Consider the following 72089-nt stretch of genomic DNA (forward strand, 5'->3'; position numbering starts at 1 on the left):
AATGAAGCCATAAATGGCTAGAAAATAGGTAAATACAAAGGGCGTGCTGCCCAAATTTACGCCCGAGGACTAGAAAGAGATACTTACGACTTGAGTAAGGCTTGAGAGCGAATACCACTTGAATCATCTAGGATAGATGTGTCTTCTATTATCGAGGTATATAAGTTAGAACTTGGCCAAACTTGTACCCTTGGGAAATGAAATAACAACTATTCCGAAGACGTTTTCCTCGTACTTTCGACTCAATTGGTATCTTCAAACATAATTGTTACAAAGTTTCACAGTTTGAAAAGCGAATGAGTGTTTTACAAATATTCTCCAAATGAATTTTAATTACTTGGTTCTTATTAAATGAAACGTTTAAGTTTCGACCCTTAGTCGATTTTCAAAGTTCTTAAACAATGTTTTATCGCAGATTTGGATTCCACACACGGAGTAATACCCGAACGTAACTCGTAAAGGCACTGCATCTTTTGGTGAGTGCTTCCAAATACCTGGTTGAACTGGACACTTGTTCACAATACCTAATCGATGTAAATAAATGATAAGAGATTTGTTGATCGGGCAAGAGTGTACTTTATCGCACTTGCCCTAACATGATATACACTTGTTTATTGTTGCAATTAACTTGATATACTTCTACTTGATTTGTAAGTGTGGAGCGGCAGTATGTACCACACTCAATCCGAGTGGGAGGTGCCTCTCATTCCCGTCTCCATACTTTTATTTTAATTCCGTCGATTGAAGATGTTATCTCATCGACTTCTTGGGGACCCAAACCCCACTGGCTAGTTAATCGAGTCGAGCCGGCAAGAGTTTGGTCGATTAGATAACGAACCATGGGTAGTTAGTGATGTCGAGTGGAGTGTTATCTTCTCGACTAATCGGTATACTCGAGTATTACCACCAGTGTTTATTGAGAATTTTGGGCCCAGTAGGGGGTGTGAATGGTGGATGGAGAGTAGTGTAAGTAGTGTTCTACTGGATTGGTTACTTACTTGAAGGTTGACGGAGTGTCAACTATTACTTGATCAAGCTTTGGTGATGCAATGGGAATTTGGCTCCTGAGAGCCATTCGTATCCTTATACTTTGGAATGATTATTGCTTATAGGATTATTGTTTCTTCTGAAAATTTTTTACACTCGCTCACTTTGAGATTTGCTACTTGAAGTATTATTGTTCATTTTTATGAACTTTTGATGCTCATTAATCTGCTACGTTGATATTCGTACTTTTAAAAATGGTCAATTTGTTATTTGGAACCTCACTGGGCTTTTAGCTCATTCCACGTCATTTGTTTTCCTTACAGGGGGTACGAGCGAGGCGTGAGACGTGTACAGGCTAGCGTAGTCTAGTTATTTTAAATTTTAAATTTGTACTCACGCTAGTACCCGACTAGGGTTGATTGTACTCGAAATGTAAACACTTTGAAGTTTTTTTGGTGTATAGAAGCTTTGTATCTGGATTTAAGCATCAATGTATATATTAAGTTGAAGTGGATGTGTTATTTATTTTCTATGAATGTACATTTTTTTTTCTTGAGCTATGAGTGAGTGAGTCCTGGCGAGAGCTGGGCAGGCGACCCGCCGAACCCTGGGGTACGCCCTAGGGGGAGGTAGGGCTGTCACACCATGGCAATATGACAGGCGAGTGAACTTCGAAGGAATGAGTAACAAATACTCATTTATGTACAAGGACCACAAGATCACTCTTGCACCCCTTTCGCCTAAGCAAGTTTGAGCAAATCAAGAAAGTCTTCAAAAGGAAATCGAACTAGAGAGTGAGAGGAAAAAGAGAGAACTTAGAGCCGAAAAAAATGAAAAGAAAAAGGCAATCATGAATTCAACTAGTGAGGAAAAGAAAAGAAAAGAAGGGAAAAATGAGGGAAAGCACTTGATGCTCATAAAAGCCAAACAAGTGAGGCGAGTTGTGAGCGAACGACAACCACTTCTTATACTTGTGTGCAATGAAGTAGGGCTGTCCAATGACGAGACATTTGCTAACTTTCCTTCGATTGTTGTCCAAATTTTGCAGGATTATAAGTGTAGACACCAAACTTTCAAAAGGGAATGGGTTCTCAATGAGCATTGCATTACTTTGATTGTCATGAAGCGTAAGAATGATACTTTGGCCATCATTTCTATAACCTAAACACTGATCATCCCTTGCATCCTCATTTGAGCTAAAAATTGATGGTTCTTTTCGAGTGCACATATGATCGCACCCCACATTGGGGAAGGAGATTGAGGAATTTTGAAAAAGGGAAAAGAAAAGGGGAAAAGCAAAAAATGCTAGAATAAGGAGGGAACCGCAAATTTGGGGAATTTGATTCCACTTGGGTTCCAATTTTGAAAAAAAGAAAAGAAAAAGAAGAAAACAAGTTCTATCCGGTGGATCACTTATGTTTCATAGACATGAATGAGCAAGGGTCTTCCTCAGTCAGTTAATTCAGATACGTGCCAAAAATTTCCCATTAATGAAAATTTCTTTTCAGAGTTAATGTAAGGAACGGAATACAAGTCAGGCCATCTTCTTTTCCGATCAAGCATCTATCCCTAGTTATCCCTTTTGAGCCTTCAGAATGAAATACTTCGTTTGGCAACCCCTGAGAATCGCAAACCCCACACTGGGGCAAGTTTGAGTTGAAAGGAAAAAATTTCAAGAAGTGAAAAGGTAAAGTCACAAAATCAAAAAGCAAAAGAAGAAAAGAGAACCTCAGTTTAAAAATAAACTGGGGCAAATTTTGTGAAAGTTCAAAGATGGCAGAATGCCGAAAAATCAAAAGAAGAAAGAAAATGAAAGAGAAAAAGCCTCAATTGAACACAAGCTCTGGCAAATTCTGATTTAACCCTAAAAATGGGGCTGGAGCAACAATGCGATCTCAGATTTTTCAAACCACTTTTGAAATCCGCTTTCAAGCCTTAACTTTTCTAAGCACCCCACCTGACCCCATTACAAAAGCCGAAAGTCCTGACTTCTGTTCTTTGCAATGGCCCTGGCAAGAAAATTTCTGATGCCGGAAAATTTCAGCTGTATTTCTGAATTGCCTGGGTATGGGGTTGACGCTACTTACCAGGTGAAAATCCACCAAGTTGAGGGAAAGGAAAAAGAGGCAAAAAGCGAAGCAAGAAAAGTAAATGCAAGAAAATACAGAAAAATTCGACGCTGAAGTCCCTGGTAAATGATGAGAAAAATGCAAACAAAGTCTGAGATCTTTTGAGTTCAAAATAGGGGCAATTTTGGAAAAATGTGATCTTCGGTGCAATGTCCTTGAAAGTTTTATTCTTTAGCTATCGTTTTTCAAGCCAAATTACAAGCTAAGAAAGTCCATCGTTGACTTATTACTTCATGACAATCCAAAGTGAGGATCATGCTCATAAGAAATTCATCAAATCATTTGTGATCATAAGGGTATAACCCGTTTCCACATGTTTAGCTATCACTTCTGTCCATACGTTACAAGCCTAGAAAGCTGGTATGTTGACTAAGTTTTCTTGAAAAATAAGGGTGACAAACTCTTTGCTTTCACTAAGATGTGACATTGAATGGATTACATACAATTGGGGCACAAAAATGAGACAGATTCTGACCTCTCATTTTCCTTCAGCCACTTCCAAATCAAAAATAAAGTCACTTGATTGGTCCTGAAAAATGAGCCAACCAGAAGTGGTGACCCGTTACCCTAAACACCAATGCTAAAAGTGAGGAAGAAATCTTCTTGAATTTGGTGTTACTTCGAGGAATTCATCATGAAATTTCTGCATGAGTTTCAAACTTGACGTTTAAAGTTTCTTCACATTGTTGTATATGTGCACTCTTTTCTAAATTTTAGAAAGTGCGGTTTTTCTTTGTTCAAATCAATGGGAAATCATCTGAACAAATTTTTGCAATCAAGGGAGCCCACACTGGGGCAAAAATTTTATTTGTGAGATTTCATGAAATAAGCCCATACTGGGGCACATTTTTTGTAATACATTTGAGATTTGTGTCCAAAAATCAAATAATAACATTTTTCGAAACAATCCCGCTGCTCTTTTCCTGGAATTTAAGTGCATGTCATACTTTGATGAACCCCTTGTACAGGTATTCATGATTCAAAATGACGAAAGGCATCCAGTAAGGCGGAAGGCCGATACTGCAAAGAGAAGCAAGAAGAAGGAGGAAAAATGGACCCTACACTTGGGGCAAATTATTTTTTTAAAATTTTTGAAAAAAAAGGGAAAAAAGAAGGAAAAAAGAAAAAAAGAGAAAAAACCAAAAATCAAATCAAAAAGTCAAAAATCAAGTTCAAATTCTTGTTTCTTGAAAAATCAAATTTGATTTCTTGTGGGCGAAGCTCCAATGCACGCCGCGCATCATTCTGTTCCCCCCTTCTCTTGACATTCCAAATCAAGTTGGGCCTGGACTTGGTGCCGCCAACATTCCAAAGATCAAGTTGGGCCTGGATTTCGTGCCGCCAACATCACTTTATCACGTTGGGCCTGGACTTGGTGCCGCCAACATCACTTTATCACGTTGGGCCTGGACTTGGTGCCGCCAACTTCACTTTATCACGTTGGGCCTGGACTTCGTGCCGCCAACATTCCAAAATCACGTTGGGCCTGGGCTTCGTGCCGCCAACTTCACAAATCTCAAATTGGGACCGGGTTTTATCCCGCCAATCTCGGCAGGACCGGGTTTAATCCCGCTGACCGCTTATCTCAAATTGGGACCGGGTTTTATCCCGCCAATCTCGGCAGGACCGGGTTTAATCCCGCTGACCGTTTTTATCAAATAAGGACCGGGTTTTATCCCGCCAATCTCGGCAGGACCGGGTTTAATCCCGCTGACCGCTTATCTCAAATTGGGACCGGGTTTTATCCCGCCAATCTCGGCAGGACCGGGTTTAATCCCGCTGACCGCTTATCTCAAATTGGGACTGGGTTTTATCCCGCCAATCTCGGCAGGACCGGGTTTAATCCCGCTGACCGTTTTTATCAAATTGGGACCGGGTTTTATCCCGCCAATCTCGGCAGGACCGGGTTTAATCCCGCTGACCGCTTTTATCAAATTGGGACCGGGTTTTATCCCGCCAATCTCGGCAGGACCGGGTTTAATCCCGCTGACCGCTTTTATCAAATTGGGACCGGGTTTTATCCCGCCAATCTCGGCAGGACCGGGTTTAATCCCGCTGACCGCTTATCTCAAATTGGGACCGGGTTTTATCCCGCCAATCTCGGCAGGACCGGGTTTAATCCCGCTGACCGCTTTTATCAAATTGGGACCGGGTTTTATCCCGCCAATCTCGGCAGGACCGGGTTTAATCCCGCTGACCGTTTTTATCACATTGGGACCGGGTTTTATCCCGCCAATCTCGGCAGGACCGGGTTTTATCCCGCTGACCGTCCACACCCCGTCAGGCTCAGATGTCGTCTCACTGACCAATTCATCATACTGGGGCAAATTTTGAAAAGGTTCCCTCAAAAAAATCAAAAAAATCAAAAAAAAATCCAAAAATCCAAAAATCAAATCAAGTTCATCACGGCAGGCTCGGGTTTGATCCCACTGTCCGATTGTCGAGACATTTCATTTTCACAGCCACTGGAACGTGGATCAGTCCCATTAACACTTCATTTCGCTTCTTTCATTTGCATCACCAATAAACATGGGTCAACCCCACCAATACTCCATCTCACTTCAATTCATCCCATTTAAATTTCTGTTCGGGTCTATCCCGTGGGTCTATCCCAATTTTAAATTTCTGTCCGGGTTAATCCCTTGGGTCTATCCCAATTTTACATTTCTGTCCGGGTCTATCCCGTGGGTCTATCCCAATTTTAAATTTCTGTCCGGGTTAATCCCTTGGGTCTATCCCAATTTTAGATTTCTGTTCGGGTCTATCCCAATTTTAAATTTCTGTTCGGGTCTATCCCGTGGGTCTATCCCATTTACATTCTGTCCTGGGTCCTAATCCCATTTAAATTTCTGTCCGGGTCCTATCCCGTGGGTCCTATCCCAATTTAAATTTCTGTTCGGGTCTAATCCGTGGGTCTACCCAATTTTAAATTTCTGTCCGGGTCCTATCCCGTGGGTCTATCCCAATTTTTAGCCTTTCTGCCCGTGGGTCTATCCAATTTTACATTTTCTGTCCGGGTCTATCCGTGGGTTCTATCCCAATTTTTAAAATTTCTGTTTCGGGTTCTACTTCCCGTGGTCTATCCCAAATTTTAAATTTTTCCTGTCCCGGGCCCGTGGGTCCCAATTTTACATTTCTGCCCGTGGGTCCTATCCCATTTTACATTTCTGTCCGGGTCTATCCCGTGGGTCTATCCCAATTTTAAATTTCTGTTCGGGTCTATCCCGTGGGTCTATCCCAATTTTACATTTCTGTCCGGGTCTATCCCGTGGGTCTATCCCCGTTTTAAATTCCTGTTCGGGTCAATCCCGGTTTTAAATTTTCTGTTTGGATCAATCCCATTCTAAATTTTTGTCAAAGGGGTCAGTCCCCATTTCTAAAGCATCCATCGTTCGAGACGCTCGTAGCCGAATAACACAGGTAAGCATTTGGTGTCTACTTCTTTGTCTCAAGTTTTTCCAAAACTCAGACAAAGAGGGGCAAACTGTAGACACCAAATTTTGGTGTAATTTCATTTACTAATTATTTTTTTAGTCTGTGCTCGTTTTTTTTTTACTTTTTACTTTTTAGTTTTTTAGTTTTTTGTGTTATTAATATTTTTAAGTTTTTAGCATAGAATCTCTTGAAAATGAAAAAAAAAGGGAAAAAGAAGAGAAAAAGTGAAAAATGATGAAAAATGAAAAATGAAAGAAAAAGAATGAAAATGGCAAAAATAGGTGGAAGTGTGCATGTTGAACAAGTGTACAAAACAATCATGGGACAAGTGGTTAAGGAATTTGAGGGACAAATGTCCCTTTTGTTTAATTGACAACACAACATTTAGGAGGACACTTGTTTAGCTTAGAAGGGAGGTTTGAGAATTGGAAAGGAAAAAAAAGAAAAGAGGCGGCGGAGGAAAAAAAAAACGAAAAAAAGAAGAAAAAGAGACAGAGAGGCAGCCGCAAGAGTAGAGGGGATGAGCAGAAAAACAAAAACAAACAGCGGGGGGGAGAAATTGGAAAAAAGGGCGGCGGAATTTTTGAGCAAGAGTTTGAGGAAAACAGGGGAGGCTGACGGTTTGGGAAAAACAGAAAAAAAATGAGAGTAAAGGAACGAGAGAGGCATCGACGAAGAACAGAGAGCAAGAAAATTGAGAAACAGGGGAGAGGAGCTATCGGGCATTGAGACAAAACGGAAAAGGGGCAGAAAAGAAAACAGAGGGCAAGGGAGATGGAGGTTTCAACTTCAATCATCAAAGGAGAGGAAAAATTTCCAGTCATGGCTGCAAAAATAATTTCCACTATCTCAACCGACCACTACCAGCCTCGCATCCGCCGCTGGTGCTGTCTGTCGCCGCCGCCACCACGCGCAATCTCTATAGCGGTCACCAGGCAGTTGTAAGTGGCCAACCGCCTGCACAAGGAGCCGCCACCGCTTCATCAAAATCCATCGCCACCACCTCGTCGGATTCCACCATGGCTGTCTCTAATATCTCATTTACTCGATTTCCATTGCAAGGGAGGTAACTTCTATATTCTTGCGTTATTTTTCCTACGTGCTCCAACGTGCTAAGTGAAATACATGTCTACTTTGCTTTTCTAGCCTTTCTTTAATTTCTTTTATTTATGTCATTTACTTTTGCTTTTTTTATTTAAGTTATTCTTTATGGGGTATGTGTACACCTCTTGGCTTGTAATAGATAGGGTTTGGAGGAGCATTCAATGAAGACTATCAAAGTCATGTGCCTAGCTAGCAAATGTAATAGTTAGGGCTTTAATTGTCTTATGTGTCTTGCATGCTTAATTACTACGTGTTAATTTGCTTTGTTAGGGCCCTGCATCTAGTCGAGCATGCTAAATGTTATGTGCTATGTGTTTATAAGTGTTTGGCATGTCTACTCGCTTTCCATAGCATGAATGAATGGAATGGATGAATGTACGTTTCCGCTAGTCCAACGCTAGTCGGAATTCATAGAATGGGCTAGTCCAACGCTAGACCCTTAGGGATTTCCCCTCGTTAGCACATCATTTGCTTGTTCACCACATATCACGCATTTTCTTTAGATTTATCATTTGGCATGATCCTCGAACCCCTTTCCCCTCATTTTAGGTTTTGCATCCAATACTAGCTATAGGCTTCATTTTGCTTGAGTGTCCCCTTCCGATAAAGGAAACGAGCGAGTGTGGCTACTCGATAGCCTTAGCACGCTAGTTTTGCCTTCTAATCAAAGGGAAAATCAAAGTCGAAAAGTTAGGAGTCCACCCCCGTACCCGACTTGTTGCATTCCTCTAGGGTCATACTTTCATTTTTATCACCTACATACTCTCTTAACCACATTTTTCACATTTCTCAAACCATACTTCATTTTACTACATTTTACCTATCACTTGCTTATTTTCACTTCACAAATGACATTCCACTTTACCTTATATATCTATTATTCTATTTTCAAACACTTGCACACGAAAAACACTTGAACTTTATACAATTTCACACAAGCACCTTTATACAATTTCGCACACTTGCACTTACATTTCTTGCATCTTTCATACACTTTCACACTTGCACACTTGAATCTCATTTGCATTAATCGACCTCTATGAGGTTTTTCTTTGTTGGCCGCCACAATTCATGTGGTTTGGGACCAAAAGCCTCACAAGAGACATCGTAGAATTTAGGATTGCATTTTCCTTTCCGTTTTGCATTCATCTAGTCAAATCCAACATGCGATACATACCTTGGGTAGAAAAATTAGGAAAAATTGGTTTAAGTCACACAACTAGCCTTGGCTAGGTCGAAGGGGTGCCTTGGATTTTTATCCTTGCCTTCCCCTTCGTCAAATGTGACCCCCGATCCCTCTTTTGGTTACGTAGACCCAAAAGTTCTCTAAAAGGGTTTATTTACTTTTTCATTCAAAACAAAAATCAGTTTTTGGGTGACTTGGTACACCCTAACTCTATACCAAGTGGCGACTCCATTTTTACAAAAAAACCCTTTTTGAACTTTATATGGCCAAACCGTCGCATTATCAAGTCCCATGGCCTTTACTTTCGCTTTGCACACGTTCACACCACACACAACACCACATCAAAAAGTGGGGCGCGACAATAAGGATGTGTTTCCCGAGGATATTCCAAGTGGTTTACCACCTATTCGCGGGATTGAACACCAAATTGACTTCGTACCTAGAGCTACCATACCTAATCGTCCACCTTACAAGAGTATTCCGAGGAGACAAATGAGCTATAATGCCAAGTGGACGAGTTACTAGACAATGGATGGGCGAGAGAGAGTTTGAGCCCTTGCACGGTACCGGTGATTCTAGTACCTAAAAAGGATGGAGCATGGCAAATGTGTGCTGATTGTCGAGCTGTGAATGCAATTACGGTAAAGTATCGTCACCCTATACCTGGGTTAGATGACATGCTTGACGAATTATGTGACAGCCCCACCTCCCCCTAAGGCGAACCAGAGGGTTCGGCGGGCCGCCTGCCCAACTCTCGCAGGGACTCAGTCGTTCACTACATTCCTCAAACAGATTACAAGATAAATCTCAAATATTACATCACATTCTCCAATAATTACATGTCAAAAGCGAAGCGGAAACAATTCCCAACTATACATAAAATGATTCCAAATCCAAACTGTACAACATAAAGGCCATCCAATCACGCGCACAAGTACTACAAGCCTTCCTTCGCTTTGAGCCCTGTGGAGGGGAATAAAATATTTTTGGGGTGAGCTAGAAGCTCAGCGAGTAACCAGAAAATCAGTAATCAAATCGGTTTAACAATATTTCTTTTCAATGATGTCATAAATCAAATGATAAGTCCAGAAACAATTACAACATTTACAAAACATTAAATATGGAGTATCAATAATTCAAGAAACATGTACAATGGAAAGCGATAGTAACATTCATGAAAAGATACGCTCGTTCTCCTGTCATTTCCTTTTTTTTTCATTTGAAATTGCATCATTTTCCACCAACCTCCACCAACCTACAAAGGTAATACTCGAGTATACCAAACGTTCACCCAGGTCCCTAATCGCCCGACCGAGTCCTTTTCTGGCTCGAGACGACCGGTAACAGGGGCAATGGCCAGTTCAGCCCAAAAGGCTTACATTCATGCGCAAGTAGCATTTAATCATTTATCATGAAAATTTCACATTGATTTAGGTCGAGTGCGATAAAATACACACTCGCCTAGAAAGCTCGTTTTGGAAATCATTCAAAGCACGTAACACGTTATCAATCAATAATACAAGTCATGAAGTCAAGGAAATATATCAAACAAGGAACACTTTCATATAAGCACGCATGATATGCAAGAAAACAGTTCAAAAGTAGCTTTGGAAACAGTTCAAAAGTAAATAATGTAAGAAACATTTCACAAGTACTTTGGAAATAGTTTAGGGTCACTCACCTCCATGGCTCAGAAACCATCCATCATATATCATTGCCTTGCTCAAATCCGAGTCTTAGATCACAAACTCAATGCAAACAAATCCCTTCAAAGTTCGGACAGCACTTCCCCTAAATTTCTTTACTTTTCCAGCCATCAAGGCTTCATTATTTCCTCAGCCAGTCCCAAAGGTACACACACAACAACAAGTTCATCCAATAGTCATTCAGCAAGCTCCAAGTAGTACTAGTACAAGTCAAACTAGGCAAAAGTCCGGAAATGAAAGTTAAGCTCAAAACCAGAAAAACAGTTTTGACGTCCTTTTGCGGTAATGGCACCAAAGGTACTACGAGTATCGGATGGAGGTCCAAGACCCACCGTTTCGAAGCTAAGAACCAGGGCTACAACAATGTAGAAGGTCACTCAGTCCAAATCCCAGCACAACTAAGTCAAATATGCCAAATAACAAACCAGAACCGTAATTGCAGGTTTACAAATTACACTATGCTGTAATCAGTACAACTCAGTCTAAACAGGTCCAAATTCAGAAATTCCAAAGGCATATGGTATCTAGGACATCAAGCTACATTTCATCAGAAGACCTCAACACCCAAATCCAAAACAATTCCAGTCAAAACAACCCATTTCAGACACAGTTCTAACATCCTGATGAACCCAGAACAGCAATAGTAATTTCGGCTTATCTCATTCTACACTACTCCAATTGACCTGAAATTTTACAGGAAGCCTTAAAACATCAATACCTACAACTTTCATGTTTTGAACCAAGGCCAATTCGGCCTCTATCTATGACCTAAAAATTCGGACAGAATGTTCATCACAAAACCCTCAATTTTCAATTTTTGGTCCAAAACAGAAATTGGTTGCAATTAATCACTTTTTCCACCTCATAGAGTCCTTAAATATCATTTCCAATCATCATACATGACCCCATAATCATATCCATATGAAAACAGAAAAATCCCCAATAATTATAAAACTTCACCAATTCAACCAAAATCAAGATATAATCCATAAAGTTGCACCTTATATCACCACTAATCATGAATTGAACATCATTAGAGCAAGGAGAGGGGTCATTCACAACTCACCTTAGCAATACAAGAGATAGAGCAACTAGTCACCTTAGCTTTCCAAACAACTCCACAAAACACCTCAAGACCACTTAGCAAAGAGATTTTATGGAATGATTTGGAGTTTTATTTGTTGGATTTGAAGATTGAGCAAGAAATAGAAGGAAGAAATTGAGAGCTTTTCTTTCTTTTCCTTTGAGAGAGAGCCGGCTATGAAGCTTTAGAAATAAGGATGATTTTTGGCAATTTTTTTATATTTATTTGGTAAAGGTAAAGGTAAAGTCAAATGGTCAAAGTCCAAGACTTAATCTTATGGTGATACTTGTCACCTTTTGGTTCAAAACTTATCTTTTTGTCTCTCCAATACAAATATCTTAACACCTTGTCAAAAATATATTGCGTTTACCGCACTTGCGGGTCCCACGTTCAAAATATGCTCTTAATTTCTCACACTCATACTTTTCGGGGCGTCACAAATTACATGGTGCAGTCATTTTTACCAAAATTGACTTGAAAAGTGGATATCACCAAATTCGAATTAAAGAAGTTGATGAATGGAAGACTGCTTTTAAAACTAAGTATGGCTTATATGAATGGCTAGTGATGCCTTTCGGATTAACCAATGCACCTAGTACATTTATGAGGCGAATGAACCATGTTTTAAGACCATTCTTAGGACAATTTGTAGTAATTTATTTTGATGATATCCTTATCTATGGCCATAGCATTGACGAGCATCTTGGACATTTAAAGGCTGTTTTGGATGTACTTTGAAGGGAGAAGCTATATGCTAATCTCAAGAAGTGCAATTTTTGTACTGACTGACTTGTGTTTCTAGGGTTTGTGATTAGTGTACAAGGAATGCAAGTAGATGACTCCAAGATTAAGGCTATCCAAGAGTGGCCGACCCCTAAGACAATTGGGGACGTACGTAGCTTCCATGGACTCGCGGGCTTCTATAGACGATTTGTGAAGGATTTTAGCACCCTAGCAGCCCCGCTCACTGCATTTATCAAGAAAAATGACAAGTTCACCTGGGGAGAGGAACAAGAACACGCATTCCAAACATTAAAGGATAAGTTGATGCATGCACCAATTTTAACCCTACCTGACTTTTCTAAAACTTTTGAAATTGAATGTGATGTTTCAGGGATAGGAGTTGGAGCTGTGTTGATGCAGGAGGGTAGACCGGTCGCGTACTTCAGTGAGAAGCTTAATGGGGCAGCATTAAACTACTCGACCTATGACAAGGAGTTATATGCATTGGTTCGAGCACTACGTGTATGGCAGCATTACTTAAGACCCAAAGAGTTCATGGTTCACACCGATCATGAGTCTCTCAAGCACTTAAGGGCACAACATAGCCTTAATAAGAGGCACGCACGTTGGGTCACCTTCATTGAAACTTTCCCATTCATCATTAAGTATAAAAGTGGTAAGAGTAATATAGTGGCCGATGCACTATCACGCAGGTATTCTTTACTAACTACTCTTGATGCTAAGTTGCTTGGATTTCAATTGCTCAAGAAAATGTATGCAAACAATGTAGATTTTGGTGATATTTTTTAGGGTTGTTCATGCACTGCTCAAGGAAACTTTTCAATTTTTTATGGTTATTTATTCTACCTCAATCGGCTTTGCATACCTAGCTGTTCCATAAGATTGTTACTGGTAAAAGAAGCACATAGAGGTGGTTTAATGGGACACTTTGGAGTTGCTAAAACTTTATCTATCTTGCAGGAGCATTTTCATTGGCCACGAATGCAGCGTGATGTCGAGAGGATTGTAAGTCGATGCATTGTATGCAAGAAGGCAAAGTCTAAGGTACAACCTCATGGTTTATATTTACCCTTACCTATTTCTAATAGATCTTGGGTAGATCTTTCGATGGCCTTCATCCTTGGCTTACCTAGGTCTAAGAAAGGACATGATTCTATTTATGTGGTTGTTGATAGATTTTCTAAAATGGCGTACTTTATTGCTTGCCATAAGAGTAATGATGCATCTCATGTAGCAGACTTGTTTTTCAAAGAAGTTGTTCAGTTGCATGGCATTCCTAGAACAATTGTATCAGATAGAGATGTCAAATTTCTCTCTTATTTTTGGAAAACTTTGTGGTCTAAATTGGGTACTAAATTATTGTTTTCGACCACTAGTCATCCGTAAACCGATGGACAAACCGAGGTTGTCAATCGCATTCTTTCTACTCTTTTGCGTACTATCATCAAATCTAATTTGAAAAATTGGGAAGAGTGTCTACCTCATGTAGAGTTTGCATATAATAGGGTTGTGCATTCCACTACTCAATATTTTCCATTTGAAATTGTTTATGGATTTAACCCTTTGACACCTTTGGATTTGACTCCGTTACCTCTAAGTGAAAGAGCTAATCTTAATGGTCAACAAAAGACTGATTTTGTGCGGAAGCTGCATGAGAAGGCTCGTTTGAACATAGAAAAATGAACTACTCAGATCGTTCAACAAGCAAACAAGGGTCGTCGCAAACTTGTGTTCGAACCGGGTGATTGGGTATGGTTACACCTGCGCAAAGAATGATTTCCTATCCAACGCCGTAACAAGCTCTCACCCCGTGGTGATGGACCATTCCAAGTTCTTGAACGCATTAATGACAATGCCTATAAACTTGACCTACCCAGTAAGTATGGTGTTAGCGCTACATTTAATGTCTCTGACTTGACTCCATTTACAGGTGACACCTCCGATTTGAGGGCAAATCCTTTTTAAGAGGAGGAAAATGATGCAATCATCCAAGTTACTACCAAGGACGTGGTGATACCATCTGGACCAATCACGCGAGCTCATGCCAAAAGAATGAAGGAGCAATTGAATATCTTGGTACATGCAATACAAAAGGCCAAAGAAGGTAGCTCAACGTTTGAAGATAGCTCGGAGTACGTGACTTTACTCCGACTCAAAGATCAAGACCCGTGAACGCATTTCAAGTTACAAGATGAATCGAGCTTCACGGGCTTCAAGTCTAGCAAGTTTTGTTGTTTAAACTAAAAGAATAAGCAACTTAAGTGTTGTAGTCCTTGCCATTTTAGCCCATTAGTTTTATTCCATTTTTTAGTTGTTATATTCAGCCCATAAGGAGTTGCATGGGCCACCTTCCAAATTTCTAGTCTTGCTAGGGTTTGTGTTGTGTAAGCTATAAATAGCCTCATAACCAACAATGATATCAGATTTGGCTTCCTAATAAAATTAAGAGTACTTCTCTTGGGTTCTTGCAAGCACCTCTTGAACATCTTATAAATTTCCTAAGAGTTCACCTTGGCTTATCAAACAAGAATCGCATTTGTTTGTGGCGCCGTTCTACCAAATTCCTAGGTTCGCTAATTCGTTAAGTTGCGGGTTGAGATTGTATCAAGATTGTTCGCAACTTAGAGGGTTAGATTGGGCCTAAAAGGGAATTTCGCAAGTTCAAAACCTGGAAAATTTCCATCAAGATCATGGGTTGTGGAGATGAATTGATACGAACAAGAGGAGCCACTGGAGCCATGATACCAACCCTTGTTCGTGTCATTCATTTCCATCCAGATTTGAGGACAAATCCTGCTCAAGTGGAGGGGACTGATGTGTGCACGGACCTTAGCCCAAGTAATGACCCAGTTCGAGTTCCATTGGGCCCAGTCACACGTGCACGAGCTAAGCTCTTCAAAGAATCCCTCCAAGCCCTTGTTCGAATTGTCCAAAACCAACATGGAGTCCATAGAGATATTGAAGGCTTGAAGGATTTTAATCGAGTTATCTACACCATGACCCAAGCCCATGAAGAGTCAAGTGGGCCTCCAAATGAGTTGGCCGAATAGGGCCTTAGGCCTTAGTAGTTATTTAGCAATTGATTAGTGTTTAAGTAAGAGCATGGGCCGGCCCATCTTGTCCCAAGACCATGGGCCGACTTTTCCCTTTCCTAGTCCCTTTAGGGTTTCAGTCACTTTAGCCTATAAATAGGCTTGCTTTGTAAGGTTTTAGGGCAAACGTGCTACGTGTCTCGAAACGTGTAGATCGAGGAACGTATCAGTTGGCTTCAGAGCTTTGGTGGAGGTATCTTCCGTTATATCCGTAGTCTTGTCCTAGTTTTCCTTATTTCTCCGCTGCCTTGTTTTTTTTTTAAAAAAAAAAAAAAACGTCACTGTTCATCCGACACTGTTCATCCGCTACTGTTCATCCGACACTGTTCACGTTACTGTTCATCCGAACACAAAAATCTGTTGGTGTGTTATCTCCTTTGTGTTGTGTCTAGTTTGTTGATAATTTCTGTCCACAACTTGTTTCTTGCGTTTGAGTCGTTTGTTGCATCAAAAATTCTGGTTGTTGGTGTTTCAACGTTGCTCCCAAATCTGTCTCGTTAGTTGGTTGTCGCTTGGGCAGCAAGAACAATAACGTGACGGCTGCTAGGGTTTCCTTATCTTGCTAGGGTTATCCTTGCGGCTAGGGTTTTCTACTTGCGGCTAGGATGTCTACTTGCGGCTAGGGTTTCTTTGTACTCACTTGGACACTCTCTCTCCTACCTTTTTAGGAAACTTTCCCAAACTCTCTCATCCATTTTTTTTTGGAAACTTTCCTAAATTCTCTCATCCATTTTTTAGGAAACTTTCCTAAACTCTCTCATCCATTTTTTTTGGAAACTTTCTTAAAGTCTCTCATCTATTTTTAGGAAACTTTCCTAAATTCTCTCATCCATTTTTTTGGAAACTTTCCTAAATTCTCTCATCCATTTTTAGGAAATTTTCCTAAACTCTCTCATCCATTTTTTTGGAAACTTTCCTAAATTCTCTCATCCATTTTTAGGAAACTCACCTAAAATTCTCTCATCCATTTTTAGGACCTTTCCTATATTCTCTCATCCACTTTAGGAAACTCTCCTATATTCTCTCATCCACTTTAGGAAACTCTCCTATATTCTCTTCCTAGATTTTAGGAACACTCTCCTACACTTTCTCCTATATTTTCTCCTAGTTTTTAGGAACACTTCCCTACACTTTCTCCTACATCTCCGTGATTACTCTTGAGGAAGAAGTTGGTGACATTTATTGGACTTGAGCGGCCTTTCTCAACTACCTAACCCAACAGGTAAAGGTATTTGGTAAGTCCATTAGAGTGAGTAATTGTGAGTGATACACGAGTGTCGAGAGAAAACACGTAAGGGAGCGTGAAAAACAATATCTTCGGTTTTGTTACTAACTTTTGCAGGTTCCCTCATACATTCATGGCGAGTACAAGACGCATAAAAGTTAGCTCACCACATTGGCTTCCTGATCCTAAGGGAGTCAAAGAAGTGGCATTACGTGGTGTAGATGAGCAATTGGACATCGTCAAATCTCAGTTGCTTGGTTGGTTTTATACTCGTTGTGGTGTCAAAGATAAAATCTGTAGCTTGGCCATTGATGGGAGTTGTGAAGTCAACCTTGCAAGTGCTATCATGGTTGAGAAATTAAATCTTCCAACCATTGATCATCTTCAACCATACAAGTTGACGAGCACTCATGGTAATGTTTGGGTTACTAAGTACACACTTATACCTATTCAAATCGGCAAATATGTGGATGAGGTGTTGTGTGATGTAGTCCCAATTCAAGTGACACATGTGTTGTTGGGCAAAGCATGGATGTCGAGGCAAGAAATTAAATATGACGGACATACTAATAAGTATTCCTTCTTATTTAATAGTCGTCGTCTTGCACTTGTATCACTTACTTATGACCAACTTTGTATTGACCTAGCATGCATGAAAAGTGAGATTGAGCGTTATAGAATGGAGAAAAAGCTAGATGAGGGAATTGTGCCTGAAGAGGTAAAACCCGAGGGAGTTGAAAATAATGAGATGAAAGGGTCAGCTGTTGAACTAGAAAAAGAGATGGAAAAATCTAATGAGATGGGTGGTAAAAAGGAAGAAAGGAGAGAAAGTGGGCTGATCTTGAGCAACCCGGTGAAGGCCTATTATTTTCCTAACGAACTTACCTTCGCTTTGTTTAGTGTTTCTACTTTTATACAGATCAAGCAAAGGCAAGTTGAGTTGATCTTGGTGTGTTCCATTCCAAAATCAATTGTAGACTTTGCAAGCCTCCATGAAGTTGGCACTCCAAGAGTTAAACCCCGTTGGTATCCATTCATGAAACAATATCAACTCAAATCAGTCCACACCAAAGGGGAGTTGATTCGAGCTCGTCTTGAAGGGAACACTCCACATTTTGGGGATCGTTGTGTACCAAGGGTTCGTTTAAAGAACAAGTACCTCAATGACCATTATGATTTTCGTCTTGCTCTTAGTCCACATGAAGCTCCAACATCACCAAATCCGCCTTGGTGCCTTGCAAGTGTGTTCGAGCCGGAGTTCGATTTCATGGGATACACTTCATACCACTTTGAGGACCCTTACCTCATGACCACAAACGATCAAGTTGAGCATACATTGAAGATGGTTTGTGAGATTCAAGGTTCGACAAGGGTTATGTTCCAACTTAGCCCATGGGCTTTGCATTGGATGCCATCTGTAGCCATCATAACAAGATTGAGTCGAAGGCATGTAACTCGTCTTGTCACCATTCGTGCTTCAATTTGTGGGCAAATTGCTTTCAAGAGGGGGGGAATGATACGAACAAGAGGAGCCACTGGAGCCATGATACCAACCCTTGTTCGTGTCATTCATTTCCATCCAGATTTGAGGACAAATCCTGCTCAAGTGGAGGGGACTGATGTGTGCACGGACCTTAGCCCAAGTAATGACCCAGTTCGAGTTCCATTGGGCCCAGTCACACGTGCACGAGCCAAGCTCTTCAAAGAATCCCTCCAAGCCCTTGTTCGAATTGTCCAAAACCAACATGGAGTCCATAGAGATATTGAAGGCTTGAAGGATTTTAATCGAGTTATCTACACCATGACCCAAGCCCATGAAGAGTCAAGTGGGCCTCCAAATGAGTTGGCCGAATAGGGCCTTAGGCCTTAGTAGTTATTTAGCAATTGATTAGTGTTTAAGTAAGAGCATGGGCCGGCCCATCTTGTCCCAAGACCATGGGCCGACTTTTCCCTTTCCTAGTCCCTTTAGGGTTTCAGTCACTTTAGCCTATAAATAGGCTTGCTTTGTAAGGTTTTAGGGCAAACGTGCTACGTGTCTCGAAACGTGTTGATCGAGGAACGTATCGTGAATTTCACCTTCGTGGAGGAATTCGCATCAGGTAAAGGACTATAAAGACCATAAGGTTAAAGTTTAGACTTAGCTTCGTGGCAAGTGATGCACTTGGCCACCATTCGTTCCACATCTCGCTTCATCCTTGGCCAATGAAAGTGTTCTTGAAGGATAGCTAACATCTTAGCCACACCAAAATAACCTATCAACCCACCTCCGTGTGCTTCCCTAACAAGTAAAGAACAAATAGAGCAGTTAGGTATACACTGTGACGGCCCCACCTCCCCCTAAGGCGAACCAGAGGGTTCGGCGGGTCGCCTGCCCGGCTCTTGCCGGGACTCAGTCGCTCACTACATTCCTCAAACAGATTACAATATAAATCTCAAAAATTACATCAAATTCTGCAATAATTACATAAACGAGTATATCAAGTTATACAAACCACGAGTACCAGAAGTACCCTAGAAAAGCTGATAACTCTAACCACCATGACAAATTTATACAACTTAATAGTCCACTTCTAACAAGTACAAGTTCAACTTATCTAAACACCTTCCCGAGCGATCCCCGCGTCGGCCCCCTGCTAAGGAAAACAAATAGAATGGGGTAAGCTATAAGCTTAGTGAGTAACCAGGGGTAAAAATGTAGTTTTTACATGTCAACATTTGACCAGTAAGAGCAAAGCAAAAGCAGAAAAGTAACACTACATAGTAAGGATACGGGTGGCTCCCAAGCCAACTCTTTTGTCGAGTTTGATCACTGGTTGACCCTTAAGATCCTGAGCTACACAGCTCACTTCTCTTGCCCAAGTCACGAGCAATAAATGCTCTAAAATATTTTTCAAGCAATAAATACTCTAGTTCAAGCAATAAATGCTCTGGTTCAAGCAATAAATGCTCTCAAGCAATAAATGCTCTGGTTCAAGCAATAAATGCTCTGCAAATATTCACAAGCCATGAATGCTCTATAACAAATCATAAAAATCATATTTCACAGGTATGAATAGCAATTAATGGGGTTTAGATCGAGTGCGATAAAGTACACCCTCGCCTAAGTGCCCATTCATAGTAAACTCATTTTTTGTATTGAGTTACACAGAAATCCTGATCACTCACCTAAAGAGCAAGTATAACGAGAGAAAGTACGGAAATGAATTCAAGTCGCCAGCTAGTGGGCCCCACCGGCTCCGTCTAGCCCGCCTTCGCCTGTAGCAGAAGGTTGAGCCATATCATCACACAAACAACTACTAAAGGACGCAAATTAAACAAAACGGCAAAATCGGCACATGCACGCGTGCGGAAACGGCAACGGAAACGGCCAGATTTGGCACCAAAAACCGTTTTGATCAAAAGTTAGGCTGGGAATGTCGGATCAAAGTGGGTGAGACACCGCTTCGAAGCTATGAGGAAGGGCTACCATTCTCATGAAGACACCTTAATCTAGATCTGAATGGAAGCAGGTCGAAATTATGGAAAACAGTACCAGAAATTTACGTGTTCGGGTGACGAACAGGGTTTGTTTGCTGGACCATAACTCACAGCTCACAAATCCAAATCAAGAAATTCCAAAGGCGTTGGAAAGCTAGGACATAAGGCTATAACTTTCACGTTTGGATCAAAAGCTGAATCAATACAGAGCATGGAGAAAAATGGGTCCAAACATTCCTGTCAGAACTGTCCAAATTCGAAGGCAGTTCTGACAACCGATCTTGTTTTGGTCACAACTGGAGCTACGGGACTCGGATTTGGATGAACTTTATACCGTTTCGAAGCTGAAACCAAGATCTATATTTCTTATGAAGGGGTCAACACCCAGATCGTACGTTATCAAAACAGACAAAACAGGGCAGAAGCTAAATGCAGAACGTACGTAAATTCCAGGGTACAAAACAGGTGCGAGTGTTTTGGCTATAACTCGGGCTACCTCAGTCCAAATCAAGTGATTCTAAAACCATACGAAAGCTAAGAAACAGGGTTACATTTCATCAGAAGGCCTCAACAACCAATTCGGAAGCATTCCTGACCAAAACAACCAATTATAGAAGCAATTCTCCAATTCGGGTAAAACCAGGACAGCAATAGTAATTTCAACTTTTCTCATTCTACACTACTCCGATTGACCTGAAATTTTGTAGACACCTCTAAAATGTCATTCCCTACAACTTTCATGTTTTAAGCCAAGGCCAATTCGGCCTCTAACTAGGAGTTATAAAACCGGACAGAATGTAGCTTCATGAACCCTAGGTTTTTCCATTTTCTTCCAAAACAGAAATTACTTGCAATCTTCCACTTTTTCCACCTTCTAGATGCCTTATATACCATTTCCAATCATCATACAAAGCCACAACATATGAATCATATTAAATCAGAAAATTCATGATTAAATAGAAAATGTCATCAATCTTCACCATAAGTCATGAAATCATCCAAAAAATCACTTGTTCAACTACCACACCTACTAATTTCATCTCATAACCAACAAGGAAACAATTTCTTAACCACTTACCTTACAAACACTAGATACAAGGTAGATGAGAGTCTCTCCCTCCAAACAAAAACCACCAAGCACTTCAATCACTCCTAGTAAGTAAGTTTTATGAAGGAATTTGAGAAATAAATGGTTGGATTACAAGATTTGGGCAAGAAAAGGGAGCAAAAATTGAAGAGCTCTCTTTCTTTTCTCTCTAGAGTTGGCCGACCAAGAAGGTGAAAATGAAAGACAAATTTTGGTCAAAATTGGTTTAGTAAAGGTAAAGAAAGACTAGTCAAATGCCAAGTTCCAATCACAAGGCAACATGTGTCCATTCCAAGCTTATCTCATTTCTTTTTGTCTCTCCAATACAAATATCTTAACACTTTATAAAATAATATCACTTAATACAAATTTCCAACAAGTTGTCAAAAATATAATGCATTTACCGCACTAGCGGGTCCCACGTCCAAAATACGCTCTTAATTTCTCAAAAACTAACTGATACTAGAAAAATCATTTTAAAACTATCTTTGCTCATAAACTTTATCTGGGGAATTTTTCTAAGAAAGAAAATGTAGAAAAGGCGGGCAATTAAATAAAATAAACCCTAAAAAATTAGAAATTTTCCGGGTTCTCACTCTCATTCTTTTCGGGGCGTCACATACACAACCAATTGAGGTAAAAGAGAAATCCATCAAGGATGTAGAATTTACCTTGAGTTGCTGAACCACAAGATGAATAAATATCTGAGAAATCTAGGTCATTAAAGTATAACTCTTTAACTAACTCAAATCCTAACAACCTTGCATCAAGTTGAGTAAGTAAAGAGTGACGACGCCATAATGCATCAGCAACAACATTAGTTTTCCCAATTTTGTATTTGATCACACAAGGGAACGTTTCAATGAATGCAATCCACCTCACATGATGCTTATTTAACTTGTGCTGTGACTTAATGTGTTTAAGTGATTCATGGTCAGTGTGTATTAATGCTGCCAAGTCTCTAAAGCACGAACTAAAGAGTACAACTCTTTATCATATGTAGAATAATTCAAGACTGCCCTATTGAGTTTTTCACTAAAATATGCAATTGGTTTGCCCTCTTGCATTAAGACAGCGCCAATACCCATCCCAGATGCATCACATTCAATCTCAAACATTTTGTCAAAAGATGGTAATGCAAGTAGAGGTACGTGTGTGAGTTGGTGTTTAAACATTTGAAATGCACATTCTTGAACATCATCCGACACAAATTTCTCATTCTTTTTAATCACAGCAGTTAAAGGTGCAGTAACGGTACTAAAATCTTTGACAAACCGTCTATAAAAGCTTGCGAGTCCATGAAAGCTGCGTACTTCTCCCACCGTGCTTGGAGTCAGCCACTCTCAAATGGCTTTGACCTTGCCTTCGTCTACCTTGATTCCCTATTCACTTACAACAAAGCCTAGGAAGACAAGCTGATTAGTACAAAAAGAGCACTTCTTGAGATTGGCATATAGCTTTTCCCTTCGAAGTACATCAAGAATAAGTTTTACATGCTCAACATGTTTATCTAGGCTCCTACTATAAATCAGAATATCATCAAAATACACAACCACAAATTTGCCTAGGAATGGACGAAGCACATGGTTCATTAATCTCATGAATGTATTAGGTGCATTAGTTAGTCCGAATGGCATAACTAACCACTTATACAAGCCATGTTTGGTTTTAAAGGCTGTTTTCCACTCGTCTCCCTCTTTCATCCTAATTTGATGATAACCACTCTTTAAATCAATTTTTGTAAAGATCATAGCACCATATAACTCATCTAACATGTCATCAAGTCTAGGAATAGGGTGACGATATTTTACCGTTATCGCGTTCACAGCCCTACAATCGGTGCATGTTCGCCAACTTCCATTTTTCTTAGACACCAAGATAACGGGAACCGCGCACGGACTCAAACTCTCCCGTGCCCATCCTTTTGTCAAGAGCTCATCTACTTGGCGTTGGAGCTCCTTGGTTTCATCCGGTCCCATCTTGTAGGCTAGTTTGTTGGGAAGTGAAGCGTCTGGAACCAAATCGATTTGATGTTCAATTCCCCTAATTGGTGATAGTCCACTTAGAATCTCATCGGGGAAAACATCATCATATTCCTGCAAGAGAGAGACAATACTTGATGGTAAAGTGTTAGCAAGGTCGCTTGTAATAACCATCACCTCTTTGCACAAAAGGACAAAGACTGATGTATTAATACTTAAAGCTTTCCTCACTACATTGCCCTTTATCAATAGATTTTGCCTTCTCTCTTTTTTTTCTTCTTTGGCCGGTTCACCATTTGCCTTTTTCCTCTCAATTTTCTTGGCCTTTTCACTTTCTTTTGAGCTCTCGGCTTCTTCTTTCTTTTTCTTCTTACTCTCTAGCTCACTTTCTTTTATCAAACTCTCTTGATCCTCACAAACTTGGCTAGGAGTTAGTGGTACAAGAATAATCCTTTTTTTGCCTTGCTTGAAGGAGTACTTGTTGGTAATGCCATCAAAGGTAACTCCTTTGTCAAATTGCCACAGTCTCCGCAGTAATACGTGATTTGCTTGCAACGGGAGCACATCGTATAGCACCACGTCCTCATACTTCCCAATTCGGAAAGGTACTTGGACTTGCTTGGTTACTTGCATATCCCCACTATCGTTCAACCATTGCAAATGGTAAGGCGCCGGATGTCATAGAGTTGGAAGTGCTAGTTTCTTTACCATTAATGCAGTCGCGATATTAGGACAACTCCTGCCATCTATGATCAAGCTACACACTTTACCTTTGATATAGCATCGGGTGTAGAAGATATTCTCCCGTTGTGCATGGTCAGCGGCCTTAACTTGGGTTGCTAGAGCTTGTCTAACAACAAGTCCAACACGTTCATTAACCGACAAGGCTTCCTCTTCTTCCTCTTCTTCAACAAGTGATGGCATCTCCTCATATTCATCCTCATCATCGGTGACAAATTCACCACTTGGCAAGATGATCATAGTGCTTTGGTTCGGGCATTGACTCGCAATGTGCCCTCGGCCTTGGCACTTGAAGCACTTGGTGTCTCAGTTCCTCCCTGTGCTCAATTCAATGGCAGTCTTAGTTGTTGTTTTAGACTCCCATTTAGTCGAATCCGGTCTTGGCCTTGAGGAGGTAGAACTAGTTGCACCTTTTTCCTTCTTCTTTGGTATTGCATTTCGAGGATAGGAGGGTGAAAAACTGGTGTAGTTCCTTGGCTGATCCTTCCTCTTTAATCTCCTCTCAATCTTGATGGCCTTCTCCACCAAGTCTCTGAGCTCCACGTAATGTTGTAACTCCACTTGTTCAGCAATTTCGGCCCTTAAACCGTTCAAGAAATGCGCCATTGTTGCTTCCCGATCCTCCGTGATGTCCACCCTCAACATGAGTATCTCCATTTCTTTGTGGTAGTCCTCAACACTCCGTGTTCCTTGAGTAAGAGTTTGAAGCTTTTGGTACAAGTCACGGTAGTAATGATTTGGTACAAATCGCTTCCTCATTAGATGCCTCAACTCGGTCCATGTTTGTATGGCGGGTTCCCCACTCCTCCTTCGACTAGTAGAGATTTGATCCCACCAAGCAACAGTGTAGTCAGTGAATTCGACCACGGCCAACTTTACTTTTTGCTCCTCCAAGTAGGTATTGCAATCAAAGACAAGTTCAATCCGTTTCTCCCATTCCAAATATGCATCGGGGTCCGATCGTCCTTGGAAGGGTGGAATTTTCATTTTTATGCCTTTGATGGTGTCACTTGATGGTCTAGCATCCCACTTGGTTCTCCTTTGCTTAGGTTCGTATTCGTCGTCCGAAGTAGAGTTGCTAGACTCATGCACATAAGTCTTTCCGCGGCTGCCTTTAGAGCTCCCTCGTGACATCTCCAAGCTGTCAATTCGTTGGTGCATCACCTCCAGCTTCTGGTCCATCATGCGTCCCAAATCACCTTTTATTGCCTCTGTAAAAAGGTTTAAAATCAAAAGCTTGGGAGTTTGCTCCTCCTTCGTTAGTCATGGTGAAGTGTAAGTTACGAATCGAGAAGTGAAGAGAAGTAATTTACCTCACACACTCCCTCACATGTATGCCCTCACTCTCGTGTTTTCACACACCAACCTCTCTGATGATCTCACCAATTTAATTTTCAAGGCCCCTCGTTCAACTCCTTGAAGAAGTTAGAACTCCTTCTAGTGTTGTTCAACTCACCAACCAAGATCATACGATGGTAGCAATTGAGAAGAAGAGAATGATGTGACTGACCAAGACAAGATGAATGACTCAAAACTGAAATTTCAAGTAGCCTAGACAAGACTCTACCGAAGGAATGACACTTGTTTTGCTGGAAATTTTGAATCACTGCTTTCTTGGTATTTCGGGCAGCTTATTGAGGGATATTTGGTCTTTTTGGGGTGGTCAAATGGTACGTATTTCAGCCCTTGAAGGTTAGCTAATTCGGTTCACAATGGTGTTGCAGCCGATTTAGGAAACAAGTGCTAAAAGAGGTGGCAGCTGTTTTAGGAAACGGATTTGGTTTAGGAAACAAGGGTTTGGGAAGTTGGTTTTGGTCTGACGTAGGGCTTAAGGTGTTTAGGATGACTTGGATTTGGTTTCTTGGCTTTTTCTTGGCTGACTACAATCCCAAAAGCTCTAGGATTAGAAGTAGATGAAGATTGGGACTTGTTCACAATTAGGAAACTTGAGCCGTCATCTTTCTTTCCTTCTTTTATTTCTCTTTTTTTTTTCTCTTTCATTTCCTTCTTTGTGGCTCTCTCTAAATCTCTTCAAGAAACTCAGATTTAGTCCCAACAACTTCAGATCAAGGTTCAAGATTTGCCAAGAAAGTTGAAGTTTTGTTCCAAGTATCAAGAAATCCTCGATGTTTGGACAAGAAATTCAATAATTCCCAAATCAGTTTTGGTTGATCCAAGAACTTCAAGAATTTCATTCAAGAAGCTCAAGAACTTCTCAAAATATGTTTTGGTATCCAAGGTTTGCAAGAAACAACACAAATTTTCAGAGATCAAAGGCTCACAAGTTTGGTCAGCCTCCAAGAAAGTTTTTTTTACTCAAGAAAAGTTGGTACGCGACACCTTTTTTTGACTTTTGTTGGGTTGTTTTCACAATCAAACGACACAATAATCACAAGATTCACACCACAATCTAGACAGATTGTGGACTACAATCACACCACAATTCAGTAGCAATTAGCGACTAAGATTCTGGACAGATTGCAATCACAAGAACACAAGCCTACTTGAACATGATAAGAATGAACAAGGAAACCCTAGCGGCTGCAAATTTTTTTCATTTTTTTTTGTTTTCTGGACAAGACATGACTAACCACAACAATTAACAACAAACTAGACACAAAAACATGATGACACAAATCTAGAAAATTGTGGACAGCAATCTAAGACACGAAAATAGAATTTTGAAACTTGCTAGAATAACCCTAACGATAGACTCAAAATAAGAAAAGGGATATAACGTGATACCTCTTAACTAGCTCTGATTACCAACTGATACGAACGTCATCAACCTTGTGACTAAACCCGTAAGAGACAAGCTCAGGATCGATAATTGGTATCAAGTTTGGAAGCGGAAGACCTCAACCCGTTAATCACGTGGTTAACGAATTTTGGTATGAAAGGTAGTAGACGCCACAATCAAACGTGATCTTTGATTGATAAGTCGCGAACACTTAAAGGAAACTCTAAGATGTTCAAGAAGCTTATGAGAAAGCCAAGAGAAAACTCTCAAATCTGTCTTATTATTCAATTAATGAAAACGTCACCCTAAGTAGGCTATTTATAGCCTTACAAGTAATAAACCTAATGCAACTCGAAAAGACTAAAACAAGACAAGGTTTCCTAAATAATAGGCACTAACAATCGGCCCTATTGCATGCAAGTTAGCCGACTTTTATTCATTACTTGGAATGACTAAAATGTAACTAAAAATGACTCCAACTTACTAACTAAAACAACTATCAATGCCACTATTCCATTTAGGTCAATCTTGATCCTCTTTCAAACCTTCATGCTTAAGACCCTCAATGACTTTGGGAACAATTTCTTGACCTTGCACCTCTCGAACAAGCCCTTGAAGCTCCTCTCACATCTTCTTAGCTGGAGCTCGCGTCACCGATCCTAGAGGCACTCGAACCTTGTCCAATGGTATATCTTGATTTGTATCACTTCTTCTTCTAGAAAAATTTTGAGTGTAATGCTCCTCTTGACCCTTACTTCTTCATCTTGCACTTTAGATTTTAGTTTCAACTAATAAGAAGTTAGAGAATTTTTCAAGGATTCAATAGACATAAGATTCAAAATTTTTGCCTCTTTAATAGCCATGGCCTTAGTTTTCCATTCTTTAGATAAAGTAATCAAGATTTTTAATAATATCATTGAATCGGGAATACATCTTATTAATATTCTTAGGTGGTTCCATCATTGTTCATATTGGTGACAAGTAAGGACTTCTTTTGTTCTTTAATATTATCACTACCTTCATTAATTTCTTGCAATTTATCTCATATTTCTTTAGTAGACTTACAATCTTTAATTCTAGTAGGTTCATTGGCATCTAAAATGTGCATTATACAAAACATTTATTGCCTTAGCATTAAAGTGAGATTAGTTTAATTTTAATCACGTAATTCACTTTTATTTTTAGGTAAAATAGTGCCTTCATAAGGAGTTTCATCAATAATATACCACAATTCAATATCTATAGATTGTAAAAATATTTCCATACATTCTTTCCAAATAACATAATTCACACCATTAAACATAGAAGGCCTAGTGATCGATTGACCATCTAAAAACAAAGCATTGTTAGTTGCCATATCAACTATTAAGCCAATTGAGTTTAATCTCTCTAAGAGGCCAAACTTTGTTACCAATTGTAAGGTTCCAAAGCAACATATGAGGAGGGAGGGGTGAATTAGGTTGATTAAAAACTAAGAAAATGATGGCAAATTTTCACCCAATTTCACTAGCGAAATTAACCTAAGCGAACACACATTTAAGTCAAGAAAAAATAAGTAAAGATGGAGCAATTAAACCAGACAAGATAATTAAATAAAAAGAAAAGAAAAAAAAGTAAAAGATAGACAAACAAATTTATTATAGTTTGGTCACCCTCCTTAGTGCTTATGTCCACTCCCATAATTCTTCAAGTTTGAAATTCAATCCATTAAGAATTTCTTTCAATATTCGTGATGCAAATCAACTTGTACAAAGAAGGGTTAACCCTTTCCTCACTCAAGAACTCTTACACTTTTCAACCTCACAAAGATTACAAGTATATCCATACACGAGAGTTTTTTTTTCTCCTTAAAATCACTCTTACAAAACTTGTAATAGTGTACACAAAAGTCTTTAAGTTGTTCAGACTTTATAGCATTTATAGGAGTTCAAAAATTTGCCTAAAATACCTTCCAACGATCAAGTGTTTAATGCAGGAGAAACTAACTGTTAGGAGCGTTGGACGGCCAATTGTGTATATATTGTTCGAAGCCTGCATTTGATCCAATTAAGAAGCCTCTTCAGCTAAGATGATCAGACGACTGACGAGAACATTTCTTCGTCTGAGAGTGTGTCCGATAGGGGAGAAGAGAGCTCCAAACCTTGTCCATAACTTTTTGGACGGCTGATAGTTAAGGTATACATCCGATCCTTCGTTCGATCATTAGGGATGGCATTTTTTCCAGTTGTTTGAATGACCGATCATATAGCATTCATTCAAGGGTGCGTCCGATGCTGAACAGGATTTCTTTTGTATTGTTTCCGATAGTTGATCATTCCGGTGTACATCCGAAGGTGTATCTGATAGAGAGCGACAACTTTTATTTCTTCTCAATTTTCATCCATTCTTTTTTAAAATGTTTGAGTACTTGTTTTAACAAGATTTTCATTGAAAAATATTAGTTCAAGTTATCATTTTGACTTGTTGGTTATGAAAACCAAAGATTGACATGTAAGACTTGCCTCATTTAGAGGGAAATTATGATCCATATGATTGATTCTAAAGTGATTGATATTCTAATTAATTGATTGACATTTTGGGTGATTGATATTCTGATTAATTGATTGACATTTTGTCAATAATTAATTAGTATCTTTCATTTGTTAGTGATTGATTGATATGTATTGTTAATTGATGTCTTATTCAATCAGTTAATCAATCAAATCAATCAATTAGTCAGAAAATATTAATTTCAGTTATGAATTTTGGCAAGATTTCCTTGATGGAAGGAAACCCTAGAGATTTTTGTATTTGCCAATAAGGGTTCCTAGCCTAGCCTACAAATAGCCTACGGTATTCCATCAATTGTACACTTTTTGGTCAGGCATAGGCTAGAAGATCCTTACTCTAAATTCTCCTTCTACTTTTCTCTTCTTCTACACATCTGCATAGTTTTTTTGTCTACACAGACAAGAACAAGGCAAGAAGACAAGGAGTTGAAAAGATCAATTTCTGTTCAACAACAATGGCTGGAGGTAAATCATTTAAATTTTCGATGATTAGTACAAATTATTTGTACCTATTTAGTTAACATGTGGTATCAGAGCCACCCTCTAACCATGTTGTTTAACATATAACTTCATGGTTTGTTGGCAATCTAAGAAAAGTTACATAGATTCATTTAATACTAAATGAATCAAATTCAATTTGTCATGGTATCTATGTATCCATTATCTCAGTGATTGAGAATTAATGGCTAATTCCATGTATATGTATCATCCTTGTGATGATTTATTTATCATGCAAGTATGTGTCATACATCTATCGTTAGTATAATATTTAATTTTCATTTGGTTATGCTTGTATATAACAACATAACTAATTATATCTTGCATGAATTATGATTAGTATACTTATGCCTTTTGACTTTGCATCATGTATGCTAAAATGAATGTTGAACTTTGCTTTTGGGGCACTTTATGAGTTCTATTTAAATAACTCCATGACTCTTGAAATTATTGGTTAATAATTGGCATCAACAATTTGTTTGTTTGTCGCACTTTCGCCTAATTATTTAAAATATAATTTGTAACATTTATCAACCTTTCATTTATGTCACCTATTTAGATGTTATCATAAAGATTTTGCATCTTGTATTTAAGAGTAGCCACAGCATCTTATATGCTTGATGGTTAGAATTTTAATCACATAAATGTCTAGTGATTACTTGAATAACATCTAATTAAGTAAACAATTAATTTATTAAAATTATCACTTGGCCCACAGGAAAGTGATAGTTTTAATAAGATTAGTTGAAATAAGATGGTAAATTTAACATTGTGCTAAGAGATTTTCCTAGACCCACAGGTATGGAAAATTTCTATTTTTGTTAATAGTTTTAATTTACCAGTCTTATTATAAAGAAAGTAAATTCAATGCGTGTTTGGCAACCTCTACCCATAGGAAGGTTTGAATTTATTATTTGAATTAACATTGGTTAATTCAATCCTTATGTCTTAAATTTCATAGCAATAATGTATGTTTATTCTTGGATATTGCAGTTTTTTCTACCACTACTCTTTTTAATGATTCATCTCGTATTCCAATGCTATTCGGTGAAAACTACACCGAATGGAAGGACAAGATTCTTCTAACTTTAGGGAGTATGGATCTTGATTTGGCGCTTCGTGAGAATGAACCACCCATTTTCATGGATTCTAGTTTGTCAAATGAAAAGGCTACTTATGAGAGGTGGCAGCGATCTAATCGCTTAAGTTTGATGCTCATTAAGTCGCATATCAGTCAAAGCATTAGGGGTTCAATCCCTGATTGTGACCGAGTCAAAGCTTACATGAAAGCAATTGATGAACAATTTGTAAACTCTGACAAGGCTTTGGCTAGCACCCTTATGAAGAAACTTGCAAGCATGACACTTGACAAAAGTAGGAATGTGCGCGAGCACATTATTGAAATGAGGGATATTGCGGCTAAACTAAAGTCCCTTAAAGTTGAGATTTCTGAATCATTTCTTGTACATTTCATTCTCAACTCTCTTCCGTCGGAATATATTCCGTTTAAGATCTCTTATAACACACATAAAGAAGAATGGTCAATTAATGAACTATTGACCATGTGTGTTCAAGAGGAGGAGAGATTGAAACATGAGACGCCAGATTTTCATCTTGTGACTCATGGTAAAGGAAACACAAAGTCGTTTTTGCAAAAAGAAAGGGCACTGGAAGAAAGATTACCTCAAGTACAAGAAGTGGATCGAAAATAAAGGTAATCTCACCTTTGTGTGTTATGAATCTAACTTTACTGAAGTTTTTGATAATGCTTGGTGGATTGATTGTGGTTCTACAATTCACATTTTCAAAACCATTGTGAGAACCCTAAAATTTTCACATATTCTCCGCATTTTTCTTGTTTATTCTCACTTCCCTTTTAAAATGAAAATTTGCTAACCAAGTTTTCTAACGAAGGTTTTCATTATAAATGTGAGCGTGTGGTTGTGTATATTACGTGTATTTGTGCGAGATTATATATATATCTTTGTTGGAAGTACGGACGAACGCGGCATGTGAACTTGGAAAGAAAAATTTCTGCTGAAAATGTTTTGTACGAAATCCGGCCGCAAATCAGGCCAGTTCTTCGCCGGATTGTTGGCCGGATTGCTTGAGGGATTTGAAAAAAAAACTTTGATCCGCCACTGCCTAGAATCCGGCCGGATTGTGACGTGGTAGCTTCGGCAGCCAACTTTGACCAGTTGTTTCTCTCCATACTTATCTTGTTTTGGCTGCAATTGCTCTTCATTTTTCATCTTCCTTGGCCGGCTATCTTGGAGAGAAAATAAGAGAGGAAAAAAACTCCATTTTCTTCACTCACTTGTTTGCCTAAATCTTGGGTTTTAACCGGTGGAATTAAAAACTACTCCGTACAGGTGCTAGCTAAGAAGGATTGAAGGTCTTGGTGGAGTTATTTTTGAAAGGGAAGCTCTAAGTTGCTAGCTTTCTTGAGTTTGAGGTAAGTGGGATAATAAAGTATCTCTTGCTTTGATAATGGTAAATTGGTGGTTGGTAGAGGTTAGTTATGCTATGTTGTAGAGAATTTCATGATTTTAAGTAAAGTTGGATCAATTTCTGATTTATTGGGGAATTTTCTGATTTATAAGATTAGTGTTAGTTGGTCATGGAATGGTAGCTTGATGTGGTATAAAATGAAGCTTGTGCATATGAATTGTTGTTAATTGCGGAAAATTTCTGGTTTGTGCGGAAATTCCGATTTTAGGGTTTAATTTGGGGCTTTCTTATGGTTGGTTCTTAAGCTCCTAATTGGCTTTGATTGAAGGGTATTGTGGTCCTAATTGGATGTATTTTATTACTTATGAACCGTATGTGTGATCATGGTTAATTGCTATGAGAATGGGTATTTGATTGTAGGGTGAAAGTGAAGAATTTAGGGGGGAAAATGCTGCCCGTTTATTTTCTTGTCATGTGAGTGAGTTAAAGTGGATTTGGAAAAGTGATTTTGTGTCAAGTTGGACGTACCTCATTTAAAACTACGTCGGTTCTCTCGAAGGGTGTTCGAGGAGCTACATTTCTATTCGAACTTATATATTTTCGCTTGGTGAATATCGTGACCGTTTTACCATTTTAACACATGATACCTCTTCAGTTTGAAACTTCAAATATTTACTTACTCCTTACCAAAATAAAGAGGTATGAATTAGGGTTTTCTCGGCCACGAGAAAACTACTTTCAAGTGAGGTTTTAAGTGTAGAAGTAAGGTATTTTGTCCTCCTTTTCACATGATTTTCATCAATACATTTGTTATATAATATCTACTTGACTATATATTGATTTTGAGCCACATAAACGATTCAGAAAAATATTTCTTTAACCTATCGAGCTGGATTCTAATTTGTCTGCAGTCCAAGTGTTTTCCGTTGGAATTTTCTATAACCCTTTTGTTTAGTTTTGTGTTTGAATTGTGAAACCCTTAGGTATTTCCATCCTCAGGTCCAAATGCCCTCTTTTCACTTTTAAAGTCATCTTTATACGTTCTTCGCGTCGTTAGTCGGATTGTCTTTGATTTCACCTAATTGTTTCTGCTAGATGAACTGTAATATTATCTCTCGCTTAATCTTAGGTTTCATCGGTGACTGAGGGCATTATTCGGAAGGATATTTTGAACGTTATTTTGCGTAAATAGGTGAGTATTCCTTGTTTGTTATATTTCTCTTGACTATGTGGCTTGTTATGGATGTTTGATAACATGTTAAATACCTTCAATGATTGCTAAAATGAGTTTTCTAGGCGAGTGTGTACTTTATCGTACTCGACCTAAATGAATGTGAAATTGACAATGATTGAATGATTATATGTGCATGAATGTAAGCCTTTTGGCTGAACTGGGCCCTGCCCTTCGTTACCGATCGACTCGAGCCAGAAGCGGACTCGGTCGGGCGATTTGGTGACCCTGGGTGAATGTTTGGTATACTTGAGTATTACCTTGTTGTCTGGTGGAGTCCGGCCAACGTCCGGAAGGGGGTGAAATGAAATGAATGAACGAGTGGTATTATAAATGAGGGGTTTTCCTTACAAAAATGTATTTTCAATGATCGGAGGAATAAGGAAATGAAAGGAGAATTAATGAATGAATGGCTCCATGTGAGCACGTATCCTTTTAATGAATGTGTTATTACTACTTTATATTGTAAATGTTTATTGAATTATTGGTTATCTATGGTTAATGCATTGGACTTCTTGTTTACTTATGTGTTCGGAGCCTCACTGAACTTTTAGCTCATTCCTTTAGTTTTGTTTTCCTTAGTAGGGGAAGGCGAGCAAGGACGAGAGCTCTGTATAGACTAGCCTAGTCTAGTTCTTTGAATTTTGTATTGGTTCTCGCCCTAGCATTTGGCACGGGTTGGATGTTTGAAGAATTGAAGAACCTTTGTATATTTGAGTTTGTACTTTCTTTTGAGATAGATATGTATATAAGTTTTATACTTGTTCTTGTGGTTTTCTTCCAGTTTTGCTTGAGGTACGACTGAGTCCCAGCGAGAGTTGGGCAGGCGGTCTGCCGAACCCTTTGGTTCGCCTTAGGGGAAGGTGGGGCGGTCACAACCATGCAGGGCTTTCTGAACCTAAGGAAGCCATTGGGAAGTGAACAAAGCATCTATTCTGGAAATTGGATGTGTTCAACTGTTGAAGGTGTGGAGACCTATAGACTCATTTTAAAGACCGGTTTTCAATTAGATCTTGAAAATACCTTTTATGTTCCATCCTTTTCTTGAAATTTGATTTATTTTTCTAGACTATCTATTATTGGATATGATTCCAATTCTCATCTTTCAACTATGAATCTTTTAAAAAAATAATAAAGTTATTGGTTTGGCCAATTTGGATGGAATGTTATTTAAACTTGAGTTAGACCCCACATACGAATATACCCTTTTAACAATGCATGGTACTGGTGTGAGACCCCGTAAATTTTCTTATTTTCTAGATTTTATTCTATTTAATTGCATGCTTTTCTGTATTTTCTTTATTAGGAAAATTTTTTAGATAATTTTTATGAGTAAATATAGTTTTTAAATGATTTTTCTAGTATCGGTTAGTTTTTGAGAAATTAAGAGCGTATACCGGACGTGGGACCCGCTAGTGCGGAAAGTTCGATAAAATTCGGCCAGTTAGGTTAAGTTTTGTATACCGGGATTATTTTAGCAGGTGTTAAGAGATAATTGGAGGTTACCCAATGGATGAGAGTTGGAGAGACAAAAGGATAGCCATGCATTAATTAGAGTGCCAAGTGTCACTTGGTGGTTAACTCTTGGACTTTGACCACTATTCACCACTTTACCAATTAATACAAAAATTGACCAAAAACATCTTCATTTGCAAGCTTCCTTGGCCGGCCATCTTCAAGAGAAAAGAAGAGAAAACTCCCAACTTTCTTGCCTCCAATCTTGTTCAATCTTCTAGTTCAACCGATTAAACTTGGATTTCCTCCATAAAAACCTTTAGTTTAGTGGTAGTAAGGTTGGTTGTGAAGTGGTTTGGAAGACCAAGGTGCTAAGTGCTTCCTTTCTTGAGTTGGTAAGGTGAGTAGCTAAAGAACCTCTCTTTTCTTCTCTATAATGTGTAAGTAGTGGCTTATGTGAGTTAAAGAGATGGTTTTAGGTGTTATTTCATGACTCTTGGTTGAGATTTGGGAATTTTTCTATTTATTCATGATTTTTCTGTTTTTATATGTTTAGTATTGTGTGGCCATGGATGATGGCTTGGGATAGTCTAGAATGAAGCTATAGTGCGTAAATTGTAGCTAATTGCGGAAAATTTTCAGCTAATTGCGGAAAATTTTCACTTTGTGCGGAAAATTCCAGATTAGGGTTTCAAGTATTTCCATTCTGCCCGATACTGTTTCTCCTAGTTAGAGGCCGAATTGGCCTTAGTATAAAACATAAAAGTTGTATAGAATGATGTTTTATAGTAGCCTAAAAATTTCAGCCCAATCGGAGCAACGTATCCTATGAAAAGACCGAAATACCCCTGCTGCCCTGTTTCTGTCCGAAACTGATAATCCGCTTCTGTAATTGGTTAGTTTGACCGGGAATACTAATGATTTGGTTGTCAATGTCTTCTTAAGAAATATATCCTGGTATCTTATCTTTCATATGGCTTTCGAATCACTTGAATTGGACTTCGGTAACCTGAGTTATGGTCATTTAACCAGAATGCGGTTTGCTAACCTGTTTATGCGGTTCTGGTTTGGTACATTGAAATTTTGACCTAGTTTCACTACAAACTGGACTGAGTGGCCTTCTTCAACATTTTATCCCTTTCTTTTAGCTTCGAAACGGTGTATATTGCACCTCGATCCGACAAGTGTAGCTTCAGTTGTGTTAGTTCCGCTAAGCAACAGCAAATCTGCCTTTTGTTTTCCAACCTAAACTTCATTTCCGCACATGTCCTAGTTTGATTTTGTACTTATACGTTCTACTTGATTTTATTCTAGTAGTATGTGAATTCGATTTATGACTCGTATTTGAGTCTCATTGAGCTTGTTTGAATGTTTTAGGGCGTGACGGTGATTCAAGACGCTCTTTGGGTGGAAGTATATGAAATTTCATTTGCTTGCTTGGTGAGTGTACCACTCACTTGCTTATTACTATGTGGCTTTGTTACACTTGAAATTGATGCCTTGAATGCTTATTTGCACCGTTGAATTTGGTTCAAAGGAGGGTGTACTTGATCACTCTCACCCTTTATGTCTTACATATGACTGTTTACTGTGTTACTTGAATGGTATATGAATATATTGGAATTGGTGTCGTTTGGACGAGTATCCAACGGCCATTACTGTTATCACTGAGCTCAACCCCATTGGTGGTCAATTGAATCGAGCCGGCAAGGGCTTGGTCATGAAAATTGACGAGCCATGGGGACTGTTTTATGGAATCTTGTAGTATGAGACTCTCGATTCCGGTATACTCGAGTATTACCAATTTTCCACTGTTTGGTGTTCGGGCCCGGTAGGGGTATGTTGGGCGGAAGGAATGGAAGTAAAGTGGAGTCTACGTTTGATTATACTTTGTACATTGACGGGGGGTCAATGAGATACGATCAAGTATGGCGAGCGAGGAAAGGGGCTCTTGAGAGCCGTCCGTATCCTTTTACCATTGTTATTGATATGTGACTTTATTTAGCTTCCTTATTGAATGATTTGGGATTGATCGACTCCATGCATAATTGAACTTCCTTGCTTGAGTGAAAGTATCTCACTGGGCGTAAGCTCACCCTATTACTTTTGTTTTCCTTACAGGGGTTTGAAACTTTTGAGAGACTAGGACCTTTGGTTGCCGAGTTGAGCTTGAGTAAATACATTTTGAATAGCTCCTTATTGGGCAAAACCTTAAGTGCAATTTGATCCAACCTTTTCGTTTGAGTTGTAATTTGCAAACCGGACTTGTACAAACTTGTTGGATAACTTTTGTATGCTATTATGATGTGTCCGGCACTGTTCATATCGGTTCCGATTTTTGTTTCTTTTATTTTGTGATTTTGACTTGTTTGAGCGCGCTTTTATTTTCCTGGAATGTTTTAGATCATGTTTAACTGCACCGTTAGTCCTGGCGAGAGTTGGGCAGGCAGTCCGCTAACCTCTTTGGTTTACCTTAAGGGAAGGTGGGGCTGTCACAGGTGGTATCAAAGCCTAGGTTAGAATTGGCCTGGGCGTGTTAGAAATGCTCGACTTGAGGATTACTTTGATTGTGTCCCTTAAGATTATTTATGAATATTTACTCTTTTGGTGTAGGATGGACGGGCATAGTGGGCCTAGTGGTAGCCCTACTGGTGAGCGACCTCGTGGAGTGCTCCCGACGATTAAGTACCAGATTCGGCCAAGAGGGGCCGTCGTACGTTGGAGTCCGGCTAACCGCCTCCGACGTTGTGAGTGCCGTCACACTTACGCCTACCCTAACACCGTAGTGTTGGCTGTGGTAGAGGAACAAAAGGAGTTGGCGAAGGATAACGCTAGGCTTGAGGCCGAAGTGAACCAACTAAGGGCAGCTAACGAGAAACAAGCCGAGCAAATCAAGGAGCTAAAGTACGACGTGATCGAAGGTCAAGATAGGGTGGACGACCTTTGCGCCCAACTTGGAGAGGCACGTGAGCGTATGACTAAGAGAGCTAGGAAAGTTAGGGTTCGAGTCGAGTCGATCTTGAACCTTTGCGACGATGTGCTCGAGGAGGAGAGCGATGAGGTTTCGTGTGCGGGGGGTGAGGATGGAGGTGAATCCACCCCGTCAGGTGGGTCCACTAGCCGGCGGCAGACTGAGCCGTTATTCTTAAGGTTGGATGGTTTTGACTATTGTGTATAGGATGGATAGGGAATGGTAGACCTGGGAAAGAACTTTAGCTAGCCATTTTTGTACGTTTGGACTAGTGATGTATATACTACTGTTGATGATGTCGTTCCCTTGTGGATTGTCTTTGTTGTACTTGACTGACTGTTAATATGTGCCTTGTTTGACTTTGTTTTGGTGACTTTGCTTTAGAATGTGTATATGCTTTATTGTAAAAGCTTTTGGTTTCTTACGTACATGTATTGTTATTTTATTGTTCTAGTTACATTTGTCTAGATTGAATAGATTCTATGGAGGGCACCCGTAGTGACCGGGGACGTGGGCACGGGAGTAGGCAACCCACGTCAGACAGGGGCGTTGGGGACACTTCGTCTGGACCCAACCCTGAATCTAGGGCTGTCCCTAACGTTCAAATAGCTGCTGCCATGCAGCAAATGACTAATTTATTGGCCCAAGTGGTGCAGCAACAGGGTCAAAACCCTAATTCTAACCCTGGAAACCCTGGCAACCACGTGGAGAGCGAAGACAGAGCTCTCGAGAGATTCCAAAAGTTTTCTCCACCAAAATTCATTGGGGGGCCCGATCTAGATATAGTCGAAAGGTGGCTAGAGAAAATGGTGGATATTTTTGCTGCCTTGCACTACATCGAAGAAAGGCTGGTGACCTTTGCCGTCTTTCAGCTAGAAGGGGCGGTCCTTTCATATGGCAGAAATGGGAACGAGAGCAAACGCCCCGGACCTGGGTGAACTTCATGCGGGAGTTAAACGTTAAATTCTTCCCTCCTCTAGTCTAGGAACGGAAGGAAGATGAATTTATCCGACTTCGCCAAGGGGCCCAGTCTGTAGCGAAATACGAGAGTCAGTTCACCAGAGGATCTTAGCTCAAGAAATTGGCCCTGGTGGTGCTTGGAAACACAACAAGCTAGCACTACGGCTAAGCTTCACCAGAGAGCCTCAAGTCAAAGTTTCATCCCTGATGGTGCTTGGAAACACAACAGGCATGCCTCGCCAGAAGAATGGCGGTGCTTGAAAACACAACAGGCCATACCTCATCAGAGAGGTTCTGTTCAAGAATTTCAATCCCTGATGGTGCTTGAAAACACAACAGGCATGCCTCGCCAGAAGAATGGCGGTGCTTGGAAACACAACAGGCAATGCCTCACCAGAGAGGTTCTGTTCAACCGCTACAGAAGAGTAGTAGCCGGTCTATAACCAAACAAGTACGAAAATGTTCAGAAACAGAGTCAAAAGCAGGGTTCAAGTGTATCGGTTCAAAAGCGGGGTCAATTATTTCAGGTTCAAAGAACATGAGTACGAGTAGGAACTCACTCGCCTAGCTTATGCCCAGTAATTCACACTCTCAAGCAGTCATCAAACTCAAATCCACATACAGATCATATATGAATCAAGATACTTGCTCAAGAGTAAAAGAGATACCCTATTTTCAGTCAGGTCAGGTCTATCAAGTGTACGTAAGGGTACACTAGCCGATACAAATTCAAGTCTCACATGAGCTCAGTCTAGTCGGTCTTAGACAGTTCAAATATCTCAAATCTTAACATTTACCACTCGGGTGGTATAACCTTAATCAAACAGGAAAATTAGAAGAAAAATGCAAACCAAAACTTTTCTCAACAATTCCGGCCACCACCATAATCTATCAAAACCCTAGCCAAGAATCCAAAAGTAAGAAACTGTACAGCTCAGGCCGTACGCTCTCAAGCGTAATTCAACCAAATCATATCTTATGCGTACCACTTTCAAGATTCACAACTGACGCTCCAAAAGAGCACTGAACGTACAAACCAATCCCACAGTCCGGCATCCTAAACTTTAAGCCTAGGATACACTACAAAGATCGGGAGCCTAAGCTCTGATACCACCTGTGACGGCCCCACCTCCCCCTAAGGCGAACCAAAGGGTTTAGCGGACCGCCTGCCCAGCTCTCGCCGGGACTCACTCACTACTACATTCCTCAAGTAAATTACAAGGTACAACTCGAATAATACATCCAATTCTCCAAAAATTACATATCATAAGCGAAGCGGAAACTAGGTCTAAGCGTCGAATGTAGATATACATCTGATCCAATTCCAAATATTTATACAGATCCAAAAGTACCTAAACCAAAACCAAATCTAAACTATACAAGATGTACGCCATCCAGCCACACAAAGATCCAAATACAAGTTCTTCCTTTACTTCGATCCCTGTGGGGAGAAGAAGATAATAGGGGGTGAGCTAGAAGCTCAGTGAGTGACCAGTAAAATCAACAACCAAGTATATTTCACAATAAAGCATTGATATGATGTCATGATGCAGTAATCAAATGTTCATTAATTGCTCATGTGAGCCAGTGAAGTTCTTGTGCTTAAATATCTAACGCTCGTTTAGATCAGGTAACCGGGAAGCAGAAGTAAGGAGCCATCGTGCTCCAAAGAATGTGTAAACAGTAGTGGAGACATTGGTTCTAAGCACAAGAGTTTCCAGGATCTCATTGGAGCCAAATTATGTCGTGGCACACACCCAAACCCGAATGATATGCAATGGAGTAATAAATGCAAGAATTAGTTCAAAAGTAACTTTGGAAATAGTTGAGGGATAACTCACCAACCACGACTCACGAACCTCATCCATCATTTATTATTGTCTTGCTCAAGTCCAAGCCCTAGATCACAAATGGAAATAAAGACTAAAACGATCAAAGCGGAAAAACAGTAAAGGAATGCATCGGGCGTGCGCGGAAATGAAAATGGTACAAAACGGTTTACACGATTTTGCCCATAACTGGAGCTGTGATTATCAGATCAAAATGTACTGGGCAGTGTCTCGAAGCTTAGACAAAGAGTTACAACTTTCATGAAGACACCTCAACCTAGTTTTCAGTATATCCAAGTCAAATTTGCCAAATATAGAACTAGAACTCCAAAGGCTAGTTTATCTTTTTCGTGAAAATTTGGCAGCATGCGCCTTGTGTTTACCTAATTTTTCAGCCATTTATGGCCTCATTATTTTTCCTCAGCCAATCCCAAAGTCATACATATCATAGATTCAAGTAAATAGCCGTTCCATAGGCTCATAACAACATAAGAACAAAATTCAAAGTGATAACAAGTGTGGAAATGTAACCTAGCAAAAGACAGATTTGACGTGTGGTTGCGGAAAGAACACATCCGAGGCTACGCTTATCGGATTGAGGCGTAACTTATACCGTTTCGAAGCTAAGACACAGGGATACAATTTTGATGAAGATCACTTAGTCCATTTTCCAATGCAACCTAGTCAAATTCCCAATTTACAGAACCAAAATCCAACTAGTCGGCTAATTAACCGCACTGTACTGGAATGGTCATATCTCGGGTTACCAAGGTCTGATTAAGGTGTTCTTGGAGGCGTTTAAAAGCTAAGACAGAATACTAAAACATTCATGTTTTTTCAAAAGGCTAAATCTCAACGGATTATAGTGAATAAACACAACCAAATAGACTAAACTGTCCACGCGGAACTCTGGAATGTACCCTAGAACAGCGAGGGTATTTTCATCTTTTCACAAGATACATAGCTCTGATTGAGCTGAAATTTTGTAGGCACCTATAAAATACCATTCTCTACAACTTTCATGTTTTATTCCAAGCCTAATTTGGCCTCTAAATATGAGTACCAAAACCGGGCAGAACTGAATTAGGAAATTTCCAGAAATCTGGAATTTTTTAAATCTCAAGTCAATCCTTCCATTTTCTTGCTTCCAACACTACCAAAGCGCTTTATATAATCTTATATACAATATATACTAACTATATATACAACAAGTTTAGGCAGAAATTTATTAAACTCTAACTTGCATATATCATCCAAAATCATCACCCCAACTTGCATATCTTGTAATCAAGCCAAAACATGAACTAGATAACATCTTAAACCAAAATTTAAAAGAACAAGAACCATGATCAGATCTTATACATCAAAGACAAAGCTTGGAAGAGTGATACTTCACCCCCCTTGGAAATTTCTTAGTTCCTCAAGCTTCCCAACTCACAACCCACACTTTAATCGGTTTAGAATTGGATTTTCTCACTTGGTTGAAGCAAATCAAGAAGGAAATTTGTTTCTCTTGCTCTTCTTTTCTCTCTCTCTTGTCTCGGCCCTAAGCAAGAAAAAATGAGGGAGAAAGAGCTTAGTTTGTCTTATAAGAAGGTAAGAGGATTAGGACTAATTGTAACCACAAGTTGGGCCAACACTTGGCTTAATTACAACCACAAAAATTTCTCTTTCTTCTCCTTGCATTTTGGCCACATATTTTGGTCAAGAGATAACCATGAGAGGGAAGATATTTTGCTCAATTAGTAATGAGCTTGTATGGTAAGAAAGTAGTGGTCAGGTGGTGCGTTCAATCGCTAGTGCGCGGTACCCGCCGGTTCGCGCCGTTTTTCTTAAAAACACACGTACTAGGGTTTTCACTTCTTATTCACTAATCTTGTATCATTGCTTCTAATCACATATTATTTCTCACTAAAAAGTCCTTTTTTTTTAATCACCAAATTTGATCCTTGCTTCGTACCGAAAATTCATCCGGCGAAAATTGCGAAAACCCTAATTTTGCTCCAATCTTGAAACCAAAAGTGAAACCCTACTTTCTAAGTTCATTGGCACTTATTGTGGGGTGATTGAGTAGTAGGGCCATTATAAAGTGATATTTGTCAAAGAAAAGGGAATTTTTAAGAAAAATATAAGGAATTTGCACGGCTTCTGGCCGGATTCTCCACAAAACTCTATTCACCAGAAATTTTTCCCTTTTCTTCTGTCGCGGGGCGTCACAAACTCCCCTCCTTAAAAGAATGCCGTCCTCGACATTCCAACTTGTACTAATCAGATCAAATAGTTCTCGAAAGTCGATCACGTATTAAGAATCATGTCAATCTCGCTTATCATAATCAAATACTAATCAGATCAAATATCTCAATGGTTAATCACATACTAAGAATCACTCATCACAATCAAGTACTAAAAGTACTCCAATCCAACTTATCAAATAATCTTGATCCAATAGATAGTCAGACGAGTAACTGGATACATATACAAAAGGGGCTCAAAATCGGACTTAAAGTCCCTGATATTTGGAAAAACAATCCAGGACATAACGATGTCTCAGATCAGAAATTACCCCTGGTGGTGCTTGAAAACACAACAAGCTAGCACTCAGCTATACTTCACCAGAAAGTCTCAGGAATTTGTCCCCGGTGGTGCTTGAAAACACAACAAGCTAGCACTCAGCTATACTTCACCAGAGCCCCAGATGCAAGATTTTGTCCATGGCGGTGCTGGACAACACAACAGGTTAGCACAACGGCTATACCTCGCCAAAGAACCTCAGTTCAAAATTTCATCCTTGGTGGTGCTTGATAACACAACAAGTTAGCACAACGGCTAAACTTCACCAGAGGATCTTAGCTCAAGAAATTGGCCCTGGTGGTGCTTGGAAACACAACAAGCTAGCACTACGGCTAAGCTTCACCAGAGAGCCTCAAGTCAAAGTTTCATCCGTGATGGTGCTTGGAAACACAACAGGCATGCCTCGCCAGAAGAATGGCGGTGCTTGAAAACACAACAGGCCATACCTCATCAGAGAGGTTCTGTTCAAGAATTTCAATCCCTGATGGTGCTTGAAAACACAACAGGCATGCCTCGCCAGAAGAATGGCGGTGCTTGGAAACACAACAGGCAATGCCTCACCAGAGAGGTTCTGTTCAACCGCTACAGAAGAGTAGTAGCCGGTCTATAACCAAACAAGTACGAAAATGTTCAGAAACAGAGTCAAAAGCAGGGTTCAAGTGTATCGGTTCAAAAGCGGGGTCAATTATTTCAGGTTCAAAGAACATGAGTACGAGTAGGAACTCACTCGCCTAGCTTATGCCCAGTAATTCACACTCTCAAGCAGTCATCAAACTCAAATCCACATACAGATCATATATGAATCAAGATACTTGCTCAAGAGTAAAAGAGATACCCTATTTTCAGTCAGGTCAGGTCTATCAAGTGTACGTAAGGGTACACTAGCCGATACAAATTCAAGTCTCACATGAGCTCAGTCTAGTCGGTCTTAGACAGTTCAAATATCTCAAATCTTAACATTTACCACTCGGGTGGTATAACCTTAATCAAACAGGAAAATTAGAAGAAAAATGCAAACCAAAACTTTTCTCAACAATTCCGGCCACCACCATAATCTATCAAAACCCTAGCCAAGAATCCAAAAGTAAGAAACTGTACAGCTCAGGCCGTACGCTCTCAAGCGTAATTCAACCAAATCATATCTTATGCGTACCACTTTCAAGATTCACAACTGACGCTCCAAAAGAGCACTGAACGTACAAACCAATCCCACAGTCCGGCATCCTAAACTTTAAGCCTAGGATACACTACAAAGATCGGGAGCCTAAGCTCTGATACCACCTGTGACGGCCCCACCTCCCCCTAAGGCGAACCAAAGGGTTTAGCGGACCGCCTGCCCAGCTCTCGCCGGGACTCACTCACTACTACATTCCTCAAGTAAATTACAAGGTACAACTCGAATAATACATCCAATTCTCCAAAAATTACATATCATAAGCGAAGCGGAAACTAGGTCTAAGCGTCGAATGTAGATATACATCTGATCCAATTCCAAATATTTATACAGATCCAAAAGTACCTAAACCAAAACCAAATCTAAACTATACAAGATGTACGCCATCCAGCCACACAAAGATCCAAATACAAGTTCTTCCTTTACTTCGATCCCTGTGGGGAGAAGAAGATAATAGGGGGTGAGCTAGAAGCTCAGTGAGTGACCAGTAAAATCAACAACCAAGTATATTTCACAATAAAGCATTGATATGATGTCATGATGCAGTAATCAAATGTTCATTAATTGCTCATGTGAGCCAGTGAAGTTCTTGTGCTTAAATATCTAACGCTCGTTTAGATCAGGTAACCGGGAAGCAGAAGTAAGGAGCCATCGTGCTCCAAAGAATGTGTAAACAGTAGTGGAGACATTGGTTCTAAGCACAAGAGTTTCCAGGATCTCATTGGAGCCAAATTATGTCGTGGCACACACCCAAACCCGAATGATATGCAATGGAGTAATAAATGCAAGAATTAGTTCAAAAGTAACTTTGGAAATAGTTGAGGGATAACTCACCAACCACGACTCACGAACCTCATCCATCATTTATTATTGTCTTGCTCAAGTCCAAGCCCTAGATCACAAATGGAAATAAAGACTAAAACGATCAAAGCGGAAAAACAGTAAAGGAATGCATCGGGCGTGCGCGGAAATGAAAATGGTACAAAACGGTTTACACGATTTTGCCCATAACTGGAGCTGTGATTATCAGATCAAAATGTACTGGGCAGTGTCTCGAAGCTTAGACAAAGAGTTACAACTTTCATGAAGACACCTCAACCTAGTTTTCAGTATATCCAAGTCAAATTTGCCAAATATAGAACTAGAACTCCAAAGGCTAGTTTATCTTTGTCGTGAAAATTTGGCAGCATGCGCCTTGTGTTTACCTAATTTTTCAGCCATTTATGGCCTCATTATTTTTCCTCAGCCAATCCCAAAGTCATACATATCATAGATTCAAGTAAATAGCCGTTCCATAGGCTCATAACAACATAAGAACAAAATTCAAAGTGATAACAAGTGTGGAAATGTAACCTAGCAAAAGACAGATTTGACGTGTGGTTGCGGAAAGAACACATCCGAGGCTACGCTTATCGGATTGAGGCGTAACTTATACCGTTTCGAAGCTAAGACACAGGGATACAATTTTGATGAAGATCACTTAGTCCATTTTCCAATGCAACCTAGTCAAATTCCCAATTTACAGAACCAAAATCCAACTAGTCGGCTAATTAACCGCACTGTACTGGAATGGTCATATCTCGGGTTACCAAGGTCTGATTAAGGTGTTCTTGGAGGCGTTTAAAAGCTAAGACAGAATACTAAAACATTCATGTTTTTTCAAAAGGCTAAATCTCAACGGATTATAGTGAATAAACACAACCAAATAGACTAAACTGTCCACGCGGAACTCTGGAATGTACCCTAGAACAGCGAGGGTATTTTCATCTTTTCACAAGATACATAGCTCTGATTGAGCTGAAATTTTGTAGGCACCTATAAAATACCATTCTCTACAACTTTCATGTTTTATTCCAAGCCTAATTTGGCCTCTAAATATGAGTACCAAAACCGGGCAGAACTGAATTAGGAAATTTCCAGAAATCTGGAATTTTTTAAATCTCAAGTCAATCCTTCCATTTTCTTGCTTCCAACACTACCAAAGCGCTTTATATAATCTTATATACAATATATACTAACTATACAACAAGTTTAGGCAGAAATTTATTAAACTCTAACTTGCATATATCATCCAAAATCATCACCCCAACTTGCATATCTTGTAATCAAGCCAAAACATGAACTAGATAACATCTTAAACCAAAATTTAAAAGAACAAGAACCATGATCAGATCTTATACCTCAAAGACAAAGCTTGGAAGAGTGATACTTCACCCCCCTTGGAAATTTCTTAGTTCCTCAAGCTTCCCAACTCACAACCCACACTTTAATCGGTTTAGAATTGGATTTTCTCACTTGGTTGAAGCAAATCAAGAAGGAAATTTGTTTCTCTTGCTCTTCTTTTCTCTCTCTCTTGTCTCAGCCCTAAGCAAGAAAAAATGAGGGAGAAAGAGCTTAGTTTGTCTTATAAGAAGGTAAGAGGATTAGGACTAATTGTAACCACAAGTTGGGCCAACACTTGGCTTAATTACAACCACAAAAATTTCTCTTTCTTCTCCTTGCATTTTGGCCACATATTTTGGTCAAGAGATAACCATGAGAGGGAAGATATTTTGCTCAATTAGTAATGAGCTTGTATGGTAAGAAAGTAGTGGTCAGGTGGTGCGTTCAATCGCTAGTGCGCGGTACCCGCCGGTTCGCGCCGTTTTTCTTAAAAACACACGTACTAGGGTTTTCACTTCTTATTCACTAATCTTGTATCATTGCTTCTAATCACATATTATTTCTCACTAAAAAGTCCTTTTTTTTTAATCACCAAATTTGATCCTTGCTTCGTACCGAAAATTCATCCGGCGAAAATTGCGAAAACCCTAATTTTGCTCCAATCTTGAAACCAAAAGTGAAACCCTACTTTCTAAGTTCATTGGCACTTATTGTGGGGTGATTGAGTAGTAGGGCCATTATAAAGTGATATTTGTCAAAGAAAAGGGAATTTTTAAGAAAAATATAAGGAATTTGCACGGCTTCTGGCCGGATTCTCCACAAAACTCTATTCACCAGAAATTTTTCCCTTTTCTTCTGTCGCGGGGCGTCACAAACTCCCCTCCTTAAAAGAATGCCGTCCTCGACATTCCAACTTGTACTAATCAGATCAAATAGTTCTCGAAAGTCGATCACGTATTAAGAATCATGTCAATCTCGCTTATCATAATCAAATACTAATCAGATCAAATATCTCAATGGTTAATCACATACTAAGAATCACTCATCACAATCAAGTACTAAAAGTACTCCAATCCAACTTATCAAATAATCTTGATCCAATAGATAGTCAGACGAGTAACTGGATACATATACAAAAGGGGCTCAAAATCGGACTTAAAGTCCCTGATATTTGGAAAAACAATCCAGGACATAACGATGTCTCAGATCAGAAATTACCCCTGGTGGTGCTTGAAAACACAACAAGCTAGCACTCAGCTATACTTCACCAGAAAGTCTCAGGAATTTGTCCCCGGTGGTGCTTGAAAACACAACAAGCTAGCACTCAGCTATACTTCACCAGAGCCCCAGATGCAAGATTTTGTCCATGGCGGTACTGGACAACACAACAGGTTAGCACAACGGCTATACCTCGCCAAAGAACCTCAGTTCAAAATTTCATCCTTGGTGGTGCTTGATAACACAACAAGTTAGCACAACGGCTAAACTTCACCAGAGGATCTTAGCTCAAGAAATTGGCCCTGGTGGTGCTTGGAAACACAACAAGCTAGCACTACGGCTAAGCTTCACCAGAGAGCCTCAAGTCAAAGTTTCATCCGTGATGGTGCTTGGAAACACAACAGGCATGCCTCGCCAGAAGAATGGCGGTGCTTGAAAACACAACAGGCCATACCTCATCAGAGAGGTTCTGTTCAAGAATTTCAATCCCTGATGGTGCTTGAAAACACAACAGGCATGCCTCGCCAGAAGAATGGCGGTGCTTGGAAACACAACAGGCAATGCCTCACCAGAGAGGTTCTGTTCAACCGCTACAGAAGAGTAGTAGCCGGTCTATAACCAAACAAGTACGAAAATGTTCAGAAACAGAGTCAAAAGCAGGGTTCAAGTGTATCGGTTCAAAAGCGGGGTCAATTATTTCAGGTTCAAAGAACATGAGTACAAGTAGGAACTCACTCGCCTAGCTTATGCCCAGTAATTCACACTCTCAAGCAGTCATCAAACTCAAATCCACATACAGATCATATATGAATCAAGATACTTGCTCAAGAGTAAAAGAGATACCCTATTTTCAGTCAGGTCAGGTCTATCAAGTGTACGTAAGGGTACACTAGCCGATACAAATTCAAGTCTCACATGAGCTCAGTCTAGTCGGTCTTAGACAGTTCAAATATCTCAAATCTTAACATTTACCACTCGGGTGGTATAACCTTAATCAAACAGGAAAATTAGAAGAAAAATGCAAACCAAAACTTTTCTCAACAATTCCGGCCACCACCATAATCTATCAAAACCCTAGCCAAGAATCCAAAAGTAAGAAACTGTACAGCTCAGGCCGTACGCTCTCAAGCGTAATTCAACCAAATCATATCTTATGCGTACCACTTTCAAGATTCACAACTGACGCTCCAAAAGAGCACTGAACGTACAAACCAATCCCACAGTCCGGCATCCTAAACTTTAAGCCTAGGATACACTACAAAGATCGGGAGCCTAAGCTCTGATACCACCTGTGACGGCCCCACCTCCCCCTAAGGCGAACCAAAGGGTTTAGCGGACCGCCTGCCCAGCTCTCGCCGGGACTCACTCACTACTACATTCCTCAAGTAAATTACAAGGTACAACTCGAATAATACATCCAATTCTCCAAAAATTACATATCATAAGCGAAGCGGAAACTAGGTCTAAGCGTCGAATGTAGATATACATCTGATCCAATTCCAAATATTTATACAGATCCAAAAGTACCTAAACCAAAACCAAATCTAAACTATACAAGATGTACGCCATCCAGCCACACAAAGATCCAAATACAAGTTCTTCCTTTACTTCGATCCCTGTGGGGAGAAGAAGATAATAGGGGGTGAGCTAGAAGCTCAGTGAGTGACCAGTAAAATCAACAACCAAGTATATTTCACAATAAAGCATTGATATGATGTCATGATGCAGTAATCAAATGTTCATTAATTGCTCATGTGAGCCAGTGAAGTTCTTGTGCTTAAATATCTAACGCTCGTTTAGATCAGGTAACCGGGAAGCAGAAGTAAGGAGCCATCGTGCTCCAAAGAATGTGTAAACAGTAGTGGAGACATTGGTTCTAAGCACAAGAGTTTCCAGGATCTCATTGGAGCCAAATTATGTCGTGGCACACACCCAAACCCGAATGATATGCAATGGAGTAATAAATGCAAGAATTAGTTCAAAAGTAACTTTGGAAATAGTTGAGGGATAACTCACCAACCACGACTCACGAACCTCATCCATCATTTATTATTGTCTTGCTCAAGTCCAAGCCCTAGATCACAAATGGAAATAAAGACTAAAACGATCAAAGCGGAAAAACAGTAAAGGAATGCATCGGGCGTGCGCGGAAATGAAAATGGTACAAAACGGTTTACACGATTTTGCCCATAACTGGAGCTGTGATTATCAGATCAAAATGTACTGGGCAGTGTCTCGAAGCTTAGACAAAGAGTTACAACTTTCATGAAGACACCTCAACCTAGTTTTCAGTATATCCAAGTCAAATTTGCCAAATATAGAACTAGAACTCCAAAGGCTAGTTTATCTTTGTCGTGAAAATTTGGCAGCATGCGCCTTGTGTTTACCTAATTTTTCAGCCATTTATGGCCTCATTATTTTTCCTCAGCCAATCCCAAAGTCATACATATCATAGATTCAAGTAAATAGCCGTTCCATAGGCTCATAACAACATAAGAACAAAATTCAAAGTGATAACAAGTGTGGAAATGTAACCTAGCAAAAGACAGATTTGACGTGTGGTTGCGGAAAGAACACATCCGAGGCTACGCTTATCGGATTGAGGCGTAACTTATACCGTTTCGAAGCTAAGACACAGGGATACAATTTTGATGAAGATCACTTAGTCCATTTTCCAATGCAACCTAGTCAAATTCCCAATTTACAGAACCAAAATCCAACTAGTCGGCTAATTAACCGCACTGTACTGGAATGGTCATATCTCGGGTTACCAAGGTCTGATTAAGGTGTTCTTGGAGGCGTTTAAAAGCTAAGACAGAATACTAAAACATTCATGTTTTTTCAAAAGGCTAAATCTCAACGGATTATAGTGAATAAACACAACCAAATAGACTAAACTGTCCACGCGGAACTCTGGAATGTACCCTAGAACAGCGAGGGTATTTTCATCTTTTCACAAGATACATAGCTCTGATTGAGCTGAAATTTTGTAGGCACCTATAAAATACCATTCTCTACAACTTTCATGTTTTATTCCAAGCCTAATTTGGCCTCTAAATATGAGTACCAAAACCGGGCAGAACTGAATTAGGAAATTTCCAGAAATCTGGAATTTTTTAAATCTCAAGTCAATCCTTCCATTTTCTTGCTTCCAACACTACCAAAGCGCTTTATATAATCTTATATACAATATATACTAACTATACAACAAGTTTAGGCAGAAATTTATTAAACTCTAACTTGCATATATCATCCAAAATCATCACCCCAACTTGCATATCTTGTAATCAAGCCAAAACATGAACTAGATAACATCTTAAACCAAAATTTAAAAGAACAAGAACCATGATCAGATCTTATACCTCAAAGACAAAGCTTGGAAGAGTGATACTTCACCCCCCTTGGAAATTTCTTAGTTCCTCAAGCTTCCCAACTCACAACCCACACTTTAATCGGTTTAGAATTGGATTTTCTCACTTGGTTGAAGCAAATCAAGAAGGAAATTTGTTTCTCTTGCTCTTCTTTTCTCTCTCTCTTGTCTCGGCCCTAAGCAAGAAAAAATGAGGGAGAAAAAGCTTAGTTTGTCTTATAAGAAGGTAAGAGGATTAGGACTAATTGTAACCACAAGTTGGGCCAACACTTGGCTTAATTACAACCACAAAAATTTCTCTTTCTTCTCCTTGCATTTTGGCCACATATTTTGGTCAAGAGATAACCATGAGAGGGAAGATATTTTGCTCAATTAGTAATGAGCTTGTATGGTAAGAAAGTAGTGGTCAGGTGGTGCGTTCAATCGCTAGTGCGCGGTACCCGCCGGTTCGCGCCGTTTTTCTTAAAAACACACGTACTAGGGTTTTCACTTCTTATTCACTAATCTTGTATCATTGCTTCTAATCACATATTATTTCTCACTAAAAAGTCCTTTTTTTTTAATCACCAAATTTGATCCTTGCTTCGTACCGAAAATTCATCCGGCGAAAATTGCGAAAACCCTAATTTTGCTCCAATCTTGAAACCAAAAGTGAAACCCTACTTTCTAAGTTCATTGGCACTTATTGTGGGGTGATTGAGTAGTAGGGCCATTATAAAGTGATATTTGTCAAAGAAAAGGGAATTTTTAAGAAAAATATAAGGAATTTGCACGGCTTCTGGCCGGATTCTCCACAAAACTCTATTCACCAGAAATTTTTCCCTTTTCTTCTGTCGCGGGGCGTCACAAACTCCCCTCCTTAAAAGAATGCCGTCCTCGACATTCCAACTTGTACTAATCAGATCAAATAGTTCTCGAAAGTCGATCACGTATTAAGAATCATGTCAATCTCGCTTATCATAATCAAATACTAATCAGATCAAATATCTCAATGGTTAATCACATACTAAGAATCACTCATCACAATCAAGTACTAAAAGTACTCCAATCCAACTTATCAAATAATCTTGATCCAATAGATAGTCAGACGAGTAACTGGATACATATACAAAAAGGGGCTCGAAATCGGACTTAAAGTCCCTGATATTTGGAAAAACAATCCAGGACATAACGATGTCTCAGATCAGAAATTACCCCTGGTGGTGCTTGAAAACACAACAAGCTAGCACTCAGCTATACTTCACCAGAAAGTCTCAGGAATTTGTCCCCGGTGGTGCTTGAAAACACAACAAGCTAGCACTCAGCTATACTTCACCAGAGCCCCAGATGCAAGATTTTGTCCATGGCGGTGCTGGACAACACAACAGGTTAGCACAACGGCTATACCTCGCCAAAGAACCTCAGTTCAAAATTTCATCCTTGGTGGTGCTTGATAACACAACAAGTTAGCACAACGGCTAAACTTCACCAGAGGATCTTAGCTCAAGAAATTGGCCCTGGTGGTGCTTGGAAACACAACAAGCTAGCACTACGGCTAAGCTTCACCAGAGAGCCTCAAGTCAAAGTTTCATCCGTGATGGTGCTTGGAAACACAACAGGCATGCCTCGCCAGAAGAATGGCGGTGCTTGAAAACACAACAGGCCATACCTCATCAGAGAGGTTCTGTTCAAGAATTTCAATCCCTGATGGTGCTTGAAAACACAACAGGCATGCCTCGCCAGAAGAATGGCGGTGCTTGGAAACACAACAGGCAATGCCTCACCAGAGAGGTTCTGTTCAACCGCTACAGAAGAGTAGTAGCCGGTCTATAACCAAACAAGTACGAAAATGTTCAGAAACAGAGTCAAAAGCAGGGTTCAAGTGTATCGGTTCAAAAGCGGGGTCAATTATTTCAGGTTCAAAGAACATGAGTACGAGTAGGAACTCACTCGCCTAGCTTATGCCCAGTAATTCACACTCTCAAGCAGTCATCAAACTCAAATCCACATACAGATCATATATGAATCAAGATACTTGCTCAAGAGTAAAAGAGATACCCTATTTTCAGTCAGGTCAGGTCTATCAAGTGTACGTAAGGGTACACTAGCCGATACAAATTCAAGTCTCACATGAGCTCAGTCTAGTCGGTCTTAGACAGTTCAAATATCTCAAATCTTAACATTTACCACTCGGGTGGTATAACCTTAATCAAACAGGAAAATTAGAAGAAAAATGCAAACCAAAACTTTTCTCAACAATTCCGGCCACCACCATAATCTATCAAAACCCTAGCCAAGAATCCAAAAGTAAGAAACTGTACAGCTCAGGCCGTACGCTCTCAAGCGTAATTCAACCAAATCATATCTTATGCGTACCACTTTCAAGATTCACAACTGACGCTCCAAAAGAGCACTGAACGTACAAACCAATCCCACAGTCCGGCATCCTAAACTTTAAGCCTAGGATACACTACAAAGATCGGGAGCCTAAGCTCTGATACCACCTGTGACGGCCCCACCTCCCCCTAAGGCGAACCAAAGGGTTTAGCGGACCGCCTGCCCAGCTCTCGCCGGGACTCACTCACTACTACATTCCTCAAGTAAATTACAAGGTACAACTCGAATAATACATCCAATTCTCCAAAAATTACATATCATAAGCGAAGCGGAAACTAGGTCTAAGCGTCGAATGTAGATATACATCTGATCCAATTCCAAATATTTATACAGATCCAAAAGTACCTAAACCAAAACCAAATCTAAACTATACAAGATGTACGCCATCCAGCCACACAAAGATCCAAATACAAGTTCTTCCTTTACTTCGATCCCTGTGGGGAGAAGAAGATAATAGGGGGTGAGCTAGAAGCTCAGTGAGTGACCAGTAAAATCAACAACCAAGTATATTTCACAATAAAGCATTGATATGATGTCATGATGCAGTAATCAAATGTTCATTAATTGCTCATGTGAGCCAGTGAAGTTCTTGTGCTTAAATATCTAACGCTCGTTTAGATCAGGTAACCGGGAAGCAGAAGTAAGGAGCCATCGTGCTCCAAAGAATGTGTAAACAGTAGTGGAGACATTGGTTCTAAGCACAAGAGTTTCCAGGATCTCATTGGAGCCAAATTATGTCGTGGCACACACCCAAACCCGAATGATATGCAATGGAGTAATAAATGCAAGAATTAGTTCAAAAGTAACTTTGGAAATAGTTGAGGGATAACTCACCAACCACGACTCACGAACCTCATCCATCATTTATTATTGTCTTGCTCAAGTCCAAGCCCTAGATCACAAATGGAAATAAAGACTAAAACGATCAAAGCGGAAAAACAGTAAAGGAATGCATCGGGCGTGCGCGGAAATGAAAATGGTACAAAACGGTTTACACGATTTTGCCCATAACTGGAGCTGTGATTATCAGATCAAAATGTACTGGGCAGTGTCTCGAAGCTTAGACAAAGAGTTACAACTTTCATGAAGACACCTCAACCTAGTTTTCAGTATATCCAAGTCAAATTTGCCAAATATAGAACTAGAACTCCAAAGGCTAGTTTATCTTTTTCGTGAAAATTTGGCAGCATGCGCCTTGTGTTTACCTAATTTTTCAGCCATTTATGGCCTCATTATTTTTCCTCAGCCAATCCCAAAGTCATACATATCATAGATTCAAGTAAATAGCCGTTCCATAGGCTCATAACAACATAAGAACAAAATTCAAAGTGATAACAAGTGTGGAAATGTAACCTAGCAAAAGACAGATTTGACGTGTGGTTGCGGAAAGAACACATCCGAGGCTACGCTTATCGGATTGAGGCGTAACTTATACCGTTTCGAAGCTAAGACACAGGGATACAATTTTGATGAAGATCACTTAGTCCATTTTCCAATGCAACCTAGTCAAATTCCCAATTTACAGAACCAAAATCCAACTAGTCGGCTAATTAACCGCACTGTACTGGAATGGTCATATCTCGGGTTACCAAGGTCTGATTAAGGTGTTCTTGGAGGCGTTTAAAAGCTAAGACAGAATACTAAAACATTCATGTTTTTTCAAAAGGCTAAATCTCAACGGATTATAGTGAATAAACACAACCAAATAGACTAAACTGTCCACGCGGAACTCTGGAATGTACCCTAGAACAGCGAGGGTATTTTCATCTTTTCACAAGATACATAGCTCTGATTGAGCTGAAATTTTGTAGGCACCTATAAAATACCATTCTCTACAACTTTCATGTTTTATTCCAAGCCTAATTTGGCCTCTAAATATGAGTACCAAAACCGGGCAGAACTGAATTAGGAAATTTCCAGAAATCTGGAATTTTTTAAATCTCAAGTCAATCCTTCCATTTTCTTGCTTCCAACACTACCAAAGCGCTTTATATAATCTTATATACAATATATACTAACTATACAACAAGTTTAGGCAGAAATTTATTAAACTCTAACTTGCATATATCATCCAAAATCATCACCCCAACTTGCATATCTTGTAATCAAGCCAAAACATGAACTAGATAACATCTTAAACCAAAATTTAAAAGAACAAGAACCATGATCAGATCTTATACCTCAAAGACAAAGCTTGGAAGAGTGATACTTCACCCCCCTTGGAAATTTCTTAGTTCCTCAAGCTTCCCAACTCACAACCCACACTTTAATCGGTTTAGAATTGGATTTTCTCACTTGGTTGAAGCAAATCAAGAAGGAAATTTGTTTCTCTTGCTCTTCTTTTCTCTCTCTCTTGTCTCGGCCCTAAGCAAGAAAAAATGAGGGAGAAAGAGCTTAGTTTGTCCTATAAGAAGGTAAGAGGATTAGGACTAATTGTAACCACAAGTTGGGCCAACACTTGGCTTAATTACAACCACAAAAATTTCTCTTTCTTCTCCTTGCATTTTGGCCACATATTTTGGTCAAGAGATAACCATGAGAGGGAAGATATTTTGCTCAATTAGTAATGAGCTTGTATGGTAAGAAAGTAGTGGTCAAGTGGTGCGTTCAATCGCTAGTGTACGGTACCCGCCGGTTCGCGCCGTTTTTCTTAAAAATACACGTACTATGGTTTTCACTTCTTATTCACTAATCTTGTATCATTGCTTCTAATCACATATTATTTCTCACTTAAAAGTCCTTTTTTTTTTAATCACCAAATTTGATCCATGCTTCGTACCGAAAATTCACCGGCGAAAATCGCGAAAACCCTAATTTTGCTCCAATCTTGAAACCAAAAGTGAAACCCTACTTTCTAAGTTCATTGGCACTTATTGTGGGGTGATTGAGTAGTAGGGCCATTATAAAGTGATATTTGTCAAAGAAAAGGGAATTTTTAAGAAAAATATAAGGAATTTGCACGGCTTCTGGCCGGATTCTCCACAAAACTCTAATCACCAGAAATTTTTCCCTTTTCTTCTGCCGCGGGGCGTCACAAACTCCCCTCCTTAAAAGAATGTCGTCCTCGACATTCCAACTTGTACTAATCAGATCAAATAGTTCTCGAAAGTCGATCACGTATTAAGAATCATGTCAATCTCGCTTATCATAATCAAATACTAATCAGATCAAATATCTCAATGGTTAATCACATACTAAGAATCACTCATCACAATCAAGTACTAAAAGTACTCCAATCCAACTTATCAAATAATCTTGATCCAATAGATAGTCAGACGAGTAACTGGATACATATACAAAAAGGGGCTCGAAATCGGACTTAAAGTCCCTGATATTTGGAAAAACAATCCAGGGCATAACGATGTCTCAGATCAGAAATTACCCCTGGTGGTGCTTGAAAACACAACAAGCTAGCACTCAGCTATACTTCACCAGAAAGTCTCAGGAATTTGTCCTCGGTGGTGCTTGAAAATACAACAAGCTAGCACTCAACTATACTTCACCAGAAAGTCTCAGGAATTTGTCCCCGGTGGTGCTTGAAAACACAACAAGCTAGCACTCAGCTATACTTCACCAGAGCCCCAGATGCAAGATTTTGTCCATGGCGGTGCTGGACAACACAACAGGTTAGCACAACGGCTATACGTCGCCAAAGAACCTCAGTTCAAAATTTCATCCTTGGTAGTGCTTGATAACACAACAAGTTAGCACAACGACTAAACTTCACCAGAGGATCTTAGCTCAAGAAATTGGCCCTGGTGGTGCTTGGAAACACAACAAGCTAGCACTACGGCTAAGCTTCACCAGAGAGCCTCAAGTCAAAGTTTCATCCCTGATGGTGCTTGGAAACACAACAGGCATCCCTCGCCAGAAGAATGGCGGTGCTTGAAAACACAACAGGCCATACCTCATCAGAGAGGTTCTGTTCAAGAATTTCAATCCCTGATGGTGCTTGAAAACACAACAGGCATGCCTCGCCAGAAGAATGGCGGTGCTTGGAAACACAACAGGCAATGCCTCACCAGAGAGGTTCTGTTCAACCGCTACAGAAGAGTAGTAGCCGGTCTATAACCAAACAAGTACGAAAATGTTCAGAAACAGAGTCAAAAGCAGGGTTCAAGTGTATCGGTTCAAAAGCGGGGTCAATTATTTCAGGTTCAAAGAACATGAGTACGAGTAGGAACTCACTCGCCTAGCTTATGCCCAGTAATTCACACTCTCAAGCAGTCATCAAACTCAAATCCACATACAGATCATATATGAATCAAGATACTTGCTCAAGAGTAAAAGAGATACCCTATTTTCAGTCCGGTCAGGTCTATCAAGTGTACGTAAGGGTACACTAGCCGATACCAATTCAAGTCTCACATGAGCTCAGTCTAGTCGGTCTTAGACAGTTCAAATATCTCAAATCTTAACATTTACCACTCGGGTGGTATAACCTTAATCAAACAGGAAAATTAGAAGAAAAATGCAAACCAAAACTTTTCTCAACAATTCCGGCCACCACCATAATCTATCAAAACCCTAGCCAAGAATCCAAAAGTAAGAAACTGTACAGCTCAGGCCGTACGCTCTCAAGCGTAATTCAACCAAATCATATCTTATGCGTACCACTTTCAAGATTCACAACTGACGCTCCAAAAGAGCACTTAACGTACAAACCAATCCCACAGTCCGGCATCCTAAACTTTAAGCCTAGGATACACTACAAAGATCGGCAGCCTAAGCTCTGATACCACCTGTGACGGCCCCACCTCCCCCTAAGGCGAACCAAAGGGTTTAGCGGACCGCCTGCCCAGCTCTCGCCGGGACTCACTCACTACTACATTGCTCAAGTAAATTACAAGGTACAACTCGAATAATACATCCAATTCTCCAAAAATTACATATCATAAGCGAAGCGGAAACTAGGTCTAAGCGTCGAATGTAGATATACATCTGATCCAATTCCAAATATTTATACAGGTCCGAAAGTACCTAAACCAAAACCAAATCTAAACTATACAAGATGTTCGCCATCCAGCCACACAAAGATCCAAATACAAGTTCTTCCTTTACTTCGATCCCTGTGGGGAGAAGAAGATAATAGGGGGTGAGCTAGAAGCTCAGTGAGTGACCAGTAAAATCAACAGCCAAGTATATTTCACAATAAAGCATTGATATGATGTCATGATGCAGTAATCAAATGTTCATTAATTGCTCATGTGAGCCAGTGAAGTTCTTGTGCTTAAATATCCAACGCTCGTTTAGATCAGGTAACCGGGAAGCAGAAGTAAGGAGCCATCGTGCTCCAAAGAATGTGTAAACAGTAGTGGAGACATTGGTTCTAAGCACAAGACTTTCCAGGATCTCATTGGAGCCAAATTATGTCATGGCACACACCCAAACCCGAATGATATGCAATGGAGTAATAAATGCAAGAATTAGTTCAAAAGTAACTTTGGAAATAGTCGAGGGATCACTCACCAACCACGACTCACGAACCCCATCCATCATTTATTATTGTCTTGCTCAAGTCCAAGCCCTAGATCACAAATGGAAATAAAGACTAAAACGATCAAAACGGAAAAATAGTAAAGGAATGCATCGGGCGTGCGCGGAAATGAAAATGGTACAAAACGGTTTACACGATTTTGCCCATAACTGGAGCTGTGATTATCAGATCAAAATGTACTAGGCAGTGTCTCGAAGCTTAGACAAAGAGTTACAACTTTTATGAAGACACCTCAACCTAGTTTTCCGTATATCCAAGTCAAATTTGCCAAATATAGAACTAGAACTCCAAAGGCTAGTTTATCTTTTTCGTGAAAATTTGGCAGCATGCCCCTTGTGTTTACCTAATTTTTCAGCCATTTATGGCCTCATTATTTTTCCTCAGCCAATCCCAAAGTCATACATATCATAGATTCAAGTAAATAGCCGTTCCATAGGCTCATAACAACATAAGAACAAAATTGAAAGTGATAACAAGTGTGGAAATGTAACATAGCAAAAGACAGATTTGACGTGTGGTTGCGGAAAGAATACATCCGAGGCTACGCTTATCGGATTGTGGTGTAACTTATACCGTTTCGAAGTTAAGACACAGGGCTACAATTTTCATGAAGATCACTTAGTCCAGTTTCCAATGAAACCTAGTCAAATTTCCAATTTACAGAACCAAAATCCAACTAGTCGGCTAATTAACCGCACTGTACTGGAATGGTCATATCTCAGGTTACCAAGGTCTGATTAAGGTGTTCTTAGAGGCGTTTAAAAGCTAAGACAGAATAATAAAACTTTAATGTTTTTTCTAAAGTCTAAATCCCAACGGATTATAGTGAATAAACACAACCAAATAGACTAAACTGTCCACGCGGAACTCTGGAATGTACCCTAGAACAGCGAGGGTATTTTCATCTTTTCACAAGCTACATAGCTCCGATTGATCTTAAATTTTGTAAGAACCTATAAAATACCATTCTGTACAACTTTCATGTTTTATTCCAAGCCTAATTTGGCCTCGAAATATGAGTACTAAAACCGGGCAGAACTGAATTAGGAAATTTCCAGAAATCTGGAATTTTTTAAATCTCAAGTCAATCCTTCCATTTTCTTGCTTCCAACACTACCAAAGCCCTTTATATAATCTTATATACAATATATACTAACTATACAACAAGTTTAGGCAGAAATTTATTAAACTCTAACTTGCATATATCATCCAAAATCATCACCCCAACTTGCATATCTTGTAATCAAGCCAAAACATGAACTAGATAACATCTTAAACCAAAATTTAAAAGAACAAGAACCATGATCAGATCTTATACCTCAAAGACAAAGCTTGGAAGAGTGATACTTCACCCCCCTTGGAAATTTCTTAGTTCCTCAAGCTTCCCAACTCACAACCCACACTTTAATCGGTTTAGAATTGGATTTTCTCACTTGGTTGAAGCAAATCAAGAAGGAAATTTGTTTCTCTTGCTCTTCTTTTCTCTCTCTCTTGTCTCAGCCCTAAGCAAGAAAAAATGAGGGAGAAAGAGCTTAGTTTGTCTTATAAGAAGGTAAGAGGATTAGGACTAATTGTAACCACAAGTTGGGCCAACACTTGGCTTAATTACAACCACAAAAATTTCTCTTTCTTCTCCTTGCAATTTGGCCACATATTTTGGTCAAGAGATAACCATGAGAGGGAAGATATTTTGCTCAATTAGTAATGAGCTTGTATGGTAAGAAAGTAGTGGTCAAGTGGTGCGTTCAATCGCTAGTGCGCGGTACCCGCCGGTTCGCGCCGTTTTTCTTAAAAATACACGTACTAGGGTTTTCACTTCTTATTCACTAATCTTGTATCATTGCTTCTAATCACATATTATTTCTCACTTAAAAGTCCTTTTTTTTTAATCACCAAATTTGATCCTTGCTTCGTACCGAAAATTCATCCGGCGAAAATCGCGAAAACCCTAATTTTGCTCCAATCTTGAAACCAAAAGTGAAACCCTACTTTCTAAGTTCATTGGCACTTATTGTGGGGTGATTGAGTAGTAGGGCCATTATAAAGTGATATTTGTCAAAGAAAAGGGAATTTTTAAGAAAAATATAAGGAATTTGCACGGCTTCTAGCCGGATTCTCCACAAAACTCTATTCACCAGAAATTTTTCCCTTTTCTTCTGCCGCGGGGCGTCACAAAGATAAGGTTGCAAGTTAGACACATTAAAAGTGGCATATACCCCGTACTCACATGGCAAGTTCAACTTGTATGCATTGTCATTAATACGCTCCACAACTTGGAAAGGCCCATCTCCCCTAGGCATGAGCTTGTTGCGAATATGCATGGGAAATCTTTCCTTGCGCAAATGCAGCCATACCCAATCACCTGGTTGAAATACAACCTTTTGATGACCTTTATTAGCTCCTTGAACATATTGTAGGGTCCTCTTTTCAATATTAGCTCTTACCTTTGCATGCAAATCTCGAACATACTCAGCCCGTTTCAAACCATCCATGTTAGTATGTTGAGAAGTAGACAATGGAGATAAATCTAGTGGTGTGAGTGGATTAAACCCATACACAATTTCAAAGGGTGAGTAGTGTGTAGCACTATGAACGGTGCAGTTGTATGCAAACTCTACATGTGGCAAACAATCTTCCCAAGTCTTTAAATTGTTCTTTATAAGTGAACGTAACAAAGTAGAGAGTGTCCTATTAACTACCTCAGTTTGCCCATCCGTTTGAGGATGACTAGAAGTAGAAAACAAGAGTTTAGTTCCTAACCTTCCCCACAAAGATTTCCAAAAGTAACTAAGGAACTTAACGTCTCTATCAGAAACAATTGTACGTGGCATACCATGTAAACGGACAATCTCTCTAAAGAATAAGTGAGAAACATGCCTAGCATCATCAGTTTTGTAACAAGGAATGAAGTGTGCCATTTTTTAAAAACGGTCAACAACCACATAAATGGAATCATGACCATACCGAGTCCTAGGCAAACCAAGTACAAAATCCATAGACAAATCAACCCAAGGAACGGCAGGAATAGGTAATGGAGTATAGAGTCCATACGGGTGTACCTTGGATTTGACAAGATGACAAGTGACACACCTTTGGATAACACGTTCCACGTCTCGCCTCATCTTTGGCCAATAGAAGTGCTCGTGGAGTATAGAAAGTGATTTAGGCACTCCAAAGTGGCCCATTAATCCGCCACCATGTGCTTCCCTAACAAGTAATTCACGCAAAGAACAACTAGGGATGCACAGTTTATCTTTAAAGTACAAAAACCCGGGGGACATAGAATAGCCCTCTCGGCTACACTTAGGAAAATTTGAATATTCCTTACCAAAATCCGAATCATCAGGGTATGCCTCTTTAATCAACTCAAAACCAAGCAATTTTGCATCAAGAGTAGTGATTAGAGTATACCTCCTTGACAATGCATCAGCCACTATATTGCTCTTGCCGGGTTTGTACCTGATCACAAATGGAAAAGTGTCAATGAAAGCGATCCAACGTGCATGTCGCTTACTCAGCTTGTTTTGAGACTTGAGATGTTTAAGCGACTCATGATCAGTGTGTAGAACAAACTCCTTAGGCCTCAAGTAGTGCTGCCAAGTTTGCAATGCTCGAACAAGTGCATATAGCTCCTTATCATATGTTGAGTAGTTCAACAAAGCACCATTGAGCTTTTCACTAAAGTAGGCAATTGGCTTCCCTTCTTGAAGTAACACAGCCCCAACACCTATACCAGAAGCATCACACTCAACTTCAAAGGTTCTTTCAAAGTTTGGTAAACTAAGTACAGGCGCATGTGTGAGTTTGTGTTTAAGTAATTGGAAAGACTTAGCTTGTTCATCTCCCCAATGAAATGGTTGGTTCTTCTTCATAATGGATGTAAGAGGCGTGGCAATGGTTGAAAAGTCCCTGACAAAACGTCTATAGAGGCTTGCCAACCCGTGGAAGCTCCTTACCTCACTAACACTTGTAGGGGTCGGCCACTCCATGATGGCCTTCACTTTGCTTTGGTCAACATGTATACCCTGCGCACTTACAACATATCCTAGGAACACAACCTCATTAGTGCAAAAGGTACACTTTTGAAGATTAGCATACAAGTGTTCCCTTCGAAGAACCTCTAAAACAGCTTTAACATGCTCAACATGCTCATCTAAACTTTTACTATAAATGAGGATATCATCAAAGTAGACTACCACAAATTTGCCCAAGAAAGCACGTAAGACATGGTTCATTAAACGCATGAAGGTACTTAGGGCATTAGTCAGGCCAAATGGCATGACTAACCACTCATACAAATCATGTTTAGTCTTAAATACAGTTTTCCATTCATCTCCTTCTTTCATCCTAATTTGATGATAACCACTTTTAAGATCAATTTTAGTGAAAATAATGGCACTATGAAGTTCATCAAGCATGTCATCTAAACGTGGTATAGGATGACGATACTTTACCGTGATGGCGTTAATGGCACGATAATCGGTGCACATCCTCCACGTTCCATCCTTCTTGGGGACAAGTAATACGGGTACCGCACATGGACTAAGTGACTCCTTCACCCAGCCTTTCTCTAACAAAGCAGCTACTTGTCGCTCCAATTCCTTAGTCTCCTCAGGATTAGTCCTATATGGTGGTTTATTGGGCAAGGAAGCCCCAGAAATGAGATCTATTTGGTGCTCAATTCCCCTCACCGGTGGTAGACCACTAGGAATATCCTCAGGAAACACATCCCGATAGTCCTGCAAAAGTTTAGTGAAGACACTAGGCAAGGAAACATCGAGTTGGTTAGTAGAAGTAAGCACAACCTTACACATAAGAAGGAAAATTGGTTGATTAGACAATAAGGCTTTGCGCACATGCTTAGCCTTAGCAAGTAACACTCTGTTGTTCCCTTTCTTGAACGAATTACCTTCAGCCCCTTTCAGAGAGTTTGATTCGGTGTTACCCTTTCTTTTTACCTCTCGGGGGGTATTCAAATCACTGCTCTTTTGTTTTTTCTTTTTCTCATTTTCTAGTTCAAACTCCCTTTGAAGGCTAGCTTGATCCTCATGCACTTGTTGGGGTGTAAGAGGTACAAGTATCACCTTTTTGTTACAATGGAAGAAGGAATAACGATTGGTAACACCATCCCAACTAACCCTCCTATCAAACTGCCAAGGACGCCCAAGGATAATATGTGCAGCTTGCATTGGCACTACATCACATAAAACTTCATCTACAAATCTACCAATGCGAAAAGTAACTAGTACTTGTTTAAGTACACGTACCTCTCCACTATTGTTGAGCCATTGAAGCTTGTATGGATGGGGATGGTTGGTAGTTGGCAAATTCAGCTTTGTCACCATGAGAGCACTTGCCACATTTGTACAACTTCCAGGGTCAATCACCAAACTATGAACCTTCTCTTGGATGTAACATCTAGTGTAAAAGATGTTTTCTCTTTGAAGTTCATCCACACTAGCTTGAGTAGACAATGCCCTTCGAGCAACTAATGTATGACCGAGTCTATCAAGAGTTGGTTGTTCAATGATCTCCTCTTCATCCTCTTCTTCTCTCATAAGAGGTGGTATTCCCTCGCAATCATCCTCTTCGTCATCGGTCACAACTTCTCCATTTTTTACAAGCATCACTCGTTGATTTGGACATTGTGATGCAATATGGCTGAATCCTTGACATTTGAAACACCTCACATCTCGGTTCCTAGCTTTGGAAACATCCGGGTTAGGGTTTGGATTGCCTCTTGCATTTGATCTTGAAGGAGCTCCATTCGGCTTTGAGGGATTTGCACCGGGCTTGGAGAGACCATGTGAAGCCACGGCTGGCTTGTTCCAATTGGAAGGTTCCGTTCCGCTCTCCTCTTTCTTTGGTGGTTGATTTCGCCAACCTTCCCCTTGGAGGTTAGTGTTTGGTCGATTGTTACCCCTCCTCTTGAACCTCCTTTCCACCTTGATTGCTTTGTCCAATAACTCATGAATTTCAAGGTAGTGTTGAAGCTCCACAATATCAACAATTTCGGGCTTCAACCCTCGCACGAATCGTGTCATAGTAGCCTCGGGGTCTTCACGTACATCAGCTTTGATCATGGCCATCTCCATCTCCTTATAGTACTCTTCAACCGACATGCTACCTTGAGTTAGAGTTTGCAGTTTGTGGTGCAAATCTCTATGGTAGTAGCTAGGTATGAACCTTTGTCGCATGACCCTTTTGAGTTCATTCCAAGTAGTGATCACGGGCCCTTCATTCCTCCTTTGCCTCATGCGGAGTTGATCCCACCAAGTGGAGGCATAGTTGGTGAACTCTAGGACTGCTAGCTTCACCTTTTGGTTCTCCGTGTAGTGGTGGCAATCAAAGAGCTTCTCCATTCGACTCTCCCATTCTAGGTATGCGTCGGGGTCTGCCTTGCCCTGAAAAGAAGGAATGGTTAATTTAACTCCTTTAGGAATGTCATCCTCACGTACCAATTCAGTTTGGTTTCTTCTTGGAGGGTGTTCATAGCCTCGGCCGCCCCTTTCTTCCCCAAAATCAATCTCACCGTTAGAACCATTGGACTCAACCACTTGATGTCTTGCTCGAGTTGTATTGAATACACTTTTTGATCCCTCCATGTTATCTATGCGCTCATGTATTTCCTCGATTGTTCGGCGCAACTTCTGCTCTTGGTCTCCAAACATAGCCTTCATTTGAAAGGCTAATGGAGCAATGGTTAATTCCTTTTCTTGAGCCATGGTGTTCCTGCAAATGGTTAGTACTAAACAAGTAGAGTACCTCACACGCTTCCTCACGTATGTCACTCACACTCGTGTTTCACTCGAATGTTTTAAATCACTCTAATGAGCTCGCCGAGCAACTCTCTAAACCCTTGATTTCCTTCCTTGAAGAAATCAAAAATTCCTCAAGAAGTTCAAGGACTTACCGCCAATGGTCCCACAAGAATGTGGTGTAGAGGAGTGGTTCACTTGGTGTGTTGATTTTTTTTTTTTTTGGGTACAAGAAAGGAATTAAGAAGACACGGACAGAGTGCAATTTAAGCAATTGAAGGAAGACACGGACAGAATGCAATTGAAAAGAACTGCGGGTGATTGACACACAAGGAACCGACAATAACTAAGGACAAGGTTTTCTGAATTTTGGGACTGGATGGATTCGGATTGTACTGGACTAATGTAACCGACTCACAGCTGAAACTAGGGCCTACTTAGACACTTGAAAACACCATAAAGTTGCTGGCACAAATTGAGTATTAATGTCGGTTTCTAGTCAGCACAAGGGATGATATAGTAACGGGTTTGGGAAATGGCAGCTTTGGTTTGTGCGTTTGGGAAGTTTCCTAGAGCTGTCTTGATCGATTGTGGAATATTGGGCGGTGGGCTGTCTATTAGATTGTAGAAACCAAGAAGTTCCAAACGGAGTTCCCAAGGGAATTTGAGTGCAGTTAGAATTTGGAAGCTAGGGGAGTTCCGAATTCAATTGGAAAGGAATATGTCTTGGGCTGCTATGTATTCCGACTTTCTTGCTTCTTTTCCCTTCTTTTTTTTTGCGTGGGTCTTTCTTCTTTTCTTTTTTTCTTCACGCCACCAGATTTTTTTTTTCACTTCAGATCAATACTCAAGAACAAGATTTCAATCTCAGTACATGCACACAAGTCAGTCGCTGATCAGGTTTCAAGGACCTGTTTCAAGAATTCTTGTTCTCTTTTGGCAATTCGGATCAAAGGTGTCAAGAACAAGAATGGTTAGGCAGCCGTTGATGACCTTTGCAAGACAGTCTTGTGGCCAGGACAGCAAGGCAGCCGCACAACAAGACTTGGTCCAAGCGGTGGTCAGCCAAGGTTTCAAGAATCCAGGAGCAAAGTGGGTGAGTACTTGTACCAATCAAGACCACCACTAAGTATACCAAACAGATTCAGCCGCTAAGTGATTTCAAGAAACAAAGGTAAGCTTTTAAAGGTCTCCTAGATAATTGCCAAAATAGATTCAGCCCGCCCCTTTTTTTTTTTTGACTCGGTGATTTCAAGACTCGAATACACAACACTAAGATGCAATTGACGCAAAGAAAACAAGCAGCAACAAACGACACAAAGTGGGCAGCAAGGGATGGTTTGCGGACAGTCAAGACAAACGAAAAAAAAATCAAACCAGGAAGACTAACGACTGCATTTTTTTTTGTTTGTTTAAGACGCAATAAGAACGGACAGCAACACGATTAAGGACAAGGACGACCAGATTTGGGAAATACACGAAACGAGAGAAAACTTACAAGACTCAACTGGGTATACTTGATGACGTCAACTAGCTATGATGCCAACTGATACGAACCCACTTAGAAGGCCTAAACTCGTATCCCATTAATCACGGATCTAGACGCTGAAATCAAGTTAAAGGCGGAATTCCTTGACTCCACTAGACAAACAGCTCGCGAACCTTGAATTTAATCGCAACCCACAACAGTTTGAATAAGTGAACCTAGGAACAAGGTAGAAGACGCCACAATCAAGTGTGATTCTTGATTGATAAGTCCAATGAACACTCAAGTAAATTCTCAAGTATTCAAAGAAAAATCTCTTAGAAAGAGAGTTGTTATCACACAAGTGAAAAAAAAGAGAATAAAATTCTGTTCGTATATCTATGTTCTCTTTGAGAAGAAAGGCTATTTATAGCCTTTACAAAGAAACCCTAAAGCTTAAGCTGCCTGAATTGAAGACTCAAAACTACCTTAAATAAATTAGGAAAATATAACAAAACCATTCGGCCATAATGGAACCAATGATTGGCCGAGTTAACAACAACCTTAAATAGAACTAAGCTTCTTTATTTTCGGCTTCAATCACTTGAACAAGTGTGCAAAGTTTAAGATCATCAGCTATGAGCCCTTGAGCTTTACTTGACCCTCCATCTTGCACTTGAACTTGACGAACTAGGGCTTGCATAGCCTCTTGAAGTTTCTTAGCCCGACTCCTTGTAATTGGACCTCGTGGAACCACTAGCTCTTTACTTGACATTGGTCGGTCCCTACTCGAGCTGCTATCACCTAATGAGTTAGTAGCCCTACCTCCGGAGAGAGAGATAGAATTCAAGATCGACCTGTTACCGGGAAACTTGCCTATCTCAAAAACCCCGTATCGAATGGCCCCTGTGGAGCTGAAGGAGCTGAAATTGCAATTACAAGATCTTTTGGAGCGGGGGTTCATTCAAGAGAGTGGGTCTCCTTAGGGAGCCCTTGTACTGTTTGTAAAGAAAAAGGACGGAAGTTTGAGGATGTGTATCGACTATCGGGGCCTGAACAATGTCACAGTTAAAAATAAGTATCAACTGCCTCACATTGATGACTTATTCGACCAATTGCAAGGAGCAGTGGTCTTCTCGAAACCCGACCATCGCCAAGGGTATTACCAATTGTTAATCAGGAAGGAGGATATCCCGAAAACCGCTTTCAATTCGAGATATGGGCATTACGAGTTCGCAGTTATGCCCTTTGGACTAACCAATGCTCCTGCCGCCTTCATGGACTTAATGCATAGGGTTTTCAAGCCCTACTTGGATCGATTTGTCGTAGTCTTTATCGATGATATTCTGGTTTACTCCAAGACACGTGAGGAGCATGAGCAGCATTTGAGAGTTGTTTTGCAGACCCTAAGGGAGCATCAGTTGTACACCAAGTTCAGTAAGTGTGAATTTTGGTTGGAGAAAATCTCTTTCTTAGGGCACGTAATTTTCCAAGAAGGCATCTCGGTTGACCCGGCGAAAGTAGAGGCTGTGACCAATTGGAAGAGGCCAGAAAACCCCACAGAGATCCGCAGCTTTCTAGGGCTGGCTGGGTACTACCGGTATTTCATTAAAGATTTCTCCAAACTAGCCGGTCCTTTAATCGACCTGACAAAGAACATGGTCGGTTCGTATGCAATGCCCGATGTGAGACAAGTTTCCAAGAGTTAAAGAAAAGATTGACCATGGCTCCAGTTCTAGTCTTGCCTAACGGAGTAGACGGGTTTACCGTCTATACCGACGCGTCGCAGGAAGGTCTAGGGTATGTGCTGATGCAGAACTGGAATGTGATATCTTTTGCCTCTAGAAAATTGAAACCCCACGAGCAGAACTACCCAACCCACGATCTTGAGATAGCCGCGGTTGTTTTCGCTCTGAAGAAGTGGAGACACTACCTTTACAGGGTGACCTTCGAGGTTTACTCAGACCACAAGAGCCTTAGGTACCTCTTTTCACAAAAGGAATTGAATATGAGGCAGCGATGGTGGATGAAATTTCTGGAAGATTACGACTGCACAATCAATTACCATCCGGGAAAGGCAAACGTGGTAGCCGATGCTTTAAGTCGCAAGACTCAAGTAGCAGGGTTAATGATTAAAGAGGGGGATTTATTGGAATCCGTTTGCGAGTGGAAACCCTGCCTTGGGAGCCATAAGGCGATTTTTGGTAATATTAAGATAACACCCACCCTACTGGAACGCATTAAAGAAGCGCAAAAGGAGGATTTGATATTGCAAAAGTGGGGAGAGAAGGTGGAAAAAGGGAAATTGACTGACTTCAACTTTAGTCCTAAGGGTATTCTAAAATACCGAAATCGAGTGGTGGTGCCTAAAGATGAGACGATAAAAACGGAGATCTTAGAGGAAGCTTATCAGTCCAAGTATACAATCCATCCGGATAGTAGCATGATGTATCAAGACCTAAAAGGAACATATTAGTGGGATAACATGAAGAAGAAAATCGCTCTGTACGTGCAAAAATGTCTCGTTTGCCAACAGGTTAAGGCGGAGCATCAAAAACCATCGGGTTTGTTACAACCCCTTGAGATACCCGAGTGGAAGTGGGAAAACATCACAATGGACTTCGTTTCAGGTTTGCCGCGAACGCAAAGAGGACACGATGCCGTTTGGGTGATCGTCGATCGATTAACCAAATCGGCCCATTTCTTACCGGTAAACATGAAATACTCCATGGAGAAATTGGCTCAGGTGTACGTGGACGAGATCGTAAGGCTACACGGCGTTCCTGTGAGCATCGTTTCAAACAGAGATCCCCGCTTCGTATCTAGGTTTTGGCAGAAATTCCAAGAAACTCTGGGGACCAAACTCAACTTAAGCACCACCTATCACCCGCAGACGGATGGACAATCGGAGCGAACAATCCAAACTCTTGAGGACATGCTAAGGACCTGTATTCTAGATTTTGGGGGTAACTGGGGTCAACACATGACCTTAGTGGAGTTTGCGTACAATAACAGCTACCATTCGTCGATTCAAATGGCTCCATACGAGGCATTATATGGACGAAAATGCCGGTCACCGATCGATGAAGTTGGCGAGAGGAAAGCCCTAGATCCAACAGTTATCCCATGGATGGAGGAGGCACGAGAAAAAGTCAAGTTGATACGACAAAGGCTCCAAACAGCTCAAAGCTGGCAAAAGAGCTATACGGACAATCGAAGAAAAGACTTGGAGTTCGAAGTTGGGAACCGTGTTTTCCTCAAGATCACACCGTTACGGAGCGTTACAGCGGGCAGAGGAAAGAAGCTCCAACCGAGATTCGTTGGACCTTTCAAGATTTTTCAAAGGGTTGGTAAGGTAGCGTATCGCCTTGAGCTACCGTCCAGTCTATCCAGAATTCACGACGTCTTCCACTCTTGATGCTTAAGAAGTACTATCCTGACTCATCCCATATCTTACAGCCAGAGGAAATCGAAATAGATAAATCGCTCACTTACGAAGAGAAACATGTACAATTGCTTGACTGGAAAGTTAAGGAACTAAGAAACAAACAGATTCCTTTGGTAAAGATATTGTGGAGAAACCATGGGGTCGAAGAGGTTACCTGGGAGGTGGAAGAAGAAATGCAAAAGAAATACCTTGAACTTTTCGTGAGTCAAGGTGAGAAATTTTGAAGGCGAAATTCTTCTAAGGGGGAGAGGGTGTGAGACCCCGTAAATTTTCTTATTTTCTAGGTTTTATTCTATTTAATTGCATGATTTTCTGCATTTTCTTTATTAGGAAAATTTTTTAGATAATTTTTATGAGTAAATATAATTTTTAAATTATTTTTCTAATATCGGTTAATTTTTGAGAAATTAATAGCGTATACCGGACGTGGGACCCGCTAGTGCGGAAAGTTCGGTAAAATTCGGCCAGTTAGGTTAAGTTTTGTATATCGAAATTATTTTAGCAGGTGTTAAGAGATAATAGGAGGTTACCCAATGGATGAGAGTTGGAGAGACAAAATGATAGCCATGCATTAATTAGAGTGCCAAGTGTCACTTGGTAGTTAACTCTTGGACTTTGACCACTATTCACCACTTTACCAATTAATACAAAAATTGACCAAAAACATCTTCATTTGCAAGCTTCCTTGGCCGGCCATCTTCAAGAGAAAAGAAGAGAAAACTCCCAACTTTCTTACCTCCAATCTTGTTCAATCTTCTAGTTCAACCGATTAAACTTGGATTTCCTCCATAAAAACCTTTAGTTTAATGGTAGTAAGGTTGGTTGTGAAGTGGTTTGGAAGACCAAGGTGCTAAGTGCTTCCGTTCTTGAGTTGGTATGGTGAGTAGCTAAGGAACCTCTCTTTTCTTCTCTATAATGTGTAATTAGTGGCTTATGTGAGTTAAAGAGATGGTTTTAGGTGTTATTTCATGACTCTTGGTTGAGATTTGGGAATTTTTCTATTTATTCATGATTTTTCTATTTTTATATGTTTTGTGTTGTGTGGCCATGGATGATGGCTTGGGATAGTCTAGAATGAAGCCATAGTACATAAATTGTAGCTAATTGCGGAAAATTTCCACTTTGTGCGGAAAATTCCAGATTAGGGTTTCAAATATTTCCATTCTTCCTGGTACTGTTTCTCCTAGTTAGAGGCCGAATTGGCCTTAGTATAAAACATGAAAGTTGTATATAATGATGTTTTATAATTTCCTACAAAATTTCAGCCCAATCGGAGCAACGTATCCTGTGAAAAGACCGAAATACCCCTGCTGCCCTGTTTCTGTCATAAACTGATAATCCGCTTCTGTAATTGATTATTTTGACCAGGAATACTACTGATTTGAT

At 40.1% G+C, this 72089-nt stretch overlaps 3 protein-coding genes across 3 annotated transcripts; 1 reads left to right on the forward strand and 2 right to left on the reverse strand.

The window, feature by feature from the left end:
* Positions 1-22200: 22200 nt before the first annotated feature.
* Positions 22201-23871, reverse strand: LOC113771265. The gene is made up of 2 exons (XM_027315865.1): positions 22977-23871; positions 22201-22520 (listed from the first exon to the last, which is right to left on the reverse strand). The coding sequence occupies exons 1-2, from the start codon at positions 23869-23871 to the stop codon at positions 22201-22203; spliced, it is 1215 nt and encodes a 404-aa protein (XP_027171666.1).
* A 5852-nt stretch (positions 23872-29723) lies between these two features.
* LOC113771266 lies at positions 29724-31478 on the forward strand. The gene is made up of 2 exons (XM_027315866.1): positions 29724-29733; positions 30760-31478. Exons 1-2 carry the CDS (start codon positions 29724-29726, stop codon positions 31476-31478), a joined length of 729 nt encoding a protein of 242 aa, XP_027171667.1.
* Positions 31479-61953: 30475 nt separating this feature from the next.
* Positions 61954-65757, reverse strand: LOC113771267. Its single transcript, XM_027315867.1, has one exon. The coding sequence runs from the start codon at positions 65755-65757 to the stop codon at positions 61954-61956; it is 3804 nt and encodes a 1267-aa protein (XP_027171668.1).
* Positions 65758-72089: the final 6332 nt, after the last annotated feature.

This window comes from Coffea eugenioides, chromosome 5 (assembly GCF_003713205.1).
Source record: "Coffea eugenioides isolate CCC68of chromosome 5, Ceug_1.0, whole genome shotgun sequence".
NCBI classification, from domain to species: domain Eukaryota; kingdom Viridiplantae; phylum Streptophyta; class Magnoliopsida; order Gentianales; family Rubiaceae; genus Coffea; species Coffea eugenioides.

What these genes read in the sequence shown, in the direction of transcription:
- LOC113771267 (XM_027315867.1), bottom strand. Translation starts at nt 65,757, where the DNA reads ATGGCTCAAGAAAAGGAATTAACCATTGCTCCATTAGCCTTTCAAATG.
- LOC113771265 (XM_027315865.1), bottom strand. Translation starts at nt 23,871, where the DNA reads ATGCAAGTAACCAAGCAAGTCCAAGTACCTTTCCGAATTGGGAAGTAT. An exon ending in AAAAATTGATTTAAAGAGTG is followed by an intron (nt 22,521 to 22,976) that starts GTTATCATCAAA and finishes GGTTTGTCAAAG; the next exon opens with ATTTTAGTACCGTTACTGCA.